Genomic DNA, 71,501 nt, shown 5'->3' on the forward strand with positions numbered 1-71,501 from the left:
TGTAGGAGTTGACTCTGGGCTGAGCCTGGGGCAGGGGGTTGGGGTGCACGAGAGGGTGTGGGCTCTGGGAGGGAGTTTGGGTGCAGGATGTGGGCTCTGGGGTGGGGTGCGGGAGGGGGCAAGGGGATTGGCGCTTACCTTGGACAGCTCCCAAAAATGACCGGCACATCACTCTGGCAGTGTCTCCTACGTGCGGGGGGGGGGGGGGGAAGGGAGTTTTGCGTGCAGCCCCTGCCTGCAGGCACCGCCCCCACAGCTCCCATTTGCCGCACTTCCTGGTCAATGAGAGCTGCAGAGTCAGCACTTGGGGCCGTGGCAATGAGCAGAGACCCCTGCCTCCCTCCCTCTTCTTCCCCCCTCCCCAATCCACCAGGGGCCGCAGGGACGGTGCCAGCTGCTTCCAGGAGCGGCACAGAGTGAGGACAGGTAGGAAACCTTCCTTAGCCCCGCTGAGCTGCCGGACTGCTAGCGCCCCAAATCTCCTCGTTTGGCTGCAGTAGCCTCTGGGAAATAGGGCCTGATTCCAGGAGACTCCCAGTGAAACCGGGAGGGTTGGTAACCCTACAACAGAGAGAAATATTAGAGACAATGAGTGGGAAAAACATTAAGAAGGGATTCTCTCTACTAACTAGGGGTGCTAGGAGTGCTGCCTCACCCCCTGGCTTGAAGTAGTTTCCATTGTATGCGGAGTTTTTTACAGTTTGGGTCAATGGCTCACAGCACCCCCATTAGAAACATTGTTCCAGCACCTATGCTACGAACGGGATTCAGGTTGACAGTTCTTTCACCGATGGGCTCCAGGGCTTCCTCACTGGCCTCTAGCTCCTGCGTCCTGTGGTGCCCCCAGTGTGGAAGATGATCTATAGGGGCCCATGTGCTAGATAAGGGGCTGTTGGGCTCCTGACCCAGTGTTCTCCACAGCCCGTTGCAGCTCCCAGGCATTCCTAGTGCAGCGTCTTGCTGCTGTAGTGGCAGAGTGTAGGACTTAGGATAGTCGGGTTGGTTTTTGGCTGGCTGCCAACATTTTTGGAAATGTCAGTGAGAGGGGAAACGGTGGTTTGATTTATTGATTTTTTTAAGTTGATATCTCAGCCAACCGTGAATGGAATTGCCTGGGAGGGGACACAAAAAAAGGCAGGTCTCTACCCTGAGCGCTTTCTGCCTGCTGAATTTCAAAGGTCTGCTTGCAAACAATGGTGATGTTTCAGAAAATCTAACTTCACAAGACTCTGTTGTAATAGAAAGACAGAGCCACCCTCCTACAAGGGTCACCAGCAGCTCCCTCTGTGAGTTAGAAATAAAGGGAACAGGCTGTGAAACTGTAAACACACCAGTTCCCCTCATCTCATAACTATCAGGTTACACCCTTCTTACTAAATGTGCTTAGCATTTGCGGTTAGTTAAAGTAATGACCCCACCCTGAGTTCCACAGAAAGCACAAGTCCAGAATAAGATGCTATTTTTAGTTAAAACGTAAAACCGATCTGAGCTCTACTCCTGCAAGCTGTACTGTGTGAACAGACCCTGCGGTTGTGTGGAGCCCTCCTGAAATCAACAAATGTTATGTGAAGGCTCAAGAGTCCAGCAGCACAAGGCCAATGCTTCTTTAGACAAGCACCTAATGCATGTTTGTGTGGTAGAAAATGTCCTGTTCTTCCCCATGCTTGCTTCAGAAGCTAGTTTTTCAGTGTGCAGCATCAAAACTACAATCTATACAATCAACAAGCACTTCCTTGTAAGAAGTACAGTAAGATCAAAACTGTACTTCTCCAGAGCAAATTCTACAGGGGTATAGAGACTATGTATGACTATAGTGATATTATTTTCATATTTTAGTGGTTAAAAACTCTTTGTAGATCTTAAAACAAGCTTTTTAAATTCAGGAAATGATTATCTGTGCTACTGACAAGATGCTTATTATAAAGGTGCATTTTTTCTTGTAAGATTTAAAACATGTTTGTTTCTCTTTTTTTGGGCAACCACAAAATGCATTGAGTTTGTTTAGCAATATGAACAAATCTTTCCACAGGTGAAGAAACTATAGTTGAAGAAATCTGTGGGGTTTACAATGTCTTATTTGGGATGTCCTTTCTTAAAAAAACTAAAAGGAATACTGAATACTGTCTGGTTAACTATTTAAAAGTGAAGTTGAAATCTAGCTTTCTGCCCTGATCCAATCACTAGCTGCTCACAGAACAGAAGGAAGTTTGCCTCTTTGCTGTTGCAGGTAAGCAGCTTTACTAGGGTGCACGGATTTCCTAACCAGTCTGAAAGGATGTAATCTGGATGAGTATTCCTGTTTGGTCCATGTCCCACGGGGTGTCAGAAGAAGAACCCACTGAAAATGAGCTCAGACCCCTACTCTGGCTTCAGCTGCCGCTCTCCTCCTCTCCCTACCACATGTTACATTATCAACAGGAATGTTAAGAAGGTTGGCACTGTGAAAACAATGCCATTTTTTCTAAATAGAGAAAATACAGGAACTCTATTGTGGTCAAGAGGTCAGTAAACAGGCAATTATGATACGTATTTCCAAAGCTACCAGATATTTAAAAGATATTTTTAACTGAAAGGCCATAACGGAAAATGTAAGACGGGCTAGGCAGTGAGTGCATAGAGGTTTTGAATCGCATTTCCCTGAGATATTACCCCTTTGAGATAGTTAAACTTGCTTTAAATTTGACAGCTTGCCGTTGCAGATAAGACCTTCACATCCAGGACCTGCAGAGGATGAGATGAGTGGGTGTGAGGGAGGAAGGTGGTTACATGGTTAAAGCATCAGCATAAGAGTCAGAAGTTGTGGGTTCTGTTTTCTCTGTTTTTGGGTCTACCACAGATTCATTGCATTCTTTATTTGTATTAGTAGAGGGCCAAGGAGCCTTAGTCATGGAGCAGGACTTCAGTGTCCTTGGTGCTTGACTTTGCAGTCTAAATCAATTTTTACTGAATACGATTTTCTAGTATTTTTTTAAACAGCTCATTAATTCTGTTCCCCCAGCTTGAAGGATGTACTGGGAGAGGAGGGGGTTATGGTCATGTACAGAGTTTGAGAGTGTGATTGAATGGAGCTCAGCCTGCTTCATTTCTTCTCTGCCCTGTGGCAGCTCCCAGCCATTCCCAATGCATGGGCTGAGTCTTAGAATAGTCCTGTTCGTTTATTGTGGCAGGTTAAACGTTTTCCTGGGCATGTTTCACTGACCTTTTTAGCAGTTGATAACTCAGCCAAAGTCCCATGATTCCTCTGCTCACATCCCATCTTTCAGCTGTTTGAGTCAGTGCATGGAATCAAACAGCATGAAGGAGGCATAGCTAGGCACTGGGGGCCAGGCACTTCTTAATGCATAGAGGCTAATGCACATGTGTGACCAAATGCACCCTATATTCACCCACTAAACATGCTATTGTAATAATCTTTGCACAAGGATGCCTTGTAAGGTATCATTTGAAAACTCCTAATTCACTGGTCAATATCACGGTAAAATGTGTGTGGCATTATATGTAAAGTTATGAATTCCCCCCTGCATGACATTGGTGGGGCATGTTCAAACTCCAGAATTAGGCAAAACAGGTCAAGCAGGTTTTAAAGGGATGTGGGTTTACCTCAAATTTACATGTAAACAGAGTCCTGGGACAGTGAATGGGGGAAGGCAGAGGACAAAAGAGGCCTGCATTTCAGCAAATGGGGTGAGAAAAAAACAGCATGGGACTTCTTACCAGGAGATTTTGCAGTCTGGCTGTCACATGGAAGGAATTTGTACTAGAAAGCGCTCTCAAGGTCTTGCTTTTCTAAGGGGAAAATGAAAAATAAAAGTGAGGGGCAAACACTCCAAGCCACTCCTCTCTCCCTGTCCATCTCCCTCTTTTGTACCTGAGAAGACCAGGAGAAACAGCTGCTGGACTTGAGGGAGGTGTCCTGACTGGAAAAGTTCAGTCTGTAATGCTGATAGAATGGGGTAAGGATTTCACTTTTGAATCAAGTATAGTTTAAGTTAAGCACCAGGAAGCTTTTTATCTTTATTTTTCATGTAACCATTTCTAACTTTCATGCGTCATTACTGGTACTTCCTTAAAATCTATTTTTGTACGTCAAATAAATCTGTTTTTATTCTTTTATTGAAACTAAGTTAAATTGTCTGAGTATCTCAATTTGAGGTGACAAATTTATTGTGTATTGTTCCCTTAAAGGAGGGGTGGGCAAACATTTTGGCCCAGGGGTCACATCGGGGAATAGAAATTGTATGGCGGGCCATGAATGCTCACAAAATTGGGGTTGGGGTGCGAGAAGGGGAGCAGGTTCTGGTTAGGTGTGTGGGCTATGGGGTAGGGATGGAGATGAGAGGTTTGGGGTGAAGGAGGGTGCTCTGGGCTGGGATTGACAGGTTTGGAGAGCAGGAGAGGGATCAGAACTGGGACAGGGGCTTGGGGTGCAGGGAGAGGCTCAGGGGTGCAGGCTCCGAGCAGCCCAGAAGCAGTGGCATGTCCCTTCTCCGGCTCCTACATGGAAGCACAGCCAGGTGGATCTGCGTGCTGCTCCATCTGCAGGCACCGCCCCTACAGCTCCCATTGGAGCCCTGGAGTGGGCCATTGGAGCACATACGAGCCGGAGGAGGGCCATGCTTGGTGTGGCCCCCTGACCCAGCACCCCAGGTGGAGTGCCAGAGGGGAGCAAGCTCCAGCACCTGCTCCCCAGCAGGAGCTCAGGGGTTGGCTTAAAATGGCTCCTGGGTGGTAGTTTGCCCACCCCTGCCTTAAAGGGACAACAGAACTCTCTCTCTCTCTGTGGCCCAGAACATTTGGGGGGGGGAGGGAAATCTGGGAGTGGGAGTGTCTTGGGTTTACCCTGAAAAAGTTACCAAGGCTGATAAAAGCCAGAGTGTAACCCGGGTGTGGCTGGCAGGTTGTGACTTGCATGAAGGAAGACTGTTTGTGGATGGCCCAGGTGGGAGCTACTTCTACAAGGCATTGTAAGGCATCCTAGGTTGCAGGACGGGGGTGACAGAGCCCTCACTTTGCCATGTCACAACATGTATTGGGAATCACACACAGGGGTGGCTCAGAAGCCAGTCACTGCACTGCGAGGCAAGTGCCATAAAGAAGAGTAACAGTGAGAAGGTAATTGTATATAAAGCTTTCCTGGAGCACTTCGCTCCCCTGAGCACCCTCTCTGCGTTTGGCAAACCCAGTCTGACTGGTGTGACAGAATGGTGGTGGTGACAGGCATTTGAGGAAGAATTTCAGGATGATAAAGGCCACTTTCCTAGAGATATGGGTGGAGTTCAGCACAGAACAGTGTACAGATTAGATTGTAAACTTTCTGGGACAAAGACCGTGCCTCTTAGCTATAAAGAACTGTTTTCAGTGCTATACAACATTTTCTTTAATCGTAGTGACTCGATGTTTATATTGTTTTTACAGAGACTCATTTTTTTTAAAAAAAGGAAAATTAATAAAAACTGTAGCCAAGTCCTGCACTCGTTACTGAGTACTTACTCTGTCCCTCTTGAAACATGCCTTTCAGTCAGTGGCTCTTGCCAGAATGTCAGAACATGTGTCCTACAGTTTTGGATCAGAAACTGAACATAGCAGTGTGGAATGGACCAGGTGTCTGCATTATCGGACTGTTTCCTCTTCCTTCCCCCACCCCTCTCAACACTGAGACGGTGCAGGAAAAGCATCAAGATTCAGCTTATATACCAACCATGTCTGATGGTTGAATTTCCTCAAAGAAAGAGGAAATTGTTTTAAAATAATTTCTAAATAACACAGTCCCCCTCTAATCCCCCATCTGAGCCGCTTTTAACCTAATATAACAACAGTGACATACAGCTTGTTCACAAAAGGAAAAAAAATGTTAATAAACCCATTGTTTGTATTAACTATCTTTTGAAATAAATGGTTCCTGCCAGCTGCAGGAAGCCTGCTCCTGGCTGCAGGAAGCCTGCTCCTGGCAGCAGCGCCCTGGGAGGCTGTTGCACTCAGGGCTTAGACTGGAAGGGAAACCAGTGGAGGGCTTTAAATGTTTCAATTTTACACCCTAATGAACAAAAGCAAACGAGAGGTAGAGCTGGTGGGTGGTTCCATGAGCAGCTGCCCCTCCACGTAATGTGCCCACGGCTGCATCCACAAAGACACACGTGCAGCGGGGCCTGGGCAGGTCCCCCGGCCTCCTGGGACACAGACTCGACGCTGATCCCTGGGGCGAACCAATCACTCAGGGCCCGGCGCAGCCTCTTCTCCCCTCCCCCCATCCCAGCACTGGCTCCCCGGACAGCGCCTGGGCGCAAAGCGGTGACACAGGCCCCGCCCCATTTGAACGAGCCCCGCCCCCATTTCTCAGGCCCCGCCCCATCTCTCCTGCCCCGCCCCCTCTCCCCGCCCCCTTCCCTCGCTGTCCCGGAGCTCCGGTCCCCGACGGAGCGGCCAGAGCCGGAGCGAGCGGTCGCGCCCCAGAGGCTCCGCCGCGGCCCCGCCATGGTCTCGGCTCCGCGCTGCCGGCCCGGCGCCCGGGGGCTCCTGGCGCTGCTGCTGCTGCTGCCCCTGCCCGGGGCTCGCGGTGAGTCGCGGCGGCCCCAGCAGCGGGCGCTGCCCCGGGCTGCGCGGGGCCGGCGGGCGGGGACCTGCTGCTGCCCCGCACTGGCTGCGCGGGGCGCGGAGCGGGGGGCAGCGAGCCCCGCCCGAGCGGCACCGCCCCACCGGCTCCCGGCGCAGGGGCTCGGCCCGGCCAGTCGGGCCCTGGGGAGCGAGCGGCCGCGGGGCAGCCCGGGCCGGGGGACAGGGGTGAGCGGGCGGCGGGCTCGGCCCCACGGCCCGTCGGGGCGGGTGTTTCCGCTGCCCCAGACCCGCCGGGCGGTGCCTTGTCTTGGCCCCGCTTCTGCCCGGGAGAGACAAGCCCGGAGCTACCCAGAGCCCGTCCCCGGCCTGGGAACCAACTCACCGTCTGCAGCGTGGCTGGGTGGGGCCGGGTCTGGCTGGGAGCCCAGATAACGGCGCGTGGAGCCCTTTGCTCACCCGGCCCCTGGCTTTACCCCGGCTGTGCTGGGTCCTCTACCGGTGAGGCGGCCTCTCAGCCCGGTTTTAGTGTAATTAACCCTGTCACCGTCTCGCTGTGAAGTGGGGAGAATAAGTTGTTGGCTCCAGGGACGATACCCCCAGCACCAGGATGTGCTGTAAGGAATCAGCTTAGAGCTGGTAGCTGAAGTGTTGTGAGGTGATGAGATGGTCCCAAGAGAGGACAGGATCAGCAGGGGAGTGCAGGCTAATGGAAGCCCAGATCAGACAGGATTAAGAAAGAGAATTTGTTCAGTGAGCTCAGACACAAGGAGGAGGAAGAGGAAGATGAGACTTGCTTGGGAAGAAGCAGTTCTAGAACTGGAGAGGATCAAGGATGCTGTTAGAAGGCAGAAACACAACGCAGTGAATGTAAGAATGGCCGCAGTAGATCTGATCAATGGTCCATCTACCCCAGTAGTCGATGCCAGATGCTTCACAGGGAATGAACAGAACAGGGTGATTATAGAGTGATCCATCCCCTGTTGTCTAGTGCCAGAGTCTGGCAGTTAGAGGTTTAAGGACACCCATAGCATGTGGTTGCGCCCCGACCATCATGGTTAATAGCCGTTGATGGACCTGCCCTCCATGAACTTAACTAATTCTCTTTTCAACTCAGTTATACTTTTGGCCGTCACAACATCATGTTCAATGATGTCAGAAGGGAAGGGAGGAAGGGATATGGGGCAATAGTTGAAGGGATAGGTGGGATCAGAGGAGGACTTTTGAGATTGGGAGAGAACAGCGCTTGTTCGCATTTGATTCTAGTGAGCTGGCAATGTGTCAGGGGATCTTCTACTGTGAATGGCACTCCAGGCACGTTTACTGGGCCAAAGATTATCCATCTCTGAAAATGTATTATAATTCTCACGGTTGTGCGCAGGACCAGATTGTTTATGGTTCAAAGAGTTAATTGATGGTGTGGCTACAAGGGCGGGACACCTAATGCATGTGGACATCTCGCATTGATGAATGAGTAAAATTAGTTTCATTTTTTTCTTGTTTGTCTTAGTGATGTTGTTCGGTGGTACTTTCACTTGTGTGTGAGGAGGCAGAGCTTTGACATATTTGTAGGAGAGTGAAGGAAGAAATCTGGGACTGGGCCTCTTTTCTTTTAGCCTGTTTTGTCAGATACTATCACTGTAAAAGTCACTCTAGCCAGCTTGTGGCATCTGATGTCTTTCTGTGAGTGGCCTGGCTGTTTATATGATTTTCAGAACAGTCAGATGAGTAAACTGACGATGTTTTATACAGTGTCTATGCTGAAAACAATCCTGAAACCCCCCCAAATAAAACTGGTGATTGTAAGGGGGAGAAATATCCATTCTAGCACTGAGCACAGGATTCATGGTGGTCAAAAGAAGCTTTTGTTTAAGGACGAATCTCTCCAGCTTGACCTGGCCCCCTAGCTGGCTCACTTGGAGTGTGGGTGGGAGCTAGAGAGTTGCTTAGGCTGGAGCTTGTCATGCAGTGGGGACTCAGCTGCTCTGTGCTGCTAATCCAGTCACTCTCTGCACCTCCACCATTCTTTTGCAGCAGTGGCTGCTCTCGCTAGGCTAATTCCTGTTTAGATAACTTGACCTAGCACAGCAGTGAAGACGCCTTTAGTTTAAACCCCTGGCTGTGGGAAGCTTGTCTGTTGTCATAGGCTACTGGAAAACCTGAGGAACCCCCACAATGAGGCTCACCTGCCTGTGGCAGGTCCCTGTAGCATCTAAGGCATGTCAGGATCCTTTTCAACGAAGCCGGCTGTGTGAAATTATTTACAATAAATCTCTCTTGTTAAAATTAGAGTATGTTCTTCTGTTTTTCGGATAGGTCTGTGTGGGGCCCCGCCAAGGCTCAGTCGTGCCAGACGCCAGAATACCAGTTGCACAGAGGACTGCCCTATCGGCACAGAAGTGACCTACAGGTGCAGTGGTGGCTTTGTTAAAATCCCTGGAAAGTCAGACACTGTCGTTTGCCTTTCAAACTCAGAGTGGTCAAACTTTGGAGAGTTTTGTAATGGTAAGTATTTTATTTTCTCTGGAACAAATTTCCTCTGGCCACCCTTCGCTGATGGAAATGTCAGACTTTCCCCCACTGAATAGGCCTACTCAAAATTAGCTTTTATAACTAGTTTCAAGTTCCTTTCTGGATCAGTGACAATATACAATTAACCTGCTTATTCAAGAATCTTGTTGTAAAACAATCTGTGAACATCCATCAGTGAGACGACTTGTGCTTGATTCAGGAATGTGCGGTTTAGAGCGACAGGAATGGGAAGTAATTTTATATTTGAGTTTTGACTGCCCAGAAATAAGTGGGGATGCCTCCATCCTTGGGATGTTCAGACAGTTTTGCTGCATCATCTGGCAAAAGTGAAATAAAGCTGTTTCAGAAATGATTTACCTGCACATTACCACTTATATTACAAAATTGCATAAGTGTCCTGGCCAATGGGATCTGGGGGCATGGTGCCTGTGGGAGAGAGTCATGCGGAGCTGCTTGTGCACCTCCACCTAGGAGCTGGACCTGCTTCTGAGGCTCAGAATGGTTCGCGGTGCTAGGACAGGCAGGAAGCCTGCCTTAGCATCCCTGCTGCACTGCTGACAGGGAGCCAACCGAGATAAGCCCATGCCTCAATCCCCAGCCAGGCATGAGCAGCTGAGAGGAGGAGGATTTTGTTCAATCAGTGGTGATTGAGGATGCGGAGAAGGAAAGATTTGCGAGGGAACACAAGCTCTGTGTTTGCCATGTGGAGTTTAAGCTACTGGCAGGGAATCCAAACGGGAGTTTTGTGAGTTGTCAATATAACGATTGCATCCAAAGCTGTGAGAGCAGATAGGATCCCAAAGACAGGATGCACAAGGAAAAGAGGGTGGGCCAAGGAGAGACTCCTGGCAGATTCTCACTGGTGGGGTGGGAGTGGGGGGAGTTGGAGGATCCACCAAACTAGACCTGAAAGTAGGAGATGGAAGAGTCAGGAGAAAAACCATGAGAGGCTGGAGTGACAATAGTCAGTAGATGATGGGACTGAAAGAAGTAGAAATGGTTGATGCTGTCCAAGCAGGGGCGGCTCCAGGCACCAGCACCCAAAGGCCTGCGGGAGAGAGTTGCGTGGAGCCGATTGCACGCCTCATGGCTCCAGGCACCAGTCGCCGTGAGGGCAGAAGAGTCAGGCAGCCTTCAGCGGCATGTCTGCGGGAGGTCCGACGGTCCCACGGCTTCAGCAGTAATTCGGCGGCAGGTGCGTCGAAGCCACGGGACCGGCGGACCTCCTGCAGGCATGCCGCCGAAGGCAGCCTGACCACCGTCCTTGGGGTGGCAAAATACATAGAGCCATCCCTGTGTCCAAGGCACTAAGCAGTCAAGGAGAATGGGGTGGGGTAGAGGCCCTGGGAATTGTGTGAGACTTCAATAAAGTGGAGAGGATGGATACACACTGGAGAGGGTCACAAGGTTAGAGTTGAAGATAACCGTGCCGTGGATGTAAACAGAATGTTGAGTTTGAATTGGAGATGAGGAGCAGGGGGGAAATCTGTCTTTCTCTTTCTACATGCTTTAATCTACCAATGCCTTTCTCTCTCTTAGCTCCTTCATTTTCTTTTTCACTCCTTAGTTCATATCACCTGCTGCTTGGAGCAGCACCCAGTTAGCTTTGTCCAAGTTGCTTGCCTCTGTTCCTTAAAAATAATAATAATAAAAAAATCTCCCTTCCCCTGCATATTTTGTAAAGTGTCCTGCTCTAATGCTCATATGCAGCTCTGTGGCTGTACTGTTATAGCTGCTGCTGCCTCTAAATAGGGTTATCAGATAGCAACTGTGAAAAAACAGTAATAGGCGCCTATATAAGAAAAACTCCCAAAAACCAGGATTGTCCCTTTAAAAATGGGACATCTGATCACCCTACCTCTAAATCATAAACTTTTGGGGCAGGGTACCTGTTTGGTACCCTTCACTTATGTTAGAGAGCTCTGTTTCTTGAGAGAGAGAGAGAGAGCGTGCGCTAAAAGTACAATTTTTGTTCCTATCTTTATAGCTAAATATTTTAGACCCGGTGTCTTTCTTCCCCACCCCCCTTTTTTTTTTTTTTTGGCTAGGTGGCTGTGGTGCCCCACCAAGGTTAAAATCTGCTACCTTAAGCAAGGAAGATGGGCAGAAGAATTACTATCCTAAAGGGACCACTGCGAGTTATGTCTGTCGCCCAGGATATGAGAGCACCGAAGTGAAACCTGTCATTACTTGTCTTGAGAATTTAAGATGGTCAGAAGCCCCTGAGTTCTGTATTGGTGAGTGTCTTTTTTGTCACTTTTCTCTCTCCGCTGAGCGAGTGGCCCTCTGTGATTTGTGTTAAGCAGCTGGTTCACATTTCAGTACCGGCTTGTCAGTGTTAGTTTGAAAATCTTTTAGTCAGGTTTTGATTTTAAATTTCAATTCAGCTTTAAATGGAGAGAGAAAGCAAAGTGAGTGCTATTGAATGTAAGACAGCGCTTGCAGTAATTAAGCTTTTCATTGTGTTCGTTGTGCTTCCCAGCAGCAATAGGAGATCACAAATAAAGCAGTCAAGTTAATATCATACTGTGGTAAATATCCATTTTAAAATGTTGAGCACAGTATCCCTGGAAACAATATGTGAAGGAGAATGATAGTATTATTTTTGTCATTGTTAAAATTCACACGTTTAAAAACTCTAGCCTCAGAGACCACTCATTCAGCATACAGTTCAACCAAACTGAATCACCGTATTAAAAATAAAGGCAATATTTAATAACCATATGTATGGCAAAGTTGTTCAAATACCAAAATATATAACAAAACTTCAATGAAGAATGGCCTGCATTGTGAAGAATACCGCAAGTTTTGGTAAAGCTACCTATATTGACTGTCAAGTATCAGAGGGGTAGCCATGTTAGTCTGGATCTGTAAAAGCAGCAAAGAATCCTGTGGCACCTTATAGACTAACAGACGTTTTGCAGCATGAGCTTTCGTGGGTGAATACCCACTTCATCGGATGCAAGTAGTGGAAATTAGTTCAATCAGGGAGGATGAGGCCCTGTTCTAGCAGTTGAGGTGTGAAAACCAAGGGAGGAGAAACTGGTTCTGTAGTTGGCAAGCCATTCACAGTCTTTGTTTAATCCTGAGCTGATGGTGTCAAATTTGCAGATGAACTGAAGCTCAGCAGTTTCTCTTTGAAGTCTGGTCCTGAAGTATTTTTGCTGCAGAATGGCCACCTTAAGATCTGTAATTGTGTGGCCAAGGAGGTTGAAGTGTTCTCCTACAGAGAAAACACCATACTACCCACCATGGATGTAGAGGCTCTCTACACAAACATCCCACACACTGATGGAATACAAGCTGTCAGGAACAGTATCCCTGATGATGCCACAGCACAACTGGTTGCTGAGCTCTGTGCCTTTATCCTCACACACAACTATTTCAAATTTGATGACAATATCTCCAGATCAGTGGCACTGCTATGGGCACCCGCATGGCCCCACAATATGCCAATATTTTTATGGCCGACCTGGAACAACGCTTCCTCAGCTCCCGTCCACTCACGCCCCTTCTCTACCTACGCTACATTGATGACATCTTCATCATCTGGACCCATGGGAAGGAGATTGTGGAACAATTCCACAACGATTTCAACAGCTTCCACCCCACCATCAACTTCAGCCGGGACCAATCTACACAGGAGGTCTACTTCCTAGACACCACGGTGCAAATAAGTGATGGTCACATTAACACCACCCTATACCGAAAACCTACCGACTGCTATGCCTACCTTCATGCCTCCAGCTTCCATCCCGGGCACACCACAAGATCCATTGTCTACAGCCAAGCACTGAGGTACAACCGCATCTGCTCTAACCCCGCAGACAGAGACCAACACCTACAAAATCTCCACCAAGCATTCTCAAAACTACAGTACCCGCATGAGGAAATAAGGAAATAGATCAACAGAGCCAGACATGTACCCAGAAGCCTCCTACTGCAAGATAAACCCAAGAAAGAAACCAACAGGACTCCACTGGCCATCACATACAGTCCCCAGCTAAAACCCCTCCAACGCATCATCAGGGATCTACAACCCATCCTGGACAATGATCCCACACTTTCACAGGCCTTGGGTGGCAGGCCAGTCCTCGCCCACAGGCAACCTGCCAACCTAAAGCATATTCTCACCAATAACTGCATACCGCACCATAGTAACTCTAGCTCAGGAACCAATCCATGCAACAAACCTCGATGCCAACTCTGCCCACATATCTACACCAGCGACACCATCACAGGACCTAACCAGATCAGCCACACCATCACCGGTTCATTCACCTGCACATCCACCAATGTAATATACGCCATCATATGCCAGCAATGCCCCTCTGCCATGTACATCGACCAAACTGGACAGTCTCTAAGGAAAAGGATAAATGGACACAAATCAGATATTAGGAATGGCAATATACAAAAACCTATAGGAGAGCACTTCAACCTCCCTGGCCACACAATAGCAGATCTTAAGGTGGCCATCCTGCAGCAAAAAAACTTAGGGACCAGACTTCAAAGAGAAACTGCTGAGCTTCAGTTCATCTGCAAATTTGACACCATCAGCTCAGGATTAAACAAAGACTGTGAATGGCTTGCTAACTACAGAACCAGTTTCTCCTCCCTTGGTTTTCACACCTCAACTGCTAGGACAGGGCCTCATCCTCCCTGATTGAACTAACCTCATTATCTCTAGCTTGCTTCTTGCTTGCATATATATACCTGCCCTTGGAAATTTCCACTACTTGCATCCGATGAAGTGGGTATTCACCCACGAAAGCTCATGCTGCAAAACGTCTGTTAGTCTATAAGGTGCCACAGGATTCTTTGCTGCTTATATTGAGTGTGTATGTGTTGCATTCCATGCAAAGCCTTCATTAATACAGGGTGAGAGGAAGGAGCCAACTGAGTGATCACCCTTAACCACAGCTCCTTGAATGTCTGTATTCTATTCTGTTTGACAAACATAGGCTATATCGTAACACTGATGTGAATTTCTTGTGCAGTCTTAGACTCAAGTGGTCTTGCATGCCTGATTAGGAAAATACTCGATGTATATAATAGGCCCTATATTTGTATGTGCAAAAATCTTGTCCACATCAATGTCAGAAATCTTTTTCAATATAATTATTAGTCCTAGTTGTAGTTTTCTCTGTGGCTCCTGGACTGCAGCATGTCTCTTCTGTTTGCTTGTGGACATGGTGAATTTCCACCATGGTGAATTTCTTTATGGTAATAAGTGCCTGGCACCAGAGGAAGCATCACAAATAACTCCTCCTACTCCAGGTAGGAGAAGTCTCTGCCATTGAAGTTGACAAAGTGATAGAATTAAACACGTAAGATGGACAAAATAATATCCACTGTTAAATAGGAGAGTGAACTAACTGGACTGCTGGTCTGCCATTGTCATAGTCCAGGGGAGGCCAAACTTACTGACCCTTCGAGCCAAATACAACAACCTTCAGAAGTTCAAGAGCTGGAGCAGGAGGCACCTGCTGGGGCTCGGGGCATCAGCCCTGCTCCTCCTGAAGCCCTGAGACCCGCCTCCCTGCTGAGCAGAAGCCTCTAACCCACCACCCTGCTCCAAGGCAGAGGTCCCAAGAGCCTCCACCCCAAGTCTGGTAGTGAGGCTCCGTGAGCTGCACTTTAACTGTAAAAGAGGCACATGCGACTTGCAAGCCACAGTTTGGCCACACCGGCCATAGTCTCTTCTAAGTCTGTTAGTTTGTTGCATCAACATAACACGCTAACACTGATCTTGTTCTGTGCTAGGGAAATCGTGTGGCGTTCCAAAAGGACCAGAGCATGGCAGAGCTGTTGTTCTAACAAATGACCTGTATGGTGCAAGAGCAAACATCATTTGTGATGAAGGGTGAGTGTTGGGCAACCGGTGCTGATTAATTCACAGAGCTTAGTTTGGTGAACAGTGGAAAATGAATAATAGAAATTCCGATCTAATTTAAAAACCTAACCTGAGCAGGTGCTACAGATCTGCTGTCCTGGCTTCAGGGCTCTATTGAAAAAGTATAACCTTCCAGCTGAATTTGGCCAGGTGTGGCTCATGATCCCTCAGTCCTCCAGCTGAAAGATAAAGTTGGGAGGAAGCAGGTGCAGCTATGGTATCGTGAGGTGCACTTCAATTTGTTCAAGCTGCTGTTGGAAGAAACTTCCAGAATATGTGATTGGGTTCTAGTTGCATTGGATTGAGCAGGTACTTTCTGGACATCAGAGTAACTGAACGGAGAAGCAAATGGCATGAGCATGGATGTCTTCATTTTAATTAATATATCATTTTGTTTGTCACTGTATCACCCATTTTGGTGGTATGAGCAGGCAACAAGGGTTAGATTCCCTGTGCTGGGATCTGGATGATTGGGAGGGGCTGGCTATGGAATAAATTGCCTAGGGAAGTTGTAGAGATTTTAAGAGCAGGTTAGACAAATGCCTGTCAGAGAGGGTCAAGGTAATACTTAGTCCTGCCTGAGTGCAGGGGACTGGACTGGAAAACCTCTCGAGGTTCCTTCCAGTCCTATGATTCTATGTCTTCAAACCCCATGGGGATTGGGAGACACAGAGACTGCCTTTTCCTGTAGCTGAGCCATCAGCCTACTTCTCAGGTGATGTAATAACAACTAGCTGTTATCAGATATCAAATCACTTTACAAAGGAGGGCAGTATTCTTTACCCCATTTTACAGATGGGGAATCTGAAGCGCAGAGGGGAAGTGACTTCCCAAGGTCACCCACAGGCCAGAGGCAGAAATGAAAATAGAATCCAAGTTTCCTGAGTCCCAGTCCAGTGGTTTTTTCCTCTAGGCAATAGTGTGCCTGAGTTGCATCCACAAGAATGTCCAAGCTATTGTTGTGATACTTCACATTTTCCTATGCAGAAGTGTACAGGAGTTGCACACCTTGGAATTCTGTCCGCCACAAAAGCTTTGGGTTTAAATGGGCTGAAGAGGTTTGGACATTGAGACATTCAGGTTTTGAAAGAGAGGCAGCAGTGGGACAGTCCTTCGGCAGAGGTCTTCTCTCTCTGTTGTGGCTGTGAGCACAAGTGGCCTTTGGGTGTAATGTTTTAAGTTAGAAGAAAAGCAGTAGCCACCTGGCCACAAATCATGTTCATGTCTATCCTCGTTGGTCCCTGTCATTTCAGCAGACAGGTGAAAGAACCTGAAGAGACTAGCTTTAGTAGATGCACCTCTCATCTGTTTCTCTAAACCTCCTTGCCAAATAAATAAGGCCACAACCTTTAGCCTGTAGTGATAAAGGAAGTAGTGAAGGCTAAGTGACTGCATTGCTGGTATGCAGTACTTCCTGTGCAAGAATTAGCTAGAGTTATAGCTAGCTAAGTGGGTTTTGGGTGTGGACTGTTGCCAACTCTTTGGTAGAAAAGAAGAATTAAAATAGGAAGAAGAATGATGTCACTAAGCAGACTGATCTTAGAGAAAGAGATACCCCTTTTAGTACTTTGCTCCTCATTTATCTGGGACAGTAATCCAAGGTGTAGAATGCCAACAGCACAGCTCCTGAACGCTGTTCTGCAGACTGGAGCTAGGGATGTCTGACGTCTGACGCAGCCTCCTATTCTGCAAATCCAAACCTCTTCGATATGCGAACATTTTGAGAAGATTAAGAGTCTGGAAAATTACAAATTTCCTTAGTGCTTTTCAAATTTTGGAACTTATCTACGGACTTCTGCCACCTTTTGGAGATGTAAGAAATATGAAGCATTAAAAAATGTGGAGAAGAGAGACTTAATTGTTTCCCTTTGCTAAAGTTTAACAAAGATATTGCGCAGAAATTCCCAAGCATCTAGCTAGTGTAGACTTGAAGGGGAAGGATTTCACCTGCTAACATGGTCTGTGCAATCTTATACCCACCTATTTGCTTGTTCTACATTGGCTTTCACAACTCGGCATTCCTTGCTACTAGGGATCATGTTGGTACTTAAAGCAGGAATGACCCTACAGGGTCACCTACTAGCAGAAAGAACCCCTTTTCCAAAGTTCTGGACTATTACAGGAGTAATTAGAGAGTTAGGTAAGAAACTTTTTCTCTTTTCTTTAGGTTCAGATTACATGGGCGGCCTTTCATCCAATGTTTGCTGAAGGGAGATCAAGTTGAATGGAGTCAACTTCCAACTTGTCAAGGTCAGGCTATTTTTATGGCTTTCAGAGGAACTCATGATTGGAGCTGTTACAAAGCAACTGTTACAGCCTTTTCATGTGTGTTTTATATTCGATCATACAGATATTTTTGGGAGCGGGGAGACATGATGAAAGTGTAGGAGGATCCATGGTGTTGCTGGTGCCTTCTGCGGACACCATACTTTAAACAAACAAAGAAAACCCCACAGCCCTCTCTATCCTGACAGAGCATTCCCCGTGAGCTTGCTGTCTGGTGTATAGATTCCAATCCAACTAAAGACCTAAACACAATTAAACCCTGAACATGAGGATGGTGGGGTTTGATTAGTTTCTCATTCCTCACCAAATAATCTCTGCTGCTTTTGAAGTCTTTCATCCAATTTACTTTTATTTAGTGTAATTCCTCCATGTTAACTATTCTCCTCCCTTCTCCTCAAAGCTAACCAACCAACCCTGGACTCCACACTTTAAATCTGAGTCTATTTCAGAGTGAAACGCAGTCTTAAAACTTCTTCCCAATTTATTTGCTTTAACCTTTTTGTCCTTTTGGACACTGCTTCTGGAACATTGTAGAAGTGCAACTATTGTCTTTCAAGGATGTCAGTCAACTAGTCCCAGTTTCTTGTATATAATATCAGGGAGGGATGTGTTCTGATAAGGCTGTTATCCGGGATTTGTTTAATGAAGCCAAAATCTTCTAGCTGAAAGGATGTTGGGAGTGAAGAAAAGTTTGAAAGCACAAAGTCTTGTAAATCTAAAGAAGGTAATGCCTCACGTTTTGTTAAGACACAGTACTAATTACACTCTGTAATTGTTGAATTTTTTCCCCTTTTGGGGAGGAATTGTAAACAAATGTTTACTTAATCTTTACAGTTCACCTCTAACTGAAATGTGCATTAATCATGATGCCGTTCTCTTTTCCTTCAGCGATTACTTGGGGCTTGGCTACACTTGAGAGTTGCAGCGCTGGTGGAGGCTTTCCAGCGCTGCAATTAGTAACTGTCCACACCTGCAGGGCACATCCAGCGCTGCAACTCCCTGGCTGCAGCACTGGCTGTACACCTGGGTCTGCTTGAAGTATAACGATTGCAGCTCTGGTGCTACAGCGCTGCTCGTCAAGTGTGGCCACACACCAGCGCTGTTATTGGCCTCCAGGGTATTAGGAGATACCCCAGAATGCTTTTAACTAAATTACTTCCTTTGTTTTGTTATGCTGCCTCTCTTTGTTTTGTTGTGAACTCAGGGCTCCGGGAGCTGCTTATCTAAAAAACAAAGCAAGCTCCTGTTTGCCGTGATCAATCTGTAACTGACTGAACAATCAAATGAGATAAACCCACTACCTTGCTGTGAATGAAGCAGGCAGGGGGATGAGTGTTTGCTTGAGGATAGAAACAGCGGGGGCAGGGGAGAGAAAGGGGAGTCTCTTGGAGCAGCTGCTTATCTGGTCTGCAGGCTGTTTGCAGTTAAGAGTAAGGGGTCGGGAAAAGTTTCTGATTTTGCAAGGCAGGGAGCTGATACACAGTGTCGGCTCCAAAAATCCACACTCTCTCTCTCCCCCGGTCCCTGTCACACTCCACTCCACCCCACCCCCCTCTTTTGAAAAGCACGTTGCTGCCACTTGAACTCTGGGATAGCTGCCCATAATGCATCACTCCCAACAGCGCGGCAAATGTGGCCACACTGCATCGCTGGTAACTGTGAGTGTGGCCACACACCAGCGCTTTCCCTACACAGCTGTACGACCAGCGCTGTAACTCCCAGCGCTGCAACTCTCAAGTGTAGCCATACCCTTGTTCTCCTCCTCCTAATATTACCAATGGGATGCACAATGGCAGCAACGTGGAAATCTTTGTCTATAACTCATCGGTAACTTATAAATGTGACCATAATTTCTTACTTATTGGAGAGGCCTCCATTCACTGTACAACTAAAGATAACATCAATGGAGTCTGGAATGGGTCTGCCCCTGAATGCAAGGGTGACTGTCTGGTTTTATCTTCCTCTTGTTCTACTTCCTCCCACTAGAAAAAAAACAATATTTTGATTGCTAGGCAAACCCATGAACATGAGGAAATTGAGTTAGGCATTAATTGTCTAAAGATATAACTTGTGGTAAACCTGGTTGCTGTAGGAAGCATAATCCTTAAAGTGGCAGTCGCTGCATGTACACACAAGGAGGGAAAATTAAGATCTCACGGGTAGTGTTAATTCTGTTGTTTCCTAATGGCTGAGTGCTTTGCAATTTTAATAACTTGTGTCTGCTGTGGGTTTTATATAATTTCTGGACTTTTCGAAAAGAAAAGTCTATGTGGAACTAATGTCTCGTCATCCACCTCCACGTGTCATTGAGGTTTGAATCTTGGGCCTAAGGTACTGCAGGATAGACCTCTGTCAAGTTATAGAACTAATTATAATAGGTGACAGCAGGAGTAAATGGTTATCTGGACCAATCACAAGAGGAGGATGCCCAACACACTAAAACAATGGAATATATATATGCACGAATAATCTCATTGTACACACCGCGTAGCCAAGTATTTAGATTTGGCAAATTCTTTCAGTTACGCTGCGTGGATGAGACTTGGGTCTGCCATATTAGAGATTTGGGTTCTCTTCTAGCTTGTGTAGCTTTCATTCAGGGAAGATGGGTTGCTCGGTGATAACTTGGGTTTTGAAGGGCACAGGATTGTTAACCTCAGTCAGTAGAAATAATGAAAGTTGAACTCATCATCTCCTGGTTCCCAACACGGTGCACCTTCTACTAGTCCAAAGGATATTTTGATGTGAGGGATGGAGATGTATAGTTCTGAGTTGCACGTGGCAACACCTTGCAGCATGCTCAGTGAGAACAGCAGGTTCAGGGGGTTTAGAAGTCCCTCTTGGAAGTTTTGATGAGTAAAACTGAAGGGAAATGACAGATTTTGGCAGTTCGTAACTCATGGTGACAGCAAGAGGCACCACATTGCGCCTTTCACATCCCTGCTCAAACCACAGAACTACTAGAGCCCTTAAAGAGAGAGAGAGAAAACCTTTTGTAAAGGGAAGTGGTTGCAAGCTCAGTGTGGAGATTGCTGTGCGCTTCCCCTAGAATATAAGAATGGGATCCCAGCAGCACTCTGCAGCATATCCCAACTAGTAGTACATGGGCTCTTGCTGTGACAACGTGTAAGTGGGATAAGTCTGTCTTCCCTCTAAAGATGTAGATTCCTAAACATAAGTTTGGCAAGCTCCTGACTCTGAGTGGCCAGCTGGTGATGGGGAACTGATGTAATGTTCGTAGCTGATTTTTCCTCTTCTTTTTGACTTAGTCATAATTACCCAGGACAAACCGCAACTGTGCCTCCCGAAGGAGCAGTAGGAGCTGGTACTTTCTCATGTAAATTGGAAGAACTTGGATTTGCTAACTTTTAGAATTTTGGGTTCAAAATCTGGCCCACTGGGAGTGTTGGGGGGGAACTTGAGAGTTGCTTAGGCTGGAGCTTGTCGTGCAGTGGGGACTCAGCTACTCTGTGCTGCTAATCCAAACCCTCTCTGCACCTCCATCATTATTGTTCAGCGTGGTTCCTCTCGCTCAGCTAATTCCTGTTTAGAGAACGTGACCTAGCACAGCAGTGAAGACGCCTTTAGTTTTAACCCCGGGCTGTGGGAAGCTTGTCTGTTCTCATAGGCTACTGGAAAACCTGAGGAACCCCCACAACGGGGCTCACCTGGCCTGTGGCAGGTCATTGTAGCATCTAAGGCATGTCAGGATCCTTTTCAATGAAGGCAGTTGTGTGAAAATATTTAAAATTAATCTCTTTCCTATTAAAATAAGAGTATGTTCTTATGTTTTTCTGATAGATCCGTGTGGGCCCCCAGGAAGGCGCCGCCGTGATACTAATAGCTGCGGTGGTGGCTCTGTTAAAAGCCTTGGTAAGTCAGACACACTCCGAGTGGTCAACCATTGGAGAGTTTTGAGGTCGTAAGTATTTTATTTTCTCTGGAAAAAATTTGCTGGGGCCACCCTTCGCTGATGGAAATGTCAGACGTTCCCTCACTGAATAGGTCTACTCAAAATTAGCTTCAATAACTAGTTTCAAGTTCCTTGGTGAATCAGTGACAATATACAATTAACCTGCTTATTCAAGAATCTTGTTGCTAAGCAATGTGGGAGCATCCATCAGTGAGACGACTTCTGCTTGATTCAGGAATGTGCAGTGGGTCAGGGAGGGGGACGGCAGTCCCATGCCCTCCGCATTGGTGCCAGGCTGGACATGGACCAGAGCCACAGAGGCTTCCATGGGCCTTCCCCATCACACAAGAGCCCGGCCCCCATCCAGCCCCTCAGCCCGGGCTGCGTCGGACTCAGCCGGTGGGGGGCAGGAGGGGATGAAGGGGGCCCAAGCCCTGCAGCAGCGACAGGTCCCCACTGCCCCACCCCAGCCCCTGCACCTCTGCGAGCTTTGAGCCCCCGGGAGCGTTTCTGCCTCAGAGGGTAAACTCTGTCTCGTTAGTGAGACTGTTAATGCCCAGGGCCTGCTGCTAGGGGCTGTGGGTGTCTCCTTTCCATTGTGGTGGCGGAGGGGTAGGGGGAGAAAAAGCCCTCTAAACAGCAGGTAAAGGTGCAGCTTCTGTAGCTGAGCAGTTTCAGTAAAGCAAAGTTTGGAGTATAAGAGTCCTATAGATTATAAAATGATCAAGTTCCCCGTTATAGTCTTAGGTTTGTAACTGTACAGAAATGGATTAAAATCTTCATTAAAGCTAATGTTAAAATGATCTAATACACAGGTTAAGAAAAGAGCATCTGTACATCTGGGTATAACGCTTAAATTATCCAAAAGTACAAACTTCAGTTTGAAATACATAATCTGCAGTATCTCAAATTAAGGTTAATAAATTCAGTAATACGGTTCAGGTATTAGCATCCAATTTTTCAGGTACATCGCTCATAAAAGGTTATACTAAGAGTAGTTTGTGGAAAGCAAATATAGCAACCGGTGAAGATTGTCCCTCAGTAATTGAGAATTTAGGATCAGTTGCCCCTTAGAAAATACAATACAGAACATTGGGAAGTATTTCAGTTACTTTCCTGACTTTGTTTTTCATTGACGAGCATGAGGACAAGTGCCATACAGCTCCCATGCATCGCATGAGAAATACGAAAATCAGCTGTCTCAGAGAGAGCTTTCCACCAGCTGTTTCACTTGTTTCTAATGCCAGACAAGTTTAATCGACTCGTCTATAGATTGCTCCCTTGGTCTCCTTTGCCCTGTACATCACCTTCTTTCATGTCACTCTGTATGGTTGTAACAGTCTCTCTGAGCCTGTGCTGCGTTAGATCGTAAGCCCTGTGAGGTGGAGGAATGTCCTGTCTTGCACAATGTACTTACCATACATGCTCAGGGTGATGTATACATGGTAAATAATGTAAAATTTTAATGTACTGCAGTTTTGTATAAAGCCCATTCAGTGAACTAGCTTCAAGGCTCTCATGAAAACAAGTACATCCAAATTGTCCCCAATAAAATTATTTGTGACTTCTCAAAAACGAGTATTCTGTTACAACAGACTACTGAATATCGTTCATAGTTAACTTTTTCCCTTCCTTGTCTCTCTCTTGCTAGGCATTTGTGATTCTCCTCCAAGATTGAGTTTTGCTGAGCTGCCTGGGACAGTGAACGATTCCTACCCTGTGGGGACCGAACTGAAATACTCCTGTCGCCCAGGATACGTTTTGGGCTCTGGAAAGTCTCCTTTAGTTGTATGTCTTGCAAATTCAACATGGTCAGTAGACCCTGAGTTTTGTGTAGGTGAGTATCTTTGCTTTTACATTTCAACTGATGTGCAAGCCATCTTGACACAGTTAGAAATCTCTCTTCAATTGGGTATCCCCTTCTTATTTTACTATCTCTTCCCAGGAAAAAACTATGTTTTGGTTGCTAAATAAACCCATTAACCTGAGGAAATTCAGTTAGTGCTTAGTCCCCCTAAATACTTATCATGAAAACTAGTTACGGTTGGAAAACTGAAGAATGACGGACACTTCATAAATCATTCCTGGAAACCATTTTTGCCTCTAATACCTTATGTATTTGTTTGTCTCCCTTCAGCGTTCCAAGATTGCAGTTAATTCTCATGTCACAACCGGTTGATTTTAGGTGGAGATAAACCTTAGTTTAAGAGTTTTGCTTTTATGCCAGTACTCTACTTCTCAGTGCTGGGGGAGGGAGAGAGAGAGGGGCTTACAAGCAGGATTGTTTGGGAACCCTATTTTTCAGAACTCTCTGGGAGGGCTCCTTGGCAGTGAAGGCTCAGGCTTCTGTGAGTTCATATCACAGCCATAAAGTTCTTAGGAGAGGGAAATAAAGGTCATTGTACAATCCTCATTTTGGGAGGAATTGTAAACAAATTGTTTACTTAATCTTTACAATTCAACTCTAACTGAAATGTGCATTAATATTTATGATGCCTTTCTTTGGAGGCAAAGAACATGGTACAATTCAAAAAGGGATGAGACACGTAGAACCTGGTCCAGCAAACACAAATGTGTTCTTAATTCTCTTGATTCAGGATATAAGGCAACCACTGTCTGTGTGGGATTAGTAAGCATCATCCCGCTTCCGCTTCTTCTCACTTCCCCTGGGCATGTAACATAATTAACCATAATGTGGGTTGTAAGATTTCCTCTGTAGCCTTTGATGGTGACCACTACCGTACAGGACAGATCTTGAACTCCCAGACAATTGGCTTTGATCTGCCATGGTATTTGCTATGTTAGGGAGTGCAAGTTAGCATATCCCCTTTTTCCCAGTAAGGTAATATGAGGTAACGCTAATATTAGTCTTGTTCTCTTATAGGAAGACTGTGTAAACAACTAGAACTAGAAAATGGCAGGGTTGATTTGACCGATCTCCGATTTGGTGCAACAGCAAACTTCTCGTGTGATGAAGGGTGAGTGGCAAGTTGCTTCTTTGACTAACAGAACCTAGACTGGTGTAAAAGTGCTGGTGAAGTCTGGCAAAATGAGAATAGAAAGCCTGCTTAACTTCAAGAACATAAGTGAGTGGTGTGCTGTAAATCTGTAGCTCTGGCCTGGGCCCTTGTTAAGAATTACACCTGCGATTTTTTCGAAGGAGTTGAAGGAAGATAGATAGCCACCCGGCTACGGTTGTCATGCAGTGGGAGATGGGTACCTAACTCGCTCAGGTGCTTTTGAAGATCTCAGCCTAGAGGCCTCAGGAGATCATTCTGTAGGGGTTGGGTCATGTGATCTGTAAATTAACTAGTTTTCTGGGTATTTGAAGAGTTCTGTAGCAGAGGTGGTAGGGCCTTCTATCACCTACTGGAGATAGGAGTACAAAAATTTCTAATTTAGAAGAGGGATAATTTGTTCCCTTTTGCCGAGGATTAACAAGTATTCTCAAGCATCTGATAAGCCTAGCCCAGAAGTGAGGACTCTGTCCTGTTAACACTTTGGGGAGCTATATCCTCTGCTCTGTAGCTCTTTCTTGCCTTTAACTACACAGGGTTTGGTCTTCACGTACAGCGGCACAGCTGTAGTCTTGTATATAAAGCTGCTCCTCTACTGATGGGAGAGCCTCTCCTGTCAGCATAGTTAATCCATCTCGCCAAGAGGCAATAGCTATGTGGGCGGGAGTTCTCCTGTCGACATAGTGCTGTCTATGTTGGAGGGGGTTAGGCCAGTATAACTGTCACTCAGGGGCATGGATTGTTCACACCCCTGAGCAACGTAGTTGTACTGATATAGATGTGTAGTGTAGACCTGGCCTTAGTGTTTCTTGGTCCTATGGTGTTAGATGTGTCCCTTTTCCAATGGTTTGTCTGCACCTACTGGCAGAAAAACCAAGTTCCATCTTTCTGGACTGTTAACTAATTCTTTGCTCACATGAGTAACAAACTTGAAGCTTTTTTCTTTCTTTAGGTACAGATTAATTGGAATGACTTCTGCCCAATGTGTGGTTGCGGGAAATGGAGTTAATTGGGATAAGAGGCTTCCACATTGCCAAGGTAAACTAATACAATGGTCTTAAGAACAGTTCATGTCTGGAGATGATGCAGCCTAGCTGGTGCTTCAGCGGAGTCAGTCTGTTCTTACTTTGACATTTCATCCAAATGACAGTTGAGTTGGTGGGAGGAATGAAATCATACTGTGGTTCACTATGATGTTTGGATGACTCCTACAAAATTATTTTTCTTCTTTAAAAAGAGTCCCTTTTAGATTGTTCACCTGGCACTGTTTGGGAAGGGGCATGCTCTGTTAAGGTCATTTTCCTGAGGTGGTGTTTTATGGAGCATCCTCCTTGAGCAATGGATGTTCCGGGTTCGGTCAAGCCTAATGGCAGAAAAACCTTCAGAATCTGCTTCAAATGTTAAAATGCAATGTTAAGTCCCCTTCCAAATGGCTAAATAGCGTTCTAGGGGGATCTAAGACAACTTTCTTAGTGAAACTCTCTTCCGTTCACCTTCAATGTAACCTTTAATTTCCATGTTGACGTTCTTTGCTTCAGCAATACCTTGTCTTCCACCTCCTGATATCACCAGTGGATCCCATACTGGTCAGAGTGAACAAGAGTTTTCCTTTGGCTCAGCGGTAACTTACAAATGTGACCAGGGCTTCTCTCTTATTGGAGAGGCCTCCATTCATTGTACAACGAAAGATAACGTCAATGGAGAGTGGAGTGGCCCTGCCCCTGAATGCGAAGGTTAGTAGCGTCTGTTTTTATCCCCTTCTTATTCTACCATCTCCTCCCAGGAAAAACTATATTTTGATTGCTAAGTAAACCCATAAACCTGGGGAGATTCAGTTAGTGCTTAGTCCCCCTAAATATGTATCATGAAAACTAGTTACTGTTGGAAAACTGAAGAATAACGGACACTTCATAAATCATTCCTGGAAACCATTTTTGCCTCTAATACCTCCTGTATTTTTTGTCTCCCTTCAGTGTTCCAAGGCTGCAGTTAATTTTCATGTTACAAACAGTTGATTTTAGGTGGAGATAGACTTCTAAACTAAGGTTTTACTTTATGCCAGTACCCTACTACTCAGTGCTAAAGTGGGGGGAGGGGGAGAGAGAGCCTTACAAGGAGGGCTGTTTGGGAACCCTATTTTTCAGAAGTCTCTGAGAGGGCTCCTTGGCAGTGAAGGCTCAGGCTTCTGTGAGTTCATATCACAGCCATAAAGTTCTTAGGAGGGGGAAATAAAAGTCATTGTACAATCCTCCTTTGGGCGACGGCAGTGCTCACGCACACTATTGCATTTAGCTAACAGTGCATTTATGTACTTGGTATTCAAGCAGCTGCAACAATTTGGTTTTATTCTTGCTGTATTACCCAGCCTAACAGCTGGGATGGAGGTTCTTTCAGAGGCATTAGGTAGGTTGGTCGCCTCGCTGCTTCAATATTAAACTCTCCCAAAAGCGGGAAAGTTCAGTTCCAGAATATTATTGTATAATATATATATATATTGCTATAATAGGCATCACAGAAACCTGGTGGACTGAGAGCAATCAATGGGACACAATCATTCCAGGGTACAAAATATATCGGAAGGAGAGAACAGGTCGTGCAGGGGGAGGAGTGGCACTATATGTGAAAGAAAGTGTAGATTCAAATGAAGTAAAAATCTTAAGCGAATTCACATGTTCCACAGAATCTCTATGGATAGAAATTTCAAGCTCTAGTAAAAATATAACATTAGGGATCTATTATGGACCAGCTGACCAGGACAGTAATAGTGATGATGAAATGCTAAGGGAAATTTAGAGAGGCTATCAAAATTAAGAACCCAATAATAGTGGGGGGTTTCAATTATCCGCATATTGACTGGGAACATTTGACTTCAGGACGAAATGCAGAGATAAAATTTCTCGATACTTTAAATGACTGATTCATTGAGCAGCTGGTACAGAAACCCACAAGGGGAGAGGCAACTCTAGATTTAATCCTGAGTGGAGCGCAGGAGCTGGTCCAAGAGGTAACTATAGCAGGACCGCTTGGAAACGGTGACCATAATACAATAGCATTCAACATCCCTGTGGTGGGAAGAACACCTCAACTGCCCAACACTGTGGCATTTAATTTCAAAAGGGGGAACTATACAAAAATGAGGGGGTTAGTTAAACAAATGTTAAAAGGTACAGAGACTAAAGTGAAATCCCTGCAAGTTGTATGGGCTCTTTTTAAAGACACCATAATAGAGGCCCAACTTCAATGTATACCCCAAATTAAGAAAAACAGTAAAAGAACTAAAAAAGAGCCACCGTGGCTTAACAAGCATGTAGAAGAAGCAGTGAGAGATAAAAAGACTTCCTTTATAAAGTGGAAGTCAAATCCTAGTGAGGCAAATAGAAAGGAGCATAAACACTGCCCAATTAAGTGTAAAAATATAATAAGAAAAGCCAAAGAGGAGTTTAAAGAACGGCTAGCCAAAAAGCTCAAAAGGTAATAAAAAACATTTTCTTAAGTATGTCAGAAGCAGGAAGCCTGCTAAACAACCAGTGGGGCCCTTGACGATCGAAATACAAAAGGAGCACTTAAAGACGATAAAGTCATTGCGGAGAAACTAAATGGATTCTTTGCTTCAGTCTTCACGGCTGAGGATGATAGGGAGATTCCCAAACCTGAGCTGGCTTTTGTAGGTGACAAATCTGAGGAACTATCACAGATTGAAGTGTCACTAGAGGAGGTTTTGGAATTAATTGATAAACTCAGACACATAGAAAAACAAACTGTTGAGCAATAGTCAACATGGTTTCTGTAAAGGGAAATCATGTCTTACTAATCTATTAGAGTTCTCTGAAGGGGACAAGGGAGATCCAGTGGACATAGTGTACTTAGATTTCCAGAAAGCCTTTGACAGGCTCCCTCACCAAAGCCTCTTACGTAAATTAAGCTGTCATGGGATAAAAGGGAAGGTCCTTTCGTGGATTGAGAACTGGTTAAAAGACAGGAAACAAAGGGTAGGAATTAATGGTAAATTCTCAGAATGGAGAGGGGTAACTAGTGGTGTTCCCCAAGGGTCAGTCCTAGGACCAATCCTATTCAATTTATTCATAAATGATCTGGAGAAAGGGGTAAACAGTGAGGTGGCAAAGTTTGCAGATGATACTAAACTGCTCAAGATAGTTAAGACCAAAGCAGATTGTGAAGAACTTCAAAAAGATCTCACAAAACTAAGTGATTGGGCAACAAAATGGCAAATGAAATTTAATGTGGATAACTTGTAAAGTAATGCACATTGAAAAAAATAACCCCAACTATACATACAATATGATGGGGGCTAATTTAGCTACAACGAGTCAGGAAAAAGATCTTGGAGTCATCGTGGATAGTTCTCTGAAGATGTCCATGCAGTGTGCAGAGGCGGTCAAAAAAGCAAACAGGATGTTAGGAATCATTAAAAAGGGGATAGAGAATAAGACTGATAATATCTTATTGTCCTTATATAAATCCATGATACACTCACATCTTGAATACTGCGTACAGATGTGAGCTCATCTCAAAAAACATATACTGGCTTTAGAAAAGGTTCAGAGAAGGGCAACTAAAATGATTAGGGGGTTTGGAATGGGTCCTGTATGAGGAGAGATTAAAGAGGCTAGGACTTTTCAGCTTGGAAAAGAGAAGACTGAGGGGGATATGATAGAGGTATATAAAATCATGAGTGGTGTGGAGAAAGTGAATAAGCAAAAGTTATTTACTTGTTCCCATAATATAAGAACTAGGGACCACCAAATGAAATGAATGGGCAGCAGGTTTAAAACAAATGAAAGGAAGTTCTTCACACAGCGCAGAGTCAACCTGTGGAACTCCCTGCCTGAGGAGGTTGTGAAGGCTAGGACTAACAGGGTTTAAAAGAGAACTAGATAAATTCATGGAGGTTAAGTCCATTAATGGTTATTAGCCAGGATGGGTAAGGAATGGTGTCCCTAGCCTCTGTTCGTCAGAGGATGGAGATGGATGGCAGGAGAGAGATCACTTGATCATTGCCTGTTAGGTTCACTCCCTCCGGGGCACCTGGCATTGGCCACTGTCGGTAGACAGATACTGGGCTAGATGGACCTTTGGTCTGACCCGGTACGGCCGTTCTTATGTTCTTATGTATGTAGATAGCTTCATACAATGATGATGTTTAACTTGTGCAGTTTACTGGAGGGGGTTGGGGGAGGGGCCTGATAGTCTACATACAGCACAGCACCCAACTGTGTGGGTAACGCCTTCTTAAAGGGAAAGATCCAAAGTTGTATAACTTTATTTTAAAATACATTTTGGTACCTGCTGTAGTCAAGTATCAGGCTTTGCATGTATGTACTATATTCTGTTTGACAAACATAGGCTATATCTTAATACTGATGTGAATTTCTTGTGCAGTCTTAGACTCAAGTAGTCTGGCATGCCCAATTAGGAAGTAACTTTATGTACATAATAGGCCTTTTTTGCTTCTGCAGAGCTGGCCCCGGTTACAGAATTTTCATGTGTATTTTATATTCACTTGATTTAGATTATGTCAATCATATAGATATTTTTGGGAAGGGGGAGACATGATGAAAGTATAGGAGGATCCATTGTGTTGCTGGTGCCTTCTGTAGAAGCCGCATTTCAAACAAACAAAAAACCCCACAGCCCTCTCTATCTCTACAGAGCATTCCCCTTGAGCTTGCTATCTGGTGTATAGATTCCAGTCCAACTAATGACCTAAACACAATTGAACCCTGAACACTGGGATGGTGGGGTTCGATTAGTTTCTCATTCCTCACCAAATAATCTCTATTCGCCCATGAAAGCTCATGCTCCATAACGTCTGTTAGTCTATAAGGTGCCACAGGACTCTTTGCTGCTTTTACAAATAATCTCTGCTGCTTTTGAAGTCTGTCATCCAACTTTTGTTTATTTAGTGTAATTCCTCCCTGTTAACAATTCTCCTCCCTTCCCCTCAAAACCAAGCAACCAACCCTGGACTCCACACTCAAAATCTGAGGCTATTTCGGAGTGAAACCCAGTCTTAAAACTTCTTCCCAATTTATTTGATTTAACTCTTTTGTCCTTGTGGACAGTGCCTGGGGTGGATCTGTCAACCAGGTTATTGCCACCTGGTCTAGAACCAGCTGCAGTTAGAAGGAAAGTTCTAATTTAAGCTTTCAGCTTCTGGAACATTGTAGAAGCGCAACTATTGTCTTTCAAGGATGTCAATCAAAGAGTCTCAGCTCCTTAAATATAATGTGAGGGAGGGATGTGGTCTGATAAAACTGTTATCCGGGATTTGTTCAATGGAGCCAAAAATCTTCTAGATGAATGGATCTTGGGAGTGGAGAAAAGTTTGAAAGCAGAAAGTCTTGTAAATCTAAAGAAGGTAATGCCTCAGATTTTGTTACAACAGAGTATGAAATACACTCTCAAAGGGTTAATCCCCCCCCCTCTTTTTGGGAGGAATTGTAAACAAATGTTTACTTAATCTTCACAATTCAACTGTAACTGAAATGTGCCTTAACATTTATGATGCCGTTCTCTTTTCCGTCAATGATTACTTGTTCTCCTCCTCCTCCTAATATTGCCAATGGGATGGAATGTCCTGAAAATTTAGGATCAGTTGCCCCTTAGAAAATACAATACAGAACATTGGGAAGTATTTCAGTTACATTCCTGACTTCGCTTTCATTGGCACTTGTCCACATGCTCGTCATACAGCTTCCATGCATCGCATGAAAAATACGAAAATCAGCTGTCTCAGAGAGAGCTTTCCACCAGCTGTTTCACTTGTTTCTAATGCCAGACAAGTTTCATCTACTCGTCTATAGATTGCTCCCTTGGTCTCCTTTGCCCTGTACATCACCTTCTTTCATGTCACTCTGTATGGTTGTAACAGTCTCTCTGAGCCTGTGCTGCGTTAGATCGTAAGCCCTGTGAGGTGGAGGAATGTCCTGTCTTGCACAATGTACTTACGTTACCATACATGCTCAGGGTGATGTATACATGGTAAATAATGTAAAATTTTAATGTACTGCAGTTTTGTATAAAGCCCATTCAGCGAACTAGCATCAAGGCTTTCATGAAAACAAGTACATCCAAATTGTCCCCAATAAAATTATTTGTGACTTCTCAAAAACGAGTATTCTGTTACAACAGACTACTGAATATCGTTCATAGTTAACTTTTTCCCTTCCTTGTCTCTCTCTTGCTAGGCATTTGTGATTCTCCTCCAAGATTGAGTTTTGCTGAGCTGCCTGGGACAGTGAACGATTCCTACCCTGTTGGGACCGAACTGAAATACTCCTGTCGCCCAGGATACGTTTTGGGCTCTGGAAAGTCTCCTTTAGTTGTATGTCTTGCAAATTCAACATGGTCAGTAGACCCTGAGTTTTGTGTAGGTGAGTATCTTTGCTTTTACATTTCAACTGATGTGCAAGCCATCTTGACACAGTTAGAAATCTCTCTTCAATTGGGTATCCCCTTCTTATTTTACTATCTCTTCCCAGGAAAAAACTATGTTTTGATTGCTAAATAAACCCATTAACCTGAGGAAATTCAGTTAGTGCTTAGTCCCCCTAAATACTTATCATGAAAACTAGTTACGGTTGGAAAACTGAAGAATGACGGACACTTCATAAATCATTCCTGGAAACCATTTTTGCCTCTAATACCTCCTGTATTTGTTTGTCTCCCTTCAGCGTTCCAAGATTGCAGTTAATTCTCATGTCACAAACGGTTGATTTTAGGTGGAGATAAACCTTAGTTTAAGAGTTTTGCTTTTATGCCAGTACTCTACTTCTCAGTGCTGGGGGAGGGAGAGAGAGAGAGGGGCTTACAAGCAGGATTGTTTGGGAACCCTGTTTTTCAGAACTCTCTGGGAGGGCTCCTTGGCAGTGAAGGCTCAGGCTTCTGTGAGTTCATATCACAGCCATAAAGTTCTTAGGAGAGGGAAATAAAGGTCATTGTACAATCCTCATTTTGGGAGGAATTGTAAACAAATTGTTTACTTAATCTTTACAATTCAACTCTAACTGAAATGTGCATTAATATTTATGATGCCTTTCTTTGGAGGCAAAGAACATGGTACAATTCAAAAAGGCATGAGACACGTAGAACCTGGTCCAGCAAACACAAATGTGTTCTTAATTCTCTTGATTCAGGATATAAGGCAACCACTGTCTGTGTGGGATTAGTAAGCATCATCCCGCTTCCGCTTCTTCTCACTTCCCCTGGGCATGTAACATAATTAACCATAATGTGGGTTGTAAGATTTCCTCTGTAGCCTTTGATGGTGACCACTACCGTACAGGACAGATCTTGAACTCCCAGACAATTGGCTTTGATCTGCCATGGTATTTGCTATGTTAGGAGTGCAAGTTAGCATATCCCCTTTTTCCCAGTAAGGTAATATGAGGTAACGCTAATATTAGTCTTGTTCTCTTATAGGAAGACTGTGTAAACAACTAGAACTAGAAAATGGCAGGGTTGATTTGACCGATCTCCGATTTGGTGCAACAGCAAACTTCTCGTGTGATGAAGGGTGAGTGGCAAGTTGCTTCTTTTGACTAACAGAACCTAGACTGGTGTAAAAGTGCTGGTGAAGTCTGGCAAAATGAGAATAGAAAGCCTGCTTAACTTCAAGAACATAAGTGAGTGGTGTGCTGTAAATCTGTAGCTCTGGCCTGGGCCCTTGTTAAGAATTACACCTGCGATTTTTTCGAAGGAGTTGAAGGAAGATAGATAGCCACCCGGCTACGGTTGTCATGCAGTGGGAGATGGGTACCTAACTCGCTCAGGTGCTTTTGAAGATCTCAGCCTAGAGGCCTCAGGAGATCATTCTGTAGGGGTTGGGTCATGTGATCTGTAAATTAACTAGTTTTCTGGGTATTTGAAGAGTTCTGTAGCAGAGGTGGTAGGGCCTTCTATCACCTACTGGAGATAGGAGTACAAAAATTTCTAATTTAGAAGAGGGATAATTTGTTCCCTTTTGCCGAGGATTAACAAGTATTCTCAAGCATCTGATAAGCCTAGCCCAGAAGTGAGGACTCGGTCCTGTTAACACTTTGGGGAGCTATATCCTCTGCTCTGTAGCTCTTTCTTGCCTTTAACTACACAGGGTTTGGTCTTCACGTACAGCGGCACAGCTGTAGTCTTGTATATAAAGCTGCTCCTCTATTGATGGGAGAGCCTCTCCTGTCAGCATAGTTAATCCATCTCGCCAAGAGGCAATAGCTATGTGGGCGGGAGTTCTCCTGTCGACATAGTGCTGTCTATGTTGGAGGGGGTTAGGCCAGTATAACTGTCACTCAGGGGCATGGATTGTTCACACCCCTGAGCAACGTAGTTGTACTGATATAGATGTGTAGTGTAGACCTGGCCTTAGTGTTTCTTGGTCCTATGGTGTTAGATGTGTCCCTTTTCCAATGGTTTGTCTGCACCTACTGGCAGAAAAACCAAGTTCCATCTTTCTGGACTGTTAACTAATTCTTTGCTCACATGAGTAACAAACTTGAAGCTTTTTTCTTTCTTTAGGTACAGATTAATTGGAATGACCTCTGCCCAATGTGTGGTTGCGGGAAATGGAGTTAATTGGGATAAGAGGCTTCCACATTGCCAAGGTAAACTAATACAATGGTCTTAAGAACAGTTCATGTCTGGAGATGATGCAGCCTAGCTGGTGCTTCAGCGGAGTCAGTCTGTTCTTACTTTGACATTTCATCCAAATGACAGTTGAGTTGGTGGGAGGAATGAAATCATACTGTGGTTCACTATGATGTTTGGATGACTCCTACAAAATTATTTTTCTTCTTTAAAAAGAGTCCCTTTTAGATTGTTCACCTGGCACTGTTTGGGAAGGGGCATGCTCTGTTAAGGTCATTTTCCTGAGGTGGTGTTTTATGGAGCATCCTCCTTGAGCAATGGATGTTCCGGGTTCGGTCAAGCCTAATGGCAGAAAAACCTTCAGAATCTGCTTCAAATGTTAAAATGCAATGTTAAGTCCCCTTCCAAATGGCTAAATAGCGTTCTAGGGGGATCTAAGACAACTTTCTTAGTGAAACTCTCTTCCGTTCACCTTCAATGTAACCTTTAATTTCCATGTTGACGTTCTTTGCTTCAGCAATACCTTGTCTTCCACCTCCTGATATCACCAGTGGATCCCATACTGGTCAGAGTGAACAAGAGTTTTCCTTTGGCTCAGCGGTAACTTACAAATGTGACCAGGGCTTCTCTCTTATTGGAGAGGCCTCCATTCATTGTACAACGAAAGATAACGTCAATGGAGAGTGGAGTGGTCCTGCCCCTGAATGCGAAGGTTAGTAGCGTCTGTTTTTATCCCCTTCTTATTCTACCATCTCCTCCCAGGAAAAACTATATTTTGATTGCTAAGTAAACCCATAAACCTAGTGCTTAGTCCCCCTAAATATGTATCATGAAAACTAGTTACTGTTGGAAAACTGAAGAATAACGGACACTTCATAAATCATTCCTGGAAACCATTTTTGCCTCTAATACCTCCTGTATTTTTTGTCTCCCTTCAGTGTTCCAAGGCTGCAGTTAATTTTCATGTTACAAACAGTTGATTTTAGGTGGAGATAGACTTCTAAACTAAGGTTTTACTTTATGCCAGTACCCTACTACTCAGTGCTAAAGTGGGGGGAGGGGGAGAGAGAGCCTTACAAGGAGGGCTGTTTGGGAACCCTATTTTTCAGAAGTCTCTGAGAGGGCTCCTTGGCAGTGAAGGCTCAGGCTTCTGTGAGTTCATATCACAGCCATAAAGTTCTTAGGAGGGGGAAATAAAAGTCATTGTACAATCCTCCTTTGGGCGACGGCAGTGCTCACGCACACTATTGCATTTAGCTAACAGTGCATTTATGTACTTGGTATTCAAGCAGCTGCAACAATTTGGTTTTATTCTTGCTGTATTACCCAGCCTAACAGCTGGGATGGAGGTTCTTTCAGAGGCATTAGGTAGGTTGGTCGCCTCGCTGCTTCAATATTAAACTCTCCCAAAAGCGGGAAAGTTCAGTTCCAGAATATTATTGTATAATATATATATATATATTGCTATAATAGGCATCACAGAAACCTGGTGGACTGAGAGCAATCAATGGGACACAATCATTCCAGGGTACAAAATATATCGGAAGGAGAGAACAGGTCGTGCAGGGGGAGGAGTGGCACTATATGTGAAAGAAAGTGTAGATTCAAATGAAGTAAAAATCTTAAGCGAATTCACATGTTCCACAGAATCTCTATGGATAGAAATTTCAAGCTCTAGTAAAAATATAACATTAGGGATTTATTATGGACCAGCTGACCAGGACAGTAATAGTGATGATGAAATGCTAAGGGAAATTAGAGAGGCTATCAAAATTAAGAACCCAATAATAGTGGGGGGTTTCAATTATCCGCATATTGACTGGGAACATTTGACTTCAGGACGAAATGCAGAGATAAAATTTCTCGATACTTTAAATGACTGATTCATTGAGCAGCTGGTACAGAAACCCACAAGGGGAGAGGCAACTCTAGATTTAATCCTGAGTGGAGCACAGGAGCTGGTCCAAGAGGTAACTATAGCAGGACCGCTTGGAAACGGTGACCATAATACAATAGCATTCAACATCCCTGTGGTGGGAAGAACACCTCAACTGCCCAACACTGTGGCATTTAATTTCAAAAGGGGGAACTATACAAAAATGAGGGGGTTAGTTAAACAAATGTTAAAAGGTACAGAGACTAAAGTGAAATCCCTGCAAGTTGTATGGGCTCTTTTTAAAGACACCATAATAGAGGCCCAACTTCAATGTATACCCCAAATTAAGAAAAACAGTAAAAGAACTAAAAAAGAGCCACCGTGGCTTAACAACCATGTAGAAGAAGCAGTGAGAGATAAAAAGACTTCCTTTATAAAGTGGAAGTCAAATCCTAGTGAGGCAAATAGAAAGGAGCATAAACACTGCCCAATTAAGTGTAAAAATATAATAAGAAAAGCCAAAGAGGAGTTTAAAGAACGGCTAGCCAAAAAGCTCAAAAGGTAATAAAAAACATTTTCTTAAGTATGTCAGAAGCAGGAAGCCTGCTAAACAACCAGTGGGGCCCTTGACGATCGAAATACAAAAGGAGCACTTAAAGACGATAAAGTCATTGCGGAGAAACTAAATGGATTCTTTGCTTCAGTCTTCACGGCTGAGGATGATAGGGAGATTCCCAAACCTGAGCTGGCTTTTGTAGGTGACAAATCTGAGGAACTATCACAGATTGAAGTGTCACTAGAGGAGGTTTTGGAATTAATTGATAAACTCAGACACATAGAAAAACAAACTGTTGAGCAATAGTCAACATGGTTTCTGTAAAGGGAAATCATGTCTTACTAATCTATTAGAGTTCTCTGAAGGGGACAAGGGAGATCCAGTGGACATAGTGTACTTAGATTTCCAGAAAGCCTTTGACAGGCTCCCTCACCAAAACCTCTTACGTAAATTAAGCTGTCATGGGATAAAAGGGAAGGTCCTTTCGTGGATTGAGAACTGGTTAAAAGACAGGAAACAAAGGGTAGGAATTAATGGTAAATTCTCAGAATGGAGAGGGGTAACTAGTGGTGTTCCCCAAGGGTCAGTCCTAGGACCAATCCTATTCAATTTATTCATAAATGATCTGGAGAAAGGGGTAAACAGTGAGGTGGCAAAGTTTGCAGATGATACTAAACTGCTCAAGATAGTTAAGACCAAAGCAGATTGTGAAGAACTTCAAAAAGATCTCACAAAACTAAGTGATTGGGCAACAAAATGGCAAATGAAATTTAATGTGGATAACTTGTAAAGTAATGCACATTGAAAAAAATAACCCCAACTATACATACAATATGATGGGGGCTAATTTAGCTACAACGAGTCAGGAAAAAGATCTTGGAGTCATCGTGGATAGTTCTCTGAAGATGTCCATGCAGTGTGCAGAGGCGGTCAAAAAAGCAAACAGGATGTTAGGAATCATTAAAAAGGGGATAGAGAATAAGACTGATAATATCTTATTGTCCTTATATAAATCCATGATACACTCACATCTTGAATACTGCGTACAGATGTGAGCTCATCTCAAAAAACATATACTGGCTTTAGAAAAGGTTCAGAGAAGGGCAACTAAAATGATTAGGGGGTTTGGAATGGGTCCTGTATGAGGAGAGATTAAAGAGGCTAGGACTTTTCAGCTTGGAAAAGAGAAGACTGAGGGGGATATGATAGAGGTATATAAAATCATGAGTGGTGTGGAGAAAGTGAATAAGCAAAAGTTATTTACTTGTTCCCATAATATAAGAACTAGGGACCACCAAATGAAATGAATGGGCAGCAGGTTTAAAACAAATGAAAGGAAGTTCTTCACACAGCGCAGAGTCAACCTGTGGAACTCCCTGCCTGAGGAGGTTGTGAAGGCTAGGACTAACAGGGTTTAAAAGAGAACTAGATAAATTCATGGAGGTTAAGTCCATTAATGGTTATTAGCCAGGATGGGTAAGGAATGGTGTCCCTAGCCTCTGTTCGTCAGAGGATGGAGATGGATGGCAGGAGAGAGATCACTTGATCATTGCCTGTTAGGTTCACTCCCTCCGGGGCACCTGGCATTGGCCACTGTCGGTAGACAGATACTGGGCTAGATGGACCTTTGGTCTGACCCGGTACGGCCGTTCTTATGTTCTTATGTATGTAGATAGCTTCATACAATGATGATGTTTAACTTGTGCAGTTTACTGGAGGGGGTTGGGGGAGGGGCCTGATAGTCTACATACAGCACAGCACCCAACTGTGTGGGTAACGCCTTCTTAAAGGGAAAGATCCAAAGTTGTATAACTTTATTTTAAAATACATTTTGGTACCTGCTGTAGTCAAGTATCAGGCTTTGCATGTATGTACTATATTCTGTTTGACAAACATAGGCTATATCTTAATACTGATGTGAATTTCTTGTGCAGTCTTAGACTCAAGTAGTCTGGCATGCCCAATTAGGAAGTAACTTTATGTACATAATAGGCCTTTTTTGCTTCTGCAGAGCTGGCCCCGGTTACAGAATTTTCATGTGTATTTTATATTCACTTGATTTAGATTATGTCAATCATATAGATATTTTTGGGAAGGGGGAGACATGATGAAAGTATAGGAGGATCCATTGTGTTGCTGGTGCCTTCTGTAGAAGCCGCATTTCAAACAAACAAAAAACCCCACAGCCCTCTCTATCTCTACAGAGCATTCCCCTTGAGCTTGCTATCTGGTGTATAGATTCCAGTCCAACTAATGACCTAAACACAATTGAACCCTGAACACTGGGATGGTGGGGTTCGATTAGTTTCTCATTCCTCACCAAATAATCTCTATTCGCCCATGAAAGCTCATGCTCCATAACGTCTGTTAGTCTATAAGGTGCCACAGGACTCTTTGCTGCTTTTACAAATAATCTCTGCTGCTTTTGAAGTCTGTCATCCAACTTTTGTTTATTTAGTGTAATTCCTCCCTGTTAACAATTCTCCTCCCTTCCCCTCAAAACCAAGCAACCAACCCTGGACTCCACACTCAAAATCTGAGGCTATTTCGGAGTGAAACCCAGTCTTAAAACTTCTTCCCAATTTATTTGATTTAACTCTTTTGTCCTTGTGGACAGTGCCTGGAGTGGATCTGTCAACCAGGTTATTGCCACCTGGTCTAGAACCAGCTGCAGTTAGAAGGAAAGTTCTAATTTAAGCTTTCAGCTTCTGGAACATTGTAGAAGCGCAACTATTGTCTTTCAAGGATGTCAATCAAAGAGTCTCAGCTCCTTAAATATAATGTGAGGGAGGGATGTGGTCTGATAAAACTGTTATCCGGGATTTGTTCAATGGAGCCAAAAATCTTCTAGATGAATGGATCTTGGGAGTGGAGAAAAGTTTGAAAGCAGAAAGTCTTGTAAATCTAAAGAAGGTAATGCCTCAGATTTTGTTACAACAGAGTATGAAATACACTCTCAAAGGGTTAATCCCCCCCCCTCTTTTTGGGAGGAATTGTAAACAAATGTTTACTTAATCTTCACAATTCAACTGTAACTGAAATGTGCCTTAACATTTATGATGCCGTTCTCTTTTCCGTCAATGATTACTTGTTCTCCTCCTCCTCCTAATATTGCCAATGGGATGGAATGTCCTGAAAATTTAGGATCAGTTGCCCCTTAGAAAATACAATACAGAACATTGGGAAGTATTTCAGTTACATTCCTGACTTCGCTTTCATTGGCACTTGTCCACATGCTCGTCATACAGCTTCCATGCATCGCATGAAAAATACGAAAATCAGCTGTCTCAGAGAGAGCTTTCCACCAGCTGTTTCACTTGTTTCTAATGCCAGACAAGTTTCATCTACTCGTCTATAGATTGCTCCCTTGGTCTCCTTTGCCCTGTACATCACCTTCTTTCATGTCACTCTGTATGGTTGTAACAGTCTCTCTGAGCCTGTGCTGCGTTAGATCGTAAGCCCTGTGAGGTGGAGGAATGTCCTGTCTTGCACAATGTACTTACCTTACGTTACCATACATGCTCAGGGTGATGTATACATGGTAAATAATGTAAAATTTTAATGTACTGCAGTTTTGTATAAAGCCCATTCAGCGAACTAGCATCAAGGCTTTCATGAAAACAAGTACATCCAAATTGTCCCCAATAAAATTATTTGTGACTTCTCAAAAACGAGTATTCTGTTACAACAGACTACTGAATATCGTTCATAGTTAACTTTTTCCCTTCCTTGTCTCTCTCTTGCTAGGCATTTGTGATTCTCCTCCAAGATTGAGTTTTGCTGAGCTGCCTGGGACAGTGAACGATTCCTACCCTGTTGGGACCGAACTGAAATACTCCTGTCGCCCAGGATACGTTTTGGGCTCTGGAAAGTCTCCTTTAGTTGTATGTCTTGCAAATTCAACATGGTCAGTAGACCCTGAGTTTTGTGTAGGTGAGTATCTTTGCTTTTACATTTCAACTGATGTGCAAGCCATCTTGACACAGTTAGAAATCTCTCTTCAATTGGGTATCCCCTTCTTATTTTACTATCTCCTCCCAGGAAAAACTATATTTTGATTGCTAAGTAATCCCATAAACCTGGGGAGATTCAGTTAGTGCTTAGTCCCCCTAAATACGTATCATGAAAACTAGTTACTGTTGGAAAACTGAAGAATGACAGGTACTTCATAAATCATTCCTGGAAACCATTTTTGCCTCTAATACCTCCTGTATTTTTTGCCTCCCTTCAGCATTCCAAGGTTGCAGTTAATTCTCATGTCACAAACAGTTGATTTTAGGTGGAGATAAACTCTTAAACTAAGGTTTTACTTTTATGCCAGTACCCTACTATTCAGTGCTAAAGGGGAGGGAGAGAGAGGGGCTTACAAGGAGGATTGTTTGGGAACCCTATTTTTCAGAACTCTCTGGGAGGGCTCCTTGGCAGTGAAGGCTCAGGCTTCTGTGAGTTCATATCCCAGCCATAAAGTTCTTAGAAGGGGAAAATAAAGGTCATTTGACAATCCTCCTTTGGGCGAGGGCAGTGTTTACGCACACTATTGCATTTAGGTAACAGTGCATTCATGTACTTGGTATTCAAGCAGCAGCAACAACTTGGTTTTATTCTTGCTGAGTTACCCGGCCTAACAGCTGGGATGGAGGCTTTTTCAGAGGCATTAGGCAAGTTGGTCACCTCACTACTTTAGTATTAAACTCTCCCAAAAGTGGGGAAGTTCAGTTCCGGAATGTCATTGTATGTAGATCTCTTGACCCAAATTCCTGATGGCTTCATACAATGATGTAGTTTACTGGAGGGGGGTGGGGGACGGGCCTGATAATCTACATGCAGCCAGGGCCAGCTCTAGGCACCAGCAAAGCAAGCAGGTGGTTGGGGCGGCACATTTGCAGGGGCGGCAGGGATCCGGCATGGGAGCTGAGAACCAACAGGGGGCTCTGGGAGCTGTAGTTCCTTGGTTGGCTCCCTGCCTATAGAGCCTGCCCTGGAGAAGGGAAAGAACTACATTTCCCAGCATTCCCTTGGCAGCAATCAGCAGGGATGAGAGGGGGAGGGCGTGAGGTAACTGAGTCCTCATGCTGCAGCTTGCTGTGAATGGAGAGCTCACTGCTAGAACGAGGTGGCACTGTAAACGCAACGGGGAACAAGTATGCCCAAGGAGTAGAAGGCTTTGGCACTGATATCCCCTTCAGAAGTCATCCACAGACTGGATTAGGGATACTGGTGTGATCTCACCTTGCAGCCCCCAAAGAATTGGATGGACTAAATGGACAGTGCACCTCTCTATCTGAAGCCTAGCAAGGGAGGTACGTGAATCCCACTAGAATTTAAAATGAAAAGTAAGGGAGGGGAAGCTCTACTAGAGGACCTGGGCAGCTTTAGATACAGTACCAGGCACATAGGAGGATTTCCACTTCTGAGACATGGAAGCAGAAATTGACTTTTCCTTTCCAGATTTAGCTAATATTCAGAAAGGGAATCTAGCATCTCCGTTCCAGATTTGAACACCCTCAAAATTCAGGAGTGCTCAAGCTCAATTTGGGCAGCTGTTACTTCATTTCTCCCAAATCAAATATACTGATCCACTGTAACATGCTATAGAAAAAGTAGGATAAAATTGAGCAACAAATGCTTCCCAGTGGTTATTAGGACTGGAATGCTATTTTCAGCAGCCATTGCCCCTTTTTTATTTAAGTTGTTTAAAAGGAAGACAGTGATACTGCATTGGCAAATTCCCCATAGAAATGAAGAGTGAAACAAAAGAATAATAAAGACAGCTCAACTTTTCCTCATTTATGTAGGACAGTCTTATAATATGGATCCAGATAGCCTCCAATCACACAAGCTGAAAATTGTTCCACTTTATTGCAGTTCTGTAACCATATGGGAACCAATCTTGTCTGTGTTCTGTGCACACATTTACCAGAAAGGCACTTATTACCAGAAAGAACACATTATCAGAAATTCATGCCAAAATGCCACATACCAAACAGAAGAGACATGCTGCATTCAGGGAGCCACAGAGAAAGCTACAAATAGTACTAATTAGTATATTGGGAAAACATCTCTATCTTTGATGTGGACAAGTATTTTTGCACATAAAAATATATGGCCTATTATATACATCAAGTATTTTCCTTATCAGGCATGCCAGACTACTTGAGTCTAAGACTGCACCAGAAATTCACATCAGTATTAAGATATAGCCTATGTTTGTCAAACAGAATATAATACAGATATGCAAAGCCCTGATACTTGGCTACAGCAGGTACCATAATTTAGTTTAAAATAAAGTTATACACATTTGGATCTTTCCCTTTAAGAAGATGTTACCCATACAGTTAGGTGCTGTGCTGTATGCGGGGACGGCTCTAGGTTTTTTTGCCGCCCCAAACAAAAACATTTTTGGCTGCTGCCCAGCCCACCCCTGGGCTTCCCCTCTCCCCCCCCCGCCCCGCACCCTCCTGTGGCCCTCCTGGTCTTTCCCACCCCCACTCGCACCAATTCTACCCCCTCCCACAGTTCCTTGTGTATAATGTCGGGGAGGGGAGTGTTCTGATGAGGCTGTTATCCAGCTGTTATCCAGGATTTGTTTAATGAAGCCAAAATCTTCTAGCTGAAAGGATGTTGGCAGTGGAGAAAAGTTTGAAAGCAGAAAGTCTTGTAAATCTAAGGAAGGTAACGCCTCACGTTTTGTTAAAACACAGTACTAATTACACTCTCTAATGGTTGAATTTTTTTTCCCCTTGTGGGGAGGAATTGTTTACAATGTTTACTTAATCTTTACAGTTCACCTCTAACTGAAATGTGCATTAATATTCATGATGCCATTCTCTTTTCCTTCAGCGATTACTTGTTCTCCTCCTCCTAATATTGCCAATGGGATGCACAATGGCAGCAACGTGGAAATCTTTGTCTGTAACACATCGGTAACTTACAAATGTGTCCATAATTTCTCACTTATTGGAGAGGCCTCCATTCACTGTACAACTAAAGATAACATCAGTGGAGTCTGGAATGGGTCTGTCCCTGAATGCAAAGGTGACTTACTGGTTTTATCTTCTTCTTGTTCTACTTCCACCAGAAAAAAACAATATTTTGATTAGTATCAGAGGGGTAGCCATGTTAGTCTGGATCTGTAAAAGCAGCAGAGAGTCCTGTGGCACCTTATAGATTAACAGACATTTTGAAGCATGAGCTTTCGTGGGTGAATACCCACTTCGTCGGATGCATGTAGTGGAAATTTCCAGGGGCAGGTATATATATGCAAGCAAGAAGCAGGCTAGAGATAAGGAGGTTAGTTCAATCAGGGAGGATGAGGCCCTGTTCTAGCAGTTGAGGTGTGAAAACCAAGGGAGGAGAAACTGGTTTTATAGTTGGCAAGCCATTCACAGTCTTTGTTTAATCCTGAGCTGATGGTGTTTGCAGATGAACTGAAGCTCAGCAGTTTCTCTTTGAAGTCTGGTCCTGAAGTTTTTTTGCTGCAGGATGGCCACCTTAAGATCTGCTATTGTGTGTCCAGTGAGATTGAAGTGTTCTCCTACAGGTTTTTATATATTGCCATTCCTAATATCTGATTTGTGTCCATTTATCCTTTTCCGTAGAGATTGTCCAGTTTGGCCGATGTACATAGCAGATGGGCATTGCTGGCATACAATGGCGTATATTACATTGGTGGATGTGCAGGTGAATGAACCGGTGATGGTGTGGCTGATCTGGTTAGGTCCTGTGATGGTGTCGCTGGTGTAGATATGTGGGCAGAGTTGGCATCGAGGTTTGTTGCATGGATTGGTTCCTGAGTTAAAGTTACTATGGTGCGGTGTGCAGTTACTGGTGAGGATATGCTTCAGGTTGGCAGGTTGTCTGTGGGCAAGGACTGGCCTGCCACCCAAGGCCTGTGAAAGTGTGGGATCATTGTCCAGGATGGGTTGTAGATCCCTGATGATGCGTTGGAGGGGTTTTAGCTGGGGACTGTATGTGATGGCCAGTGGAGTCCTGTTGGTTTCTTTCTTGCCTTTGTCTTGCAGTAGGAGGCTTCTGGGTACACATCTGGCTCTGTTGATCCGTTTCCTTATTTGCTCGAGCGGGTATTGTAGTTTTGAGAATGCTTGGTGGAGATTTTGTAGGTGTTGGTCTCTGTCTGAGGGGTTAGAGCAGATGCGGTTGTACCTCAGTGCTTGGCTGTAGACAATGGATCGTGTGGTGTGCCCGGGACGGAAGCTGGAGGCATGAAGGTAGGCATAGCTGTCGGTAGGTTTTCAGTATAGGGTGGTGTTAATGTTGCCATCATGTCCACCAATGTAATGTACGCCATCATATGCCAGCAATGCCCCTCTGCTATGTACATCGGCCAAATTGGACAGTCTGTATGGAAAAGGATAAATGGACACAAATCAGATATTAGGAATAGCAATATACAAAAACCTGTAGGAGAACACTTCAACCTCCCTGGCCACACAATAGCAGATCTTAAGGTGGCCATCCTGCAGCAAAAAAACTTCAGGATCAGACTTCAAAGAGAAACTGCTGAGCTTCAGTTCATCTGCAAACTGGACACCATCAGCTCAGGATTAAACAAAGACTGTGAATGGCTTGCCAACTATAAAACCAGTTTCTCCTCCCTTGGTTTTCACACCTCAACTGCTAGAACAGGGCCTCATCCTCCCTGATTGAACTAACCTCCTTATCTCTAGCCTGCTTCTTGCTTACATATATATACCTGCCCCTGGAAATTTCCACTACATGCATCCGACGAAGTGGGTATTCACCCACGAAAGCTCATGCTCTAAAATGTCTGTTAACCTATAAGGTGCCACAGGACTCTTTGCTGCTTTTACAATATTTTGATTGCTGGGCAAACCCATGAACATGAGGAAATTGAGTTAGCCATTAATCATCTAAAGATATAACTTATGGGAAACCTGATTGCTGCATAGTTCTGAGTTGCACATGGCAACACCTTGCAACGAATGCTCAGTGAGAACAACAGGTTCAGGGGTTTTAGAAGTCCCTCTCGGAAGTTTTGATGAGTAAAACTGAAGGGAAATGACAGATTTTGGTAGTTCGTAACTGATGGTGACAACAAGAGGCACCACATTGCGCCTTTCACATCCCTGCTCAAACCACGGAACTATCAGAGCTCTTAAAGGGAAGTGGTAGGCAGCTCAATGTAGGGGTTGCTATGGGCTTCCCCTAGAATATAAGAATGGGATCCCAGCAGCAGTCTGCAGCATAGCCCAACTAATAGTACCTGGGCTCTCGCTGTGACAATGTGTAAGTGGGAGAAATATGTCTTCCCTCTAAAGATGCAAATTCCTAAACATTAGTTTGGCAAGCTCCTGACTCTGAGTGGGCAGCTGGTGATGGGGAACTGATGTAATGTTCACAGCTGCTTTTTCCTCTTCTTTTTGACTTGGTCATAATTACCCAGGTCAAACCGCAACTGTGCCTCCCGAAGGCGCAGTAGGAGCTGGTACTTCCTCATGTAAATTGGAAGAACTTGGATTTGATAAATGTATAGAATTTTGGGTTCAAAATCTGGCCCACTTGGAGTGTTGTGGGGAGCTTGAGAGTTGCTTAGGCTGGAGCTTGTTGTGCAGTGGGGACTCAGCTACTCTGTGCTGCTAATCCAATCACTCTCTGCACCTCCACCATTCTTTTGCAGCGTGGTTGCTCTCGCTCAGCTAATTCCTGTTTAGATAACTTGACCTAGCACAGCAGTGAAGACTCCTTTAGTTTAAACCCCTGGCTGTGGGAAGCTCGTCTGTTCTCATAGGCTACTGGAAAACCTGAGGAACCCCCACAATGGGGCTCACCTGGCCTGTGGCATGTCCCCGTAGCATCTAAGGCATGTCAGGATCCTTTTCAACGATGGCAGCTGTGTGAAATTATTTAAAATTAATCTCTCTCCTATTAAATGAGAGTGTGTTCTTATGTTTTTCTGATAGATCAGTGTGTGCTCCCACGAAGGCGCCGCCGTGATACTAATGGCAAAGAAGTGCCATACAAGTGCGGTGATGGCCCTGGTAAAAATCCTGGTAAGTCAGACACACTCCGAGTGGTCAACCATTGGAGAGTTTTGTGGTCATAAGTATTTTATTTTCTCTGGAACAAATTTGCTGGGGCCACTCTTTGCCGATGCAAATGTCAGACGTTCCCCCACTGAATAGGTCTACTCAAAATTAGCTTCAATAACTATCAGAGGGGTAGCCGTGTTAGTCTGGTTCTGTAGAAGCAGCAAAGAATCCTGTGGCACCTTATAGACGAACAGACGAAAGCTCATGCTCCAAAACGTCTGTTCGTCTATAAGGTGCCACAGGATTCTTTGCTGCTTCTTCAATAACTAGTTTCAAGTTCCTTGGTGGATCAGAGACAATATACAATTAACCTGCTTATTCAAGAATCTTGTTGCAAAGCAATGTGGGAGCATCCATCAGTGAGATGACTTCTGCTTGATTCAGGAATGTGCAGTTCAGATCCACAAGAACAGGAAGTAATTGTATATTTGAGTTCTGACTGAGAAATAGGTGGGGATGCCTCCATCCTCGGGATGCTCATACAGTTTTGCTGCATCACCAAGCAAATATGAAATAAAGCTGTTTCAGGAATGATTTACCTGCATAGGATCACTTAAATTACAATATTGCATAAAGGTCCCAGCCAATGGGAGCTGGGGCGGTGAGGGGGTGCCTGCAGGAAAGAGCCGTACGGAGCTGCTTACACACCTCCGCCTAGGAGCCGGACCTGCTGCTGGCCGCTTCCAGGACGCAGCACAGTCTGCGGTGCCAGGACAGGCAGGAAGCCTGCCTTAGAACCCCTGCTGCACTGCTGACAGGGAGCTGCCCGTAGTAACCCTGTGCCCGAACCCCACGCCCCAATTTCCTGTCCCAGCCCTGAGCCCCCACCCCAACCCTGAGCCCATTCCTGCACCCCAAACCCCTCATCCCCAGCCCAGAGCCTGCTCTCCCAGCCCAGAGCCCTGACCCGCTTCTGCACTCCAACCCCATGTGCCAGCCCAGAGCCCCCTCCCTCACCCTGAACCCCTCATTCCTGGCCCCACCCTGCAGCACTCATCCCCACACACCAGCCTTCTGCCCCAGCCCCGAGCCTCTCCCACACTCCTCATTCCCAGCTCCATTACATCACAGACATCAACAATTTTCTTCAACTAGGTTGCCAGAAAAAGTTTGAAAACCACTGCCCTAAATAACTCAAAATCCAGATTAACAACAAGATGCAACAAATGGGTGAAGGTGGCAGGAAGGGAGGGCAGCATCTTTTCATGTAGATTAGCTGTGCGTGCAGTGTGGCTTGCCATGTTTCTGCCTTGTATAAAATAGCAGGGTTCTATAGGCACTGCGGCAGAAATAGGGTTTTTTTAGAGGTTAAGGTAGAAGCTATGAATTTTTTCAGGGAGCCTGTCTGATAGGTAAGGAAGAAAGCTTGGAGGTTCTCTAGGAGAAGTGGATTAAGAGGCGATGAAGGTTGGGTATGTTGGTAGAGTTCAGCTGGTAGCAGACATCATGAGATGAGACGTCTGGTAGGTGAGGCAGGGCTGTGATGAGATGTGCTTTGAAAGAGGATACTTTTTTTTTGCTTATTTTTGATGTGGTAAAGAAGGGAGTCCCAGTCGAGGGATGAATAGAATAGGGATTGAGATGAACCTGAAAAAAATCCAAGTCCATAGAGAAGAATATAAGGGCTTGGATGAGATCTTTAGCAGTCTGGACTGAGAAAAGCTGCAACCTGGAAAACTTAAGAAGGGAAAATGACAAGCTTTGGATATAGCCCGGACATGAGGGTCCATAGAAAGGGCTGAGTCAAAAATAATGCCCAGATTACAGACATGAGCAGCTGAGAGGAGGAGGATTTTGTGCAATCAGTGGCGATTGAGGTCATGGAGAAGGAAAGATTTGTGAGGAAACACAAGCTCCGTTTTTGCCATGTGCAGTTTAAGCTACTGGCAGGGAATCCAAACGGGTGTTGTGTAAGTTGTCAATATAACAATCGCATCCAAAGCTGCAAGAGCAGATAGGATCCCAAAGACAGGGTGCACAAGGGAAGGAGGGTGGGCCAAGGAGAGAATCCTGGCAGATTCTTGCTGTTGGGGCAGGGGGAGTTGGAAGTTAATAGGTACATCTCCATTTATTATTATCTCATAGTGCTGGAAGGGACAGTGAAAGGTCATCAAGTCCAGCCCCCTGCCTTCACTAGCAGGACCAAGATCCCTAAGTGGCCCCCTCAAGGATTGAACTCACAATCCTGGGTTTAGCAGACCAATCCTCAACCCACTGAGCTATCCCCCCCAGGTTCCACAGTTAAGTTGCTGTTGGAAATGTAATCCTTTAAAAAATGGCTGTCACTTCATCTACACACAAAGGAGGAAAAATTAAGATCTCATGGGTGAATAGGTTCAGATTTAAGGACAAATAGGTTCAGTAATTCCAGGAGCCATTGAAAGGCCACTTAAGAGCACTCTTTGCGCTCGTTGTTACTATTGTAATCTTCCATACAGTTTCCCTAAAAATCTTAATCTGAGCATTGATTTACACGAGTCTGATTTCTAAATGCAAAACTCATTGACATCAGTGATTGCGGTTCTGTTCAATCTGTGGCAAGGAGTTACCCATGTAATGTCTAGCCAGCAGCTATAGAGGGTACTAAATGGCCTTACTCTAGTAAGGACAACAAAAGTCTGTCTCTTGAAACAATCTATTTGGATCATTTGAAATACTGATTACAAGGCTTTTTACATATATCTGCAGTGCAATTCAAAATCTGTAGCTGGCTTGGGCTAAGGTACTGTTTAATTGTGGTGTAGAGGTTTGGGCTCAGGCTCGAGCCGGGGTTGTAGGATCTTGCGAGGTGGGAGGTTCGCAGGCCCGAGCCCAAATATCTGCATCACCATTAAACAGCCTCTTAGCCCTAGAAAGCAGGCATGGGCCAGCCGCAGGTGTATAATTGCAATGTAGCCGTACCCTAACACTGACCTATGACAACATGTAGGGTGGATATTCTGATACCCCATCTAGACAGCCCACGTGTAATGATTCTGTGCTTACTCAGTATTTGGACAAACCCATGGTGGGCCAGTGCAGGCTTGGAAAATGGGACACTAGAAGCATGTCTAAGAGAAGAGTTAACATCCCTTGGTTTATATTGTAGAAAGCCTTTAAACTGAGATTGGAGCATCCATTTTTGCAACTGTTTTCCTGCCTCCGTTACAAGATACATATGTATGCAATCCCTTGCAAAGCTGCTTTTCTTCTTTGTGAGATTTTCGAGGGGTCAGATCATGGTTTCCAGTAGCTAATGATCATTTATTTTATAATGTGGTGTTTTATGAGACTCCATTGATTTTTCTCTCATATTTGGTGTAATCTAGGGTACTAGTGTGGCTGCAGGTGCATGAAGTGTGGATGAGTTCCTGTAGGTTATTGACATGAATATGGTTTCATATTTTAGCTCACATTTTTGTTCTCTTTAGAGCCTGGCTTTGATACACGCATTGGCATTCCTGGGATCGGCAGCAACATCGCCATCGCCATCACCGTCGCCGCCATCACCATCGCCATTGCCATCGTCACTGGTAAGTAACTTAATACTGAAAAAATAAGTTGATGCACTTAAGCTATGACTGTGTTTTGAGGTCCACAGTCCAGGCTATTTTACTATTGTACTTCCTCTATCTCATCTCCACTGCCCCACCACCACCACCACTACCACTCCTCCTCAAGGTCCTTGGATTTAGGATACTTGAATTTCTCTGCCACTGACTAACTTTTTGCCCTTGGGTTCCATATAAAATCTATGTCCATGATTGAGATTGTACTGATGTTCCCTGGAGAGACGCCTATATTAATACTCTAAGTTATTTTCTCTGTCTATAGACTTGTAATTTATTCACAATATTTTCCTGAGCTAAGAAACCTGCTGTGATTCAGTCTTAAATTTGTGTGCACAATATTGGGGAACAGAAAGGGAGTGACGTTTCACTTCTGTAATTCTGTCTTGGGTGAGAATACTTGCTCCATACTTAGGACTGCGTATTTGTCAGAAGTTCCAAGCAAGCCCTTCCTAGGTTGGATTTGACAGTCTAGCGTCGTGGGAATAAGAAAGTTGTTACTTGTATAAATGAAGTTCCCACCATTCAGTTAGTCAGTCTGCAGTGCAAAGGGCTCCACTTACCAGAGCCTGGGTGTTTAGTTGTCATGCTAAGAAATTGTGAACCCACGTGCAACTCTTTCCCAGAGAATTCCCACAAAGACTGTAGTAGCTTCAACTTTCTGAACAGTTTTGTCACTGTATAGGCCCCCATTCATCAAAGCACTTAAGTGTATGTATAAATCCCACTGAAGTCAATCAGAATTAAGGTGCTTTAAGTTTGTGTTTAAGTGCCTTGTTAAATTGGAGCCATAGAGCAGCTTTGTCAAGCAGCAGGTAGGGTCCGTATGTGCTTAGAGCATAGCCGTGCTAGAGATGACTGTTACAAGCAGGTTTCTAGCAGTTTTCCTGATGCATGTGGATTAAGAATATGCAAACCCAAAGTACTCTGCAATCTGTATTCCTGTTGAATTGTTCTAAGATGCAACAATCCCTGTGTGCTAATAAGGGAAAACTCTGCTGAAATCTCAGTAGCCGAAATTAAATGTATTTTTTACTAGCCCAATCTGATTAGAAGTTTTCATTTGCAAGTTCGAGATTGAGAGAATCTGACAAGTGCGGATGGATTCATTTTCTAATTTTTATTTATTCTTTTTAAATATTTCATCAGTCAAGGAAGAAATTAAATAAGCCAAACTAAACCTTGGACATAAGAATATATCCTGTGACTATTTGGTTGAGAAAATTCCTTAAACAGCTTGGAGGTGCTTGAAGGGAAACAGATGATGTAAACTTGAACATCTTAAATGTTAAGTAGACGGAGTACTAAACATCATTCTGAATGAGCTAAAAATCTAAACATTCAGCAGGGTATAGACACATTAAAGATGTGATAAATTGAGAGATCCAACATCAGAACCAGTTTCTGGATGAGAAAGGGCTTCTCATGATTTTTGATCTGGGATACAAGAGGGGCTTTTCCATACTACTTATCTGTGAAGTTTGCTAGCTGTGTTTACCAAAATATTAAATAAAATTTAACTTCCTGCCTTATCGCTGTTTTTTGTTTTTCTTCAAGGAATAGTTGCAGGTTTGAATAAAAAATGGAAAAAGAAAAAAGGGTAAGCTAGCAGAAAAAATATTTTTATTCTTTACTAACTTTCACCTTATCTTCATGGCATTTCCTTACTGCATTAACAGGTATTTCCTTCTGAGACTTACTCTACCTTTTCAGCAGGGTTTATCTTTTCTTGCACATACCTGGATGTCAGGAAACGTTACATATATGGTGCTCTGAAAATGCAGAACTGAAGGAATGATGCTTAGTTGGTCTGGAATAAAAGAACCTCAACACAGCCGCGACTGGCCCAGCTCAGCTGATATGGGCTCGCAGGGCTAGGGCTGCGGGACTGAAAATTGCTGTGTAGACTGGAGCCCAAGCTCTGGGATTCTGCCTTCTCTCGGAGTCCCAGAGCTGTCTTTTCAGTGTGATTTAACAGTTTGAAACTAGAATGAGAGTCGGCATCATGTAACCGTTAGCTCTCCATGGACTGCCTGCAAAATGCTCCATGGACCATAGTTTGAAAATTGTTGGACTAGCTGATGCTGTGGTCCAATACATGACCATTGTGCTTCATCAGAGCATAAGTCTTAAATGCACAAGAAGGAAAAGATGATATAAATAAGACTGCAGGTCATGAAAAAAAGACAGAGCTATGGATGTTTGTTGGGCTGTTCCAGATACCATGAAAATACAAAAATCTCTGATAGATTTAGAAATTCTTTGTTGCTGTGGTTTGGTCCAAAACTCCTTCTTCAAATTTTTGCTTCCTTTAACCCTTCCCTGTCTGCTCCTTAAGTTCACCACACTGGGACACAACCCTGTAGCCGCGCTCTAGTTTATTTCAGCAGGAATTCTGCACGTGGAGTGGCTATGGCTAAGACCCAACGTGTGCACCTTCAAGAATGTGTCTCCTAAGGGGCATCTCAGTCTTAAAACCTGCAAAATCTCAATATGGCAAATTAAAAACCCAAAGTGGGATTTGTGTAGAAGTGCTCATGAAGTTGTGTTCTCACAGTACAGGCTTTCTTTGTATCACTGCCAGATAATATTGTGTGAAGGCTTTTTAAATAGTTGCTTTGCTTTATAACAGTCTCACTTGAATAACATTCTCCTGGGGTTCACTTATACTGAGATGCCTTCGATTTACACCCAATATCTAGTCTATTTTTAATCTAATTTTTATTTTTAATTAAAGATTAACTTTGCTTTTGACATGTTGGATTGTGTGACGTCTGCCTTTTACTGATTAACTTGGTTACTCTTTCAAGGTGACACCATCTCTTGTTAACTGTTGTGAAAAGATTTGCATATTTGCCATCCCACCTAAACATGGCTTACAATTAAATTTAAATGCACTTGCCCAGTATTGTTTATGTGGTGAATGAGATTTCTAGTATGACACTCCCTGGAATCCATACAAGTAAAGCCAGTGATGTCCAAGCCCTGACTAAGCTAATAGACTGCAGTAACCTAAAAACAATCATTGGTACAATGCCCTCCTAAACACATAGAACGAAATTCTTCAGAAATCCAGTCTGTCGTCTAGAATTTCCAACTTTGCTTCTCATTTCTCACTAAATGTTTTGTTATAGTGAGTGTTTTTAAGGAGGCTTGTTTAATAGTGTGAACTATTGGACTTTATCCCACTGAAGTGAAGTTTATGCTCATGCAATCCTGTTCCGTTTTGTCATGATCATCAAGCGGGCAGCTTGGTTAAGATAAGCTTTATATTCAGAAGCCCAGTTTGCATTGTCATTTAAATATAATATCCAGTGTTGGCAGTTCATCACTGAAGATACTCACCCAGCAAAAATGAGCTTTTATTGTAGTAGAAGTTGTCCAATGTTGTTGACTCACTTGCATCATGTTGTCATGTGCAATTTCTTCCATGCTATGAAATCTAGTGGGTGCTAGAATTTCACTGTGAACAATATTGAAAGAGAACCAACGTAAATGTAGTTCCTGCAGCCTTGTTTGTATATTGCTGGCAAAATATAGGTAGCAAAATATATGCTCATCAGACAAAAAATAAAATTAAATACTAATCTGTTCTTGCTTTTATTGAGCTGTTGAGTCTACAAGATAAATTATACTTATACAAAAGTGACTCTGTGTGGGAATAATGTTCTGACTGAGACCTCCTTCCCATGGCAAAAATATTGCTTGTTTTGTGAAATTTACTTGTACAACACTTACCCATCTTGGTGAAGGACAATGATAAAGTGAACATATACACCTAAAAATTCAATGCCTGATGCTGAATGTGTTTTATTGTTAAAATGTAATCCTTGTGAGAATTTTTTACATTCTTGAAAAGTATAAGGGACATAAGATTTTGCAAATATGGTTTGTTTTATTTTGGGAAGCATTTTACAGTATCATGTCCTTGCTGGCTGTAAAATTCCAAAACAGTAATGCTTCTACCACTGCACTTCGTAGAGAATTCCACTAATTAATACATCTTAAAATCAAAATATTTTCCTAATATTCAGCCTCCAATTTTTTCTTTAAACACTTCTAGTTTTATAAAAAGGTTCCATATTTAAAAAAAAAAACTACTTAAATTTCAATTTGTTTGTTATTTAAACATATTTAATCAGCAAATGTTCTCTCCTTTCTTGCTATTCAGTTCTTACGGTGTAAATCTGGATTCCCCAAAGTATCACATTGCGCCAGAAGATGATTTGCAGATGAGTGAAACAAAATCTAATTTGATCATCAAAGGTATATATTTTTATAGAAAAATATTTTCCTGTACCCAAAAATATGCAGCTGGTGTGGTGGTCTTCTGTTTAAATGTCATCTGAGAGAGTAGGGTAGACGTTTACAATATTAAATACAAATTGAGAATATAAATTACTTCTGTTGGGTTATTTCTTCTTTTTTCTTCCATGTCATGAACAAAAATGTTTCATTGGAGAGAGAAGGTGGGTGAGCTCTGTGTGGCTTGAAAGCTTGTCTCTCTCACCAACAGAAGTTGGTCCAATAAAAGATATTGCCTCCCCCACCTTGTCTCTCCAATATGCTGGGACTGAGAGAGCTACAACTACACTGCATGCAAAAATATTTCATGTAATATTATTTGATTATCTACTAAAACACTGCATTCTATGTTTTTCTGCAACCACAACAAACTTGAACACTTTGTGTGCTTTGTCTGTTAAATGCAGATTGTCGGAAACCGGTATTTGTCTAATATAAATGTTATTTCCATTTAATTACTTCTGTTATGGTATAGGTTCTTATACCCTGCTTATCAACGTCATATCTGAGCACCTTCCGCTAGCGCATTAAGCATCGTGACTAACATCTGTCATGTGGTGTTTATTCTCTGATTTTCTCTCCGAGGGGAGAACGAGTTCAGTGGACTGTCTTTTTTTTGGTAGGTTTTCTCTGGAGGGCAGGGAGCGTATGTGGTCACTTTTTAACATGCATTTTGTTATGTTTCTGTTAGAGACGGCAGGTCAAAGAAATGCGTTTTTCCCTTGGAGTGGAAGGTGATAAGGTTTGTGTAGAAAAGTTACGTCTCCCAGGCGCAGGGGCTTGATATTTATTGTAGAGAGGAGCGTAGTTTCCTGGGGCCTTAGGCAGTGCTGTAGATATCCTGGGCTCAGGCCATGGAGTGTGCCATGACTATAAGGACAGAAACCTTGACTGTGATCCAGTATTCTATGGGAAAGCAGTACTGGGGGATGGCAGAAGTGGAGGGCCAGTGGGGGCTAGCGCCTCTATTGCGGGGGCTGATCTATGTCATCCCCCTCTCCAGACAATACTTCCTCAGTGCCTGGGGAGAGTGTGAAATTGGGCAGCCCAGGCTTTGCTCTACCTGTGTCCCCGCCCACTGGGCAGAGGACGTACCTGGAGGCAGGGAATGGAACTGGGCTGGGTGAAGCCACATCATTGTGAAGGGGGCCAGCATTTCCTCTCCAGTGCAGGAGACTGGGAGCTGGGCGAGCGGTTGCTCAGGGTCCCCAGGGTAGGGAAGCAGGACCAGGGACACTGCCCTGACCATTTCCTTAGCCTGCCATGCCAAGGTGAGTGCCTGCCCTGCTGCCCAGGCTCTCTCTGGGAATGTCTACACAGGAATAAAAAACTTAGTGACTGGCCTGGGTCAGCTGACTGGGGCTCGCAGGGCTCAGGCTCTGGAGCTGAAAAATTTCTGTTTAGATGTTTGGGCTCGGGCTGGGGCTCTGTGAAGGGGGAAGGTCCTAGAGCTTGGGCTGCAGCCTAAGCCCCCCAAGCCTGAGTCAGCTGACATGGGCCAGCCATGGCCATGCTAGAAGCCCTGTATCCCTGTGTAGACGAACCCTCTGAGCCTTGGACTCCTTGGTACACCCCTCCCCCACTCAAACCTCAGCCCCCCCCCCAGCTTTTCAAGTCAAGCTTCTGCTGCTTTTGAACCAGTGTGGAGAGCAGAGGACAGGTGTGATGTGCTCCCAGTAGCCTTCCATAGTCCCCTATTAAGAATGAAGGAGAAAATCATGTTGTTCTTTGGGTGAAAAATAAATATATAAAACCAGAAAGATTATAAGAAAATACAAGATTTCATCTATAAGGAGGCAGCATTGCATGTGCTAGTTCCCCAAATGGATTATATGGCTCTCTGAGTGCGTAGTTAAAGTACATGGTGCTTTAAAACAGGTATGTGAACTAAAGTGATTGCTTAATTGCATTTAGTATATATCATGAAGAAGCTCATGTGGACTTCATAAGGACTATGCAGTATTTTACATAGCATTCACATGGTCCGTTGTTAAATAAGAATATTCAATGTGACTAGACACTGAAGAAGCTAATATCCCGCTATAAAAATGTTGTTTATGTAAATCTACATAGGTTTCCATTCTTGGTGCAGAGCGGAACGTCTAGAGGAATGTTCCACCTCAGCTTTGTTTTATAATGGGGAGAAGAGCAGATTCATGGACAGCCTAGTTCTCCGTTAGTTAGCTTGTGACTGATGACGAGTGTTGATGATCACACTTTTTTGTTGTTTGTCCCTTGCAGTTACTACCTCTGCTAACAATTTAACCCTAGCCCTGTGACATCCACAATTCATGTTTTCTCCTGCTTTTTCTAAGGTTTTACCACTAAGAAAAAAATGCCATAACCTCTGCTTTAACCTGAAATGGGTTTAAAATGTTTCTGTTTTATGCAGTTACACATAATACAAAAACTAGTATTTGTTCCTGACAATACTGAAAAGTACAACCAATGAAAAGTTTAGTCTAAATGAACACTTTGAAGTCTAAAGAAAGATGTAGGACTGAAGTATATAACTATTTTGATTTTAATTGTTTATCTTCCTTTTGCAGTATAAATGACTGATGCTGGCTGATGGCTATGGCTTATACATTAACAGACACTGGAAGAATATCATGGAAAAGTTAGGAGATAAATGTCATATTTGTAGTGAAATTTCTGTAGTGAAAATAGACCCCTCTCAGGTAACTGCTGTTACTTTTGCTACAACTTCTTTCCTTTGTTGAGCTGCATTTGAGTAAAGCAGAAAGACTGGAGGTGGATCATCGCTCTTGCCCTAGAAAATGGCTTCTGAAGCAAGCAAGGCAGTTGGCAGCATCAAAATTACTTGCTCTTCTGAACATGCACCTGGTTCCTTATTAGGCCTCTCCATAGCGCTAAATGTTTCCCCTTAAAGAACATAGTCGCCATCAGAGCGTGGCATGGTTTGGATTGTGAGTTGTGGCTTTAACGGTTGACAGCAAGAGAGACTGTTCAGATCCCTACTTACAAGCTTCCATCATGGAGTGCGTATTACTCTTTAAACACAAATTTAAAGATGCCAGACACTAGGTGGAATGTCATAGATTCTTCATAAAAACATCCATCCTGGGTCAGACCAATGGTCCATCTAGCCAGATGCTTTAAAGGAAATGAACAGAACAGGGCAGTTATTGAGTGATCTATCATCCCCTGTCAGCCAATCCTAGCTTCTGGCAATCCGAGTAGGGACACTCAGAGAATGTGGTTGTATCCCTGGCCATATTAGCTATCACGTTTGTTTCCTTGCAATCCACTAGCACTTTCTTATAAGAAGCAAGCAGTAAGATCAAAAGTGTCCTCCTGAGAAGTTCTCCAGTGGTTTAGTGCCTACATTATTTTAATATGTTAATTGTCAAAAACTGTCTTTGCAGATATAAGCTTTTATTTTATATAAAATAAGCTTTTTTTTATATTCAGGAAATGTCTCACACTGCTGCTGAGACGGTGTGTTTATAATCAAAAACTTTGTCATCTGTCTTATAAGATTTAAAGATTTAAAATGTTATTTGCACCTTTTTTGTGACTGCAAGCTGCATTGTTTTATTTAGCAATAAGAAGAAATCTTTTCCACAAATGAAGCAACTATAATTGAAGATATCTGTGTTATTTACAATGTCTTCTTTGGAATAGGCCTTTTTCTTAAATAAAAGGGATACTGAATAAAGACTCCAGCATCCTGATATTTTTTCCATACCTGTTAATAGAAACTGTCTCATTAACTATTTAAAAGTGATGTTGAGATCTAGCCCTGTGCCCTCATCTAATCGCTAGCTGCTTACAGAACAGAAAGAAGTTCTCTCCTTTCCTCTTGCAGATAAGTATCTTTACTAGTGTGGAGGTATTTTTGTAACATGTGTCAGAAGTTGACTCAGTTCTGTTTAGCCAGGCTCCCGCGGGATCGCTGTCAGTGGAAGGAGATCCCCAGTGCTCAGAGCTGAGATCCTGTTAGGGTGTGAACTGTCAAGGCGAGATGCCACAGAGCTACTTTTGCAGAAGATCCTGGCATTCATAACACAGGCTTTGTCAGACAGAGGCAGCTCTCCCGCTAGAGCAGGGGAGACATCAATGAAGGAATATACATGCTCCTCACCCTGGTTCCCTCCACATCCCCACCTATTCCCCTGGCCCTCACACAACATCCCTGCTCCCGATAGGGCTCCCCACATAATGGGGCAGACCAGGGGCCCATCCATGAATTTGTTTTAAACAACTACATTTTGGTCCTGTGCACTAGACTGCTGCTAGGGGGAGTGCAGTGAACTAAGATGAATTTCTCTCCTGCTTCCAGGTGTTTCTTTGCTATGCAGTGGCAAAAACAAATGTTAAGAAGGTTGGAACTTTAAAAGAAGTTTTGGGACTGTTTTCAGATAGGGAAAAAGAGCCTTGCAGTCTGCCCCAATGGTCAATAAACTAAGGCCATTATGGTCCAAGTATCTCACTCTTATATGGTGGCTTTGGGAATATGTATTTTTATGTGAAAGACCAAAGATACAAATTTCAGGAGAAGGATTGGCACCCAGGGCAACTGGCCTCATCACCAATCCCTAGGTGTACATTGCACTACAGCTTGGTCCAAAGTTTGACTGGTATATCTATTTCCATTAGAAGTGTGACGTTTTAGCTGAATAGCTCACAAGAGGCACACAAGGCGCTGACCAGGACGTCGGGGCTTTAAGCCCCTTTTCTACTTCTCCGATTCCAGGCTCCTCAGGCTCTGAGGGCCTGTGCAGCCTCCTGTGTACGTTCGAGCACTGCGCACCCACACAGGTCCCACCTGTTCCTGGAATAGTCACAACCCCACATAACCCTCAACAGCTTTGCCACTGCCGCTGCCAATGGGTTTCCCTGCAGCCAAGAATTCCAAAGCATGAAGTGCTCTGGCCACTTCTCTTCATGCCTTTGGCAGGACGTCCACCAGGGGTTGCATGAGAGGCAGCTTTCGGGCTGCATATGCCAGCATATGCTTTCCCTGCACTGGGGGAATTCCTCTGGGGACCACACCACTCCCTTTGCAGTCCCTATATGCTGCAGGAGTGGCACAAAGCAGCCTGGAATCTGGCCTAATAGTCCAGCCTTACCCATTATATGCCAAGAGACAGATTCTGATTACGTTTACACTGATGTAAAGCCGGTGATAACTCCAGTGAAATCTACGGAATAACCCCATTGTTACACTCCTGAAGATGAGATCACCATCTGACCCTAAGCAAGGAGGGTGAGGTCTATAATAGCAGAATTCAGGGACTCCAAAGCTTTTGTTCATCACCTCATTATGCTACTTGGTATCTGATGATGCTCCTAGGCATGGTAGACTGGAGATCAGGCATGTAGTTCAAAACGGGGTTCTGTTTTTGTTGCACTTGCTTTCATTTTTGTCCCCTTAACATCTGCCTGGCCTGATCTGTTTTACTCAGCTTATCTCTGGGAGAACATCTGGGCTGGGCAAAGGAGTTTCCAAGCAGGCTAAAACATGTTGTCATAGACTCTTTCATCGGAACAGACACAGTGCTGCTATCGAAACATACAGCTGCCAGTTACGTATTTGTCTAGGTGGAGCTCAGTAGATCTGTGTGTTCACTTGGCCATTTGAAAGGAAATGGAAAAGGAAGGAGCTAAAGAGGAACATAGGAAGGCTGCTTTAGACCACAGAGATGCAAAGGGGAGGTGGGTGTGTCCTAAGGGAACATAGCCAAGGAGGAATCCAATGCTATAATCCTTCCCAGTATTTGGCAGAAGCCCCACGCTTCCCAATAGTGTTGAGTATCTGGCCACCTTCTCGTATTCTGTACAAGAGCTGGTGAGCTTGACCCACTAGACCAGTGGTCCCCAACCATTTTGTGACCAGTAGCACATTCATGTTTTCAGAAGAGTGGGGCAGGCGCCAACAATTTTTCAAGGCTTATTTTGTATTTGTACATTAAATAATACAAAAAAAAATCATTTGATATTACATAAGAGATGAATCCAGAGAGAAGCTGTGAGGACAGAGAACAGCGGTGCCCGCAACCCCGTAGTACTCTGTCCCCAGCAGGCACGGGGGCCTGGATTCTCTCCCCTGCTGGGCACTAGGCAGGTCCCGCGCCCGCCGGGGACTGAGAACACCGGCGCCTGCAGCCCCAGAGCTATCTGTCCCTGGCAGACACGGGGCCGCAGCTTCTCTCCCCTGCGGGACACTAGGCAGGCCCCGCACCTGCCGGGGACTGAGAACACTGGCGCCTGCAGCCCCGGAGCTATCTGTCCCTGGCAGACACGGGGCTGCAGCTTCTCTCCTCTGCGGGGCACTAGGCAGGCCCCACACCTGCCAGGAACAGAGAGCACTGTGCCTGCAGCCTGAGTTCTCTGTCCCTGGCAGGCGCAGGGCCGCAGCTTCTCTCCCCTGCTGGGCACTAGGCGGGCACACATGAATGCCCGTGGGCACCACGTTGGGGACCACTGCACTAGACTGTAGGAGTTTTAGGGCACCTTGGTGTTTTGGGATCCCACAGGATGAGAAAATGAGGTTGGTTTTAGATCTGTTCAGAGCGCTCGTGGGCTGAGCCTTGCTGGGTGTGCACAAAAGATTTGTGCACACTCACAATCTTACCTCCCAGGCTGGGACTGTATCACCCTCTGCAATGACAATGCAAACTGGATGGTGGTCTCCAGTCCAATAATATTAGGAAGCTGCAGGGCCTGTGCTTACTAGTCTGAGAAAGTATAGGTATGTAATATAGCTTGCTTATTTTAGGTAGGTTCTGTGTGACTCTGGATTGGAGCCTTTGTTCTCTGTAGCTTAGAAGAGGGACTAGAGAAAAGGTGGTGCTCTTTGGTTATTTTTATTAATTCCATGATATTTGTTTTTAGTGTACTGACGTGTAATCTCTTGTCATAGGATCAGCTGTAAAACCAATTGCTAATGATCCAGGTTTAAAAAAAACCCACCTTTTCTCTTTAAATATGAGGTTTGCATTCATGAAGCTTAAAGCACAGCTGTATGAGCGTGGTACAGAGTAAATATGCCATGTGCAAACTGCAGTCTGCTAGGATTTCAAGCTCTGTTTTGTTTTCAACAGCCTCTTTATGGCCAAATTTTAGGGCCTCTAAGCTGTGTTCCTCCACATCTCATTTGATTTTGACACTCTGAAACAGGAGTGGCCAACCTGTGGCTCCGGAGCCACATGCGGCTCTTCAGAAGTAATATGCGGCTTCCTGTACAGGCACCGACTCCAGGGCTGAAGCTACAGGTGCCAACTTTCCAATGTGCTGTGGAGTGCTCACTGCTCAACACCTGGCTCTGCCCCCACTTCTCACCTTCCTGACCCCTCCCCTGAGCCTGCTATGCCCTCGCTCCTCCCCCTCCCCCTCTGAGCCTCCTGCAGGGCATGAAATAGCTGATCGGGTGGTGCGGGGAGGGATGAGGAGGTGCTGATTGGCAGGGCAGCTGGTGGGCTGGGAGTGGTGGGGGAACTGATGGGTGCTGCTGACGTATTACTGTAGCTCTTTGGCAATGTACATTGGTCAATTCTGGCTCCTTCTCAGGCTCAGGTTGGCCACCCCTGCTCTAAAACATGCTACTGTTAAAACAGTGTCCTCCCTTGGAGACCCTGTTCTTAAAAGAGAGTCCACCTGAGACTCATGTATGAACATAGAAATCACCCTCTCTAGGTTGGGTTTGATCTGAACTGACACTGATCTGATCAAGGTCTGTAGAGGCACATTTCTGCCATGCAGTTAACTCAAAACAACCAAACCAGATGTATAAACCATGTAGCCTGGTAGCTCAAATGCTTCCCTAGAGCTCCCTGCCCTGGTTTTGGTCAGCACAGCCACCTGCTCACTCTCTCTCTCTCTCTTCCCTCTTTGAAACCTGGTGTATCCACTGCTGACAATAGGTGTCAGCAGTAGGTGCAGCTGAACCAATGTTGAGCATGGTTAACTGTAAGTATAAATGAGGCAACTTGTGGTTTTGGTACCATTTCAGAGAACGTGGTCATTGTCAGCAGTGAGTAGCTTTTGTAGAGCGGCCATGGCCAGAGAGTGACACCTTTCTTTTGCAGGGCTTTCAGCCTAAAGAAGCTCAGCTACCCTTAGCTTCCTGATCTTCCCCTATTGCCTGGCTGGGCATTAACCCACATAGCGCCAGGCTGCTGGTTGGCTCATTAGGATCTTCTCCAAATGACACCTTGGGGGTGACAGGGCTTCAGATCCCCTATCAGGGTTGCCCAAAGACCTGCACACTCCATCACAGTCCTCTAGCTTCCTGTGCCATGAGAGCAAAATAAATGAGATAAGGGCTTGATTGTACCCACAGAGAAATAAATAGCAAGCAAATGTGTCTATGCTCTTTGCCCAGTGCCTCTGCAAGAGGAGGGGGAGGGCAAGACTAGCAGTATGGTCAGACTAATTCCCTTACGTCACAGTTGATGACACCCTAGCGATCAAGAGTCTCACAACAGAGTTCAAACTCTGGGCAGGGCCTTGCCGGCACATCTGATTTGCTGCAGAAACTTTCCTTGTTGTCACTGTGCTGTTGTCAAAGCCAGGGCAGGTCACACTTACTTTGCACCATCTGCACTGGAGTGGAGAGCACCACAGGCCTTGGTTTACATGATCTGCATTAACGTAGACAACACTTTACACAAGGATCGATGCTGTTGTCTGTGGCATTCTCAGGATCTTCGTTTCTGTTACTCACACGCACACCTGAAAATACAGAGGAGTTAATCACTGGAGATAACCTAGCAGGTGGGAGTGATATGTCTTTGGGCAGTCAGGGACTGGCCACAGTCACTGAGGGCACCGTCCTGCAGGGCGCTCAGTGCCTTCCACTGGGAGTGGAGGACACTAAGCAGCTCCAATAAGGTGTCCAGCATCTTACAGGACTGTGCCCTGCATCCCCTGCTAAAACTAACATGTCCAGCTTTACTCATTATATGCCAAGAGACAGATTCTGATTACGTTAACACTGGCATAAAGCCGGTGATAACTCCAGTGAAATCTATGGAATAACCCCAATGTTACACTCAAGATGAAGTCACCATCTGTTTCTGACCCTAAGCAGGGAAGGTGAGCTCTATAATTAATAGCAGAATTCAGGGACTCCAAAGCTTTTGTTCATCAGCTCATTATGCTACTTGGCATCTGATCGTGCTCCGAGGCGTGGTAGAATGGAGATCAGGTTTGTAGTTCAAAAAGGGGTTCTGTTTGTGTTGCACTTGCTTTCATTTTTGCCCCCTTAACATCTGCCTGGCCTGATCTGTTTTACTCAACTTATCTCTGGCAGAACATCCAAGCTGGGCAAAGGAGTTTCCAAGCAGGCTAATACGAGCTGTCATAGACTCTTTCATCAGAACAGACCCAGTGCTGCTATCAAAATGTACAGCTGTCAGTTACATATGTGTCTTGATGGAGCTCAGTAGATCTGTGTTCACTTGGCCATTTGGAAGGAAATGGAAAAGGAAGGAGGTAAAGAGGAACATAGGAAGGCTGCTTTAGACCAGAGAGATGCAAAGGGGAGGTGGTTGTGTCCTAAGGAAACACAGCCAAGGAGGAATCAAAGGCTTTAATCCTTCCCAGTATGAGGCAAAAACCCCACACTTCCCAATAGTGTTGAGTATATGGCCACCTTCTCATATTCTGTACTAGGGCTGATGAGCTTGACCTAATAGCCTGCAGGAGCTTTAGGTTGGTGTTTTGGGAACCCACAGGATCAGAAGGTGTAGAGGAATATACGTTATTAGAAAATGCGGTTGGTTTTAGATCTATTCAGAGCTCCCGTGGGCTGAGCCTTGCTGAGTGTGCACAAAAGACCCGTGCACACCCACAATCTCACCTCCCAGGCTGGGACTGTATCACCCCCTGCAACGACAATGCAAACTGCATGTTAGTCTCCGGTCCAATAATATTAGGAAGCCGCAGGGCCTGTGCTTACTCCTCTAAAAGTATAGGTATGTAATATAGCTTGCTTATTTTAGGTAGGTTACATGTGACGCTGGATTGGAGCCTTTCTTCTCTGATTGTAGCTCAGGAGAAGACGGACTAGAGAAAGGTGGTGCTCTTTGGTTAATTCCGTGGCATCTTTGTTTTTAGTGTACTTATGTGTAATCTCTTGTCATAGGATCAGATGTAAAACCAATTGCTAATAATGATCCAGGTTAAAAAAAAGCCCCACCTTTTCTCTTTACATGTGAGGTTTTCATTCATGAAGTTTAAAGCACACCTGTATGACCATGGTACAGAGTAGATATGCCATGTGCAAGCTGCAGACTGCTAGGATTTCAAGCACTGTTTTGTTTTCAACAGCCTCTTTGTGGCCAAATTTTAGGGCCTCTAATCTGTCTTCCTCCACATCTCATTTGCTTTTGACACTCTAAGACAGGCCTGCACAACATACGGCCAGCCTCACTGTGCGGCCCATAGAGGGATTCTAAATCCCCCCCACACGGCGCGCTGCGGGCACCACAGAGCCCTTTGAATCCTGGCTGTGGCAGGGAATCAAAGGGCTCTGGGCTGCCTGCAGGGGCAGGGAGCCCAGAGCCCTTTAAATCTCAGCCGCGGCCAGGAGTCAAAGGGCTCTGGGCTGCCGGCAGCCGCGGGGAGCCCAGAGCCCTTTAAATCTCAGCCACGGCCGGGAATCAAAGGGCTCTGGGCTGCCAGCAGCCGTGGGAGCCCAGAGACCTTTAAATCTCAGCCAAGGCCGGGAATCAGAGGGCTCTGGGCTGCCAGCAGAGATTCCCAGCCGTGGCTGGGATTTAAAGGGCTCAGGGCTCCCCGTGGCTGCCGGCAGCCCAGAGCCCTTTGAATCCCAGCCCGCGGCCGCTGATTGCCCCCTCCCCGGACCCCTGCCCCAACTGCCCCCCAGGACTCCTACCCCCTATCTAAGCACCGCTGGTCCTTGTCCCCTGATACCCCTCTCCTGGGACCCCTGCCCCTAACTGTCCCCCAGGATCCCACCCCCTATCTAATTGCTGCTGCTCCTTGTCCCCCGATTGCCCCCTCCCGAGACCCCGGCCCCTAACTGCCCCTTGGGACCCCAGCCCCTATCTAAGCCTCCCTTCTCCTTGTCCCCAACTGCCCCCTCCTGAGACCCCCCCAACTTTCCCCCAGGACCCCACCCCCTACCTGTCCCCTGAGAAACCTCCTGGACTCCCATGCCTATCCAATTGCTGCCTGTCCCCTGACTGCCCCTCCGAACCTCTGCCCCATCCAACCCTCCTTGCTCCCTGTCCCTTGACTGCCCCCCGGAACCTCCTACCCCTTCTCCAACCCCCAGCCCGCTTACCGTGCCACTCAGACCAGCGTGCCTGGCTCTGTGCAGCTCCAGACAGTTGCTGCCATGCTCCCTCGTGGAGCCCACAGCCCCCTCCCCCCGCCCCCAGCACCTGCCTTCCAGATTTGAACACCTCAAAATTCAGGAGTGCTCAAGCTCAGTTTGGGCAGCTTTTACTTCATTTCCCCCAAATCAAATATACTGATCCACTGTAACTTGCTGTAGAAAAAGTAGGATAAAATTGAGCAAGAAATGCTTATTAGGACTGGAATTGCTATTTTCAACAGCCATTGCCTTTTTGTTTGTTTGAAAGGAAGACAGTGATATTGCATTGGCAAATTCCCCATAGAAAGAAAGAGTGGAACAAAAGAATAATAAAGGCACCTCAACTTTTCCTCATTTATGGAGGACAGTCTTATAATATGCATCCAGATATCCTCCAATCACACAAGCTGAAAATTGTTCCACTTTACTGCAGCTCTGTAACCATATGGGAACCAATCCTGTCTGTGTTTTGTGCACATCCAAAATTCCTGCTGAATGACCCGCCCTGGGAGCGAGTTACCAGTGACCCAGGGCTGGGGCGGCAGGAGGTGGGGGGGCACTGGTGGGGGGAAGCCCAGCGCTGGGGCGGCAGGGGGTGTGTGTGGGTGGGGTGAAAGCCCAGGACTGGGACAGCAGGAGGGTACAGGGGGGAGCCAAGGTCTGGGAAGGGGGGCAGCCAAATTTTTTTTTGCTTGGGGCAGCAAAAAACTTAGAGCCGGCCCTGCCGGGTTCCCCCAGCCGCCGGAGCCCCGGGCCCTTTAATTTGACCCTGAGTGCTCCCAGCCACCTCTTTAGCTGTAAAAGCAGCAAAGAATCCTGTGGCACCTTATAGACTAACAGACGTTTTGCAGCATGAGCTTTCGTGGGTGAATACCCACTTCGTCGGATGCACTCTTTAGCTGGGTGCCCCTGATTGATTTAAAATAAAGTATCACCTCCCCACCCCCAACCTTCCTTTTTGGCCCACAGCTGTTTTGGTGGGGCGGCGCTGGGGAAGGAGGGTTTGTTTCTGCAGGGCTGGGTGGCCCTGGGGTGGGGTGTTTCTGTGGGGCCAGGAGGTTTTGGCCCTCGGCTGTTTTCTTGGAGGAATGTGGCTCTCGCCACTTTACAAGTTGTGCAGGCCTACTCTAAGACATGCTCTTCTTAAAACAGTGTCCTCCCTTGGTGTTCACTCATGGTTTTCCTACCTTTCTCTTTGTGCCTTTACTATTTTTTTTCCATGGGGGGGAGGGAGGGAGTCCTTCTCTCACTTCTGCTTTCCACTGGATTCCCACAGCACTCTGACTTTGGCCCATTTCTCTTTTCTCTCTGTGCCTCTTTGCTAAATGATCTCATCTGTTGACATGGTTGGTGTTGGCTACAGGGCCGGCTCTAGACCCCAGCGCGCCAAGCAGGCGCGTGGGGCGGCCCTTTCCCTGGGGGGCAGCATTTGGCTCCGGTGGACCTGCCGCAGTCATGCCTGCGGGAGGTCCACCGGAGCCCGGGACGAGCGGACCTGCCGCAGGCATCACTGCGGCGGGTCCCCTCTTCCCGCGGCTCCAGTTGAGCTCCCGCAGGCATGCCTGCGGGAGCTCAGCCGGAGCCGCGCGAAGAGGGGACCGACCGCGGGACCGGGGAAGGGGCGGCGCTGCGCACGGCTGCTTGGGGCAGCCTATTTTCTAGAGCCGCCCCTGGTTGGCTACCATCTTTATCCTGATGACTCTCAGATCTACTTTACCAGTCGTATGTAACCTGTCTCCCTCCACCAAATCCGGCATTTCAGCTCTTCTTTCTGATGCTTCCTCATGGATATTTCACTAATAGTTTAAATTTAACCTGGCCAAAGCGGGGCTCTGGATGCCATGTAATGCCAATAATTCCTTGAACTTGCCATTATCAACTAGCTAGTTCCTTGTAGGCATCATGGCAGAAGTAGATCATCAAGAGGGGGAAATTGGGGAATGGCCTTGCAGATGAGCCTCTTCTCCCCTCCCCCCACCCCAGCACTTGCTCCCGGGACAGCGCCCGGAGGCAAAGCAGTGACACAAGCCCCGCCCCAGTTATCAGGCCCCGCCCCATCCTCTCCTGGCCGCGCCCCCGCTCCCCGCCCCCTTCCCTCGCTGTCCCCGAGCTCCGGCCCCGACAGTGCGGGCAGAGCCGGAGCGAGCGGTCGCGCCCCAGAGGCTCCGCAGCGGCCCCGCCATGGTCTCGGCTCCGCGCTGCCGGCCCGGCGCCGGGGGCTCCTGGCGCTGCTGCTGCTGCTGCCCCTGCCCGGGGCTCGCGGTGAGTCGCGGCGGCCCCAGCAGCGGGCGCTGCCCCGGGCTGCGCGGGGCCGGCGGGCGGGGACCTGCTGCTGCCCCGCACTGGCTGCGCGGGGCGCGGAGCGGGGGCAGCGAGCCCCGCCCGAGCGGCACCGCCCCACCGGCTCCCGGCGCAGGGGCTCGGCCCGGCCAGTCGGGCCCTGGGGAGCGAGCGGCCGCGGGGCAGCCCGGGCCGGGGGACAGGGGTGAGCGGGCGGGCAGCGGGCTCGGCCCCACGGCCCGTCGGGGCGGGTGTTTCCGCTGCCCCAGACCCGCCGGGCGGTGCCTTGTCTTGGCCCCGCTTCTGCCCGGGAGAGACAAGCCCGGAGCTACCGAGAGCCCGTCCCCGGCCTGGGAACCAACTCACCGGCTGCAGCGTGGCTGGGTGGGGCCGGGTCTGGCTGGGAGCCCAGATAACGGTGCGTGGAGCCCTTTGCTCACCCGGCCCCTGGCTTTACCCCGGCTGTGCTGGGTCCTCTACTGGGGAGGCGGCCTCTCAGCCCGGTTTTAGTGTAATTCACCCTGTCACCGCCTCGCTGTGAAGTGGGGAGACTAAGCTGTTGGCTCCAGGGACGATACCCCAGCACCTGGATGTGTTGTAAGGAATCAGCGCGGAGCTGGTAGCTGAAGTGTTGTGAGCTGATGAGATTGTCCCAAGAGAGGACAGGATCAGCAGGGGAGTGCAGGCTAATGGAAGCCCAGATCAAATTCTCTTTCTTAATCCTGTCTGATCAGTGAGCTCAGACATAAGGAGGAGGAAGATGAGACTTGCCTGGGAAGGAGCAGCTACAGAACTGGAGAGGATCAAGGATGCTGTTAGACGGCAGTGAACGTAAGAATGGCTGCAGTGGGTCTGACCAAAGGTCCATCTACCCCCGTGTCCTGCCTCTAATACTAGTCAGTGCCAGATGCTTCACAGGGAATGAATAGAACAGAGTGATTGTAGAGTGATCCATCCCTTGTCATCCAGTGCCAGAGTCTGGCAGTCAGAGGTTTAAGGACACCCAGAGCATGTGGTTGTGCCCCGACCATCTTGGTTAATAGCCATTGATGGACCTGCACTCCATGAACTTAACTAATTCTTTTTTTAACTCAGGGTTGCCTGGGGGTGCAAATGGGGTAATTTGCCCCGGGCCCTGCAGGGGCCCCCATAAGAATATACTATTCTATAGTATTGCAACTTTTTTTTATGGAAGGGGCCCTCAAAATTGCTTTGCCCCAGGCCCCCTGAATCCTCTGGGCAGCCGTGTTTGAACTTGGTTATACTTTTGGCCTTCACAACATCATGTTCACTGATGTTAGAAGGGACGGAGGAAGGGATGTGGGGCAGTGAAGGAAGGGATAGGTGGGATCAGAGGATGGCTTTTGAGATTGGGGGAGACCAGCACTTGTTTACATTAGGTTCTAGTGAGATGGCAATGTGTCAGGGGATCTCCTATTGTGAATGGCACTCCAGACATGTTGACTGGGTCAAAGATTATCCATCTCTAAAACTGTACTATAATCCTCTTGTGCGCAGGAATAGGTAGTTTACTATTCAAATAATTAATTGGTGGTGTGGCTACAAGGACAGTACACCTCATGCATGTGGACATCTCGCACTGTGCAGTCTCAGAAATATTAAGGAAAATTAAATGAGTAAAATAAGCTGCGTTTTTTCTTATTTGTCTTAGCGATGTTGTTCAGTGGTACTTTCACGTGTGTTAGGAGGCCGAGCTTGGAAATATTTGTTGGAGAGAGAAGCAGCAATTCTTGGATTGGGCCTCTTTTCTTTTAGCCTGTATTGACAGATACTAACACTATAAAAGTCACTCTAGTCATCTTGTGGCATCTGATGTCTTTCTGTGAGTGCCATGGCTCTTTATATGATTTTCAGAACAGTCAGATGAGTGAACTGACGATCTTTCCTTTCGCAAAATTCCTTTTTATACAGTGTCTGTGCTGAAAACAATCCCAGGCAGCCCTAAAAAACAAAACAAATAAAACTGGTGATTGTAAGGGGGAGAAATATCCATTCTAGCACTGAGCACAGGATTCATGGTGATCAAAAGAAGCTTTTATTTAAGGATGAATCTCTCCAGCTTGACCTGGACACCTAGGTGGCCCACTTGGAGTGTGGGTGGGAGCTAGAGAGTTGCTTAGGCTGGAGCTCGTCATGCAGTGGGGACTCAGCTACTCTGTGCTGCTAATCCAATCGCTCTCTGCACCTCCACCATTCTTGTGCAGCATGGCTGCTTTAGCTAGGCTAATTCCTATTTAGATAACTTGACCTAGCACAGCAGTGAAGATGCCTTTAGTTTAAACCCCTGGCTGTGGGAAGCTTGTCTGTTCTCATAGGCTACTGGAAAACCTGAGGAACCCCCCACAGTGGGGCTCACCTGCCTGTGGCAGGTCCCTGTAGCATCTAAGGCATGTCGGGATCCTTTTCAACAAAGGCTGCTGTGTGAAATTATTTACAATAAATCTCTCTCCTATTAAATGAGAGTGTGTTCTTATGTTTTTCTGATAGGTGAGTGTGGAACCCTGCCAAGACTCAGTCGTGCCATCCCTCGTGATACTAGTCATGCAGAGAGCTTCCCTATCGGCACAGAAGTGACCTACAGGTGCCTTGGTGACTTTGTTAAAATCCCTGGAAAGTCAGATACTGTCGTTTGCCTTGAAAACTCCGAGTGGTCAGCCATTCGAGAGTTCTGTGGTCGTAAGTATTTTATTTTCTCTGGGACAAATTTCCTGGGGCCACCCTTTGCTGATGGAAATGTCAGACTTTCCCCCACTGAATAGGTCTACTCAAAATTAGCGTTAATAACTAGTTTCAAGTTCCTTTCTGGATCAGTGACAATCTACAATTAGCCTGCTTATTCAAGAATCTCGTTGCAAAGCAATCTGGGAGCATCCATCAGTGAGATGACTTGTGTTTGATTCAGGACTGTTTGGTTTAAAGCGACAGGAATGGGAAGTAATTTTATATTTGAGTTTTGACTGCATAGAAATAGGTCAGGATGCCCAGACAGTTTTGCTGCATCACCTGTCAGCTATGAAATAGATGTTTCAGAAATGATTTACCTGCATAGTACCACTTATATTCAAAGGTCCCAATTGGGTAACTTGGGCCTCTTGTACTATTCTCTGTACATATGTAATAAAGAGACAGTTTGTCCCTGTAGTGAAGTGAGATTCACTGGCACGGTGCCTCCTGCTGGTGCTCCTGGGAATTAGCACGAATTTAGCCTGGAGCACCCTCTGCAGGCTGGTGGCTCACCTGCATCAGGCCCCATGTCCTGCCCAGACCCCAGTGCTCTTTACCTCGGGGTTCTGCCCCTGCAGTACCCCCGCTCTGGGTTTCCCCTCCCAGGGGAACCCCAAACCCCCATCCCACCTTGCTTCAGTGGCTACTGCCAGTCATCACCTAGCCCCTGTTCACTGGGGCTGACTGCAGTCTGTAAACCACCCATCACTGGCAAAGGGGGTTTGGACCAGCTGCCTCTGCCTAACCCCAGTACCTGTCTTTAGGCCTTGCATAAGGCCTGCAGCCTGGAGGTTTACCAGGCTGGAGCTCCCCATCTCCCTTGCCCTATTCCCCAGCACTGCTCCAGTTCAAGTACCCTTTTCTCCCAGACAGCCAGGTCCTTTTCTATCCACACCTAGAGAGAGACTCAGGGGTGAAAGGACTTACCGGTATGCCGGAGTCCTGAGCAGGGGCTCCATCAGCCCAGCCTTTTCTCTCAGGAGTGGAGTAACTGCCCCACTATACATACATACATACATA

At 45.4% G+C, this 71,501-nt stretch overlaps 1 protein-coding gene across 3 annotated transcripts; it reads left to right on the top strand.

Moving 5' to 3' along the window:
* The first annotated feature begins 6,405 nt into the window (after positions 1 to 6,405).
* On the top strand, positions 6,406 to 57,829 carry LOC123369856 (complement receptor type 1-like). 3 transcript variants are annotated; one of them, XM_045015884.1, is made up of 19 exons: positions 6,406 to 6,553; positions 8,866 to 9,054; positions 11,130 to 11,318; positions 14,848 to 14,947; positions 17,145 to 17,227; positions 21,065 to 21,136; positions 22,828 to 23,013; positions 24,061 to 24,154; positions 25,146 to 25,231; positions 25,732 to 25,926; positions 31,402 to 31,587; positions 32,636 to 32,729; positions 33,722 to 33,807; positions 34,308 to 34,502; positions 46,164 to 46,253; positions 49,703 to 49,804; positions 51,398 to 51,440; positions 54,012 to 54,106; positions 56,695 to 57,829. In XM_045015884.1, the coding sequence occupies exons 1-19, from the start codon at positions 6,472 to 6,474 to the stop codon at positions 56,697 to 56,699; spliced, it is 2,172 nt and encodes a 723-aa protein (XP_044871819.1). In that variant the 5' UTR covers positions 6,406 to 6,471; the 3' UTR covers positions 56,700 to 57,829. The 3 variants fall into 3 exon arrangements, with proteins under 3 accessions (XP_044871819.1, XP_044871820.1, XP_044871821.1); XM_045015885.1 differs by lacking the exon at positions 31,402 to 31,587; XM_045015886.1 differs by lacking the exons at positions 31,402 to 31,587; positions 32,636 to 32,729; positions 33,722 to 33,807 and having other exon boundaries at positions 6,407 to 6,553.
* The last annotated feature ends 13,672 nt before the right edge of the window (positions 57,830 to 71,501 follow it).

Source organism: Mauremys mutica, chromosome 4, assembly GCF_020497125.1.
Source record: "Mauremys mutica isolate MM-2020 ecotype Southern chromosome 4, ASM2049712v1, whole genome shotgun sequence".
In the NCBI taxonomy this organism is placed as follows: domain Eukaryota; kingdom Metazoa; phylum Chordata; order Testudines; family Geoemydidae; genus Mauremys; species Mauremys mutica.

Excerpts from the sequence above, each read along its gene's own strand:
- LOC123369856 (XM_045015884.1), top strand. The coding sequence starts at position 6,472 with ATGGTCTCGGCTCCGCGCTGCCGGCCCGGCGCCCGGGGGCTCCTGGCG. Across the intron at positions 14,948-17,144 it reads AACATCATTTGTGATGAAGG|GTTCAGATTACATGGGCGGC; the intron begins GTGAGTGTTGGG and ends TCTTTTCTTTAG. Across the intron at positions 21,137-22,827 it reads TGGCTCTGTTAAAAGCCTTG|GCATTTGTGATTCTCCTCCA; the intron begins GTAAGTCAGACA and ends CTCTCTTGCTAG.